Here is a 72,089-nt window from a genome sequence, read left to right as displayed (position 1 = left end):
AATAACCTCACACTCAACGTCAACAAAACAAAGGAGATGATCGTGGACTTCAGGAACGAGCAGAGGGAGCAGCCCCCTATCCACATCGACAGGACAGTAGTGGAGAAGGTGGAAAGTTTTAAGTTCCTCGGCGTACACAACACGGACAAGCTGAATTGGTCCACCCACACAGACAGCGTTGTGAAGAAGGCGAAACAGCGCCTTCTTCAACCTCAGGAGGCTGAAGAAATTCGGCTTGTCACCAAAACCGCTCACAAACTTTTACAGATGCACAATCGAGAGCATCCTGTTGGGCTGTATCACCGCTTGGTACGGCAACAGATCCACCCACACCCGCAAGGCTCTCCAGAGGGTAGTGCGGTCTGCACAACGCATCACCGGGGGCAAACTACCTACCCTCCAGGACACCTACAGCACTGATGTCACAGGAAGGCCAAAAAGATCATCAAGGACAACAACCACCCGAGCCACTGCCTGTTCACCCCGCTATCATCCAGAAGGCGAGATCAGTAAAGGTGCATCAAAGCTGGGACCGAGAGACTGAAAAACAGCTTCTATCTCAAGGCCATCAGACTGTTAAACAGCCATCACTAACATTGAGTGGCTGCTGCCAACATACTGACTCAAATCTCTGGCCACTTTAATACATTTAATAAATGGATTTGATAAAATTATAACTAGTCACTAAATAACGGCACTTTAATAATGTCTACATATCCTACATTACTCATCTCATATGTAGTATAGACCGTATTCTATACCATCTACTGCATCTTTCCTATGCCGCACGGCCATCGCTCATCCAAATATTTATATGTACATATTCTTATTCATTCCTTTACATTTGTGTGTATAAGGTAGTCATTGTGAATTTGTTAGATTACTTGTTAGATATTACTGCACTGTCGGAACTAGAAGCACAAGCATTTCACTACACTCGCATTAACATCTGCTAACCATGTGTATGCGACAAATAAAATGTGATTTTAATTTGATTTGATATCAAGTCTGTAGGTAGGCAGCCACCTCTCTGTGCTAGTGGTGGCTGTTTAACAATCTGATGGCCTTGAGATAGAAGCTGTTTTCAACGGAGAAAAACTGCATCACCCTTATAGAGAGAGATATACTGCATCACCTGACCTGAGAGAGGTATACTAAATCACCCTTAATATACAGATATATACTGCATCACCCTTATAGACAGAGATATTCTGCATCACCCTTTTAGACAGAGATATTCTGCATCACCCTTTTAGACAGCGATATACTGCATCACCTGACCTGAGAGAGATATTCTGCTTCACACTTTTAGACAGCGATATACTGCATCACCTGACCTGAGAGAATGTGATGAAAACTATAGGAGTAGATCTCTTTCCATGTTTTGGAACACATTTAAAAACATATTTCTGTGTGTCTCAGTGCATAGCAAGTGCAGCAAAGGCTTTCTCCAAGTACACATGCTTGAATTGTAGCACGATGAGTAGAGTATTTTGGGTCATGGCAGTGAGAAAAACTTTTTATGCCAATCTGGTCTCAGAGCAAAAAGTATTATATTTGACTAAAATCCGTGCCACTCCATTTAGTATGATATGCTACTTTAGGTTAGATTATATTGGCCTACCATTGGAATAGCGGTTGTACAAGTAATACGAATTGTAGGACGTACAGTATCCCACGACTTGATTTCACCATTTTGTTTTGAACCAATTGAATTTGTGACCCTTCGTTTAGTATGATATTTTACGTTACATTAAGTGACGTAACAAGTGGAATAATGGTCGTACAATCTACAGCGTATAACAAATTACGTCTTGATCGCAGCTGTATACTTTGACACAGAACACAATGGAGGGAACACCTATGTTGTTACACACTGTTCTCCCTGCAATTTGATCTGGTAATTTAGCTAGGTAGCTACTAAACATGATTTTGAGCAGCTACATGCTTTTGTGCACATTACTTAGGCTGTACCTTGTTCAACGTTGCTTTTGCGTGTCATATTTTATTCCAATAAATTATTATTTACATATCGGTCTATTTATAGTGTCTGACCGCCTAGAGTATGCCTGTTTGTTTCGCTAACGTTAGCTAGTAAGTTAGCTAGCTTGAGCAGCTAACTTTGGTAACAGTTCCTTACAAGTTTTGATTAATTACATCTGTCAATTTATCTTGTTTAACTACCCTGTCTGTCAGTCAGTCTGCCTGTCTGTTTTGCTAACGTTAGAAAGTAGCTTGAGCAGTTAACTGTTTCTAACTAGCTATTATAAGTAACATCTAGCTATCTGTGTCTGTTTATCCTGTTAAAGTCCCTTGCCTGCCTGCCTGCCTGCTAGCAAAAATAGTTGAATGCCCCGTGGTATCATTTTGTATATGGATCGTCAAACAATAGGGTGCTGTACTGTATGTACATAGACAGACTTTCAATCTTCTGTCATTGATCGAGACAGGTGCATGGCGTTCAAAGTGACGAATCAGTCTCATGATGTGCTGCACTTTGGGGTGGAGACCCACCTGTCTCGATCAATGAGAGAAGATTGGAAGTAGACATGGCCGCATTCACAATTATTAGATTACTCTATGGAGTAAAAATACTGGATGAAGGATAAAGTCTTACTATGTTACATGACTGCGTGAAACACAAGGCCCTACTTATCACGCACCTCATCGGCCATTGTAGCGTATTTTGTTCTTCTTACATTCGTAGGCTTCTGCTCAGCTCTCCTAACCCTAACCCAAGACACCGTCAGTTCAACCATTACTGTCGTCTTCTCCTTTTTCTGCCCATCAGATGATATCTGAACAAAGGGTGGTTTGGAAGCTGTTGGGAAAAACGTCAGCTGTTTGTTGAGGTCTGTCTAAAACATGAACATTTCTGAACATTCATATTTTATTATTTTATTGTCCCGTGTGGCTCAGTTGGTAGAGCATGGCGCTTGCAACGCCAGGGTTGTGGGTTCGTTTCCCACGGGGGGCCAGTACAAAAAAGTATGATTGTATGTACTTGTAAGTCGCTCTGGATAAGAGCGTCTGCTAAATGACTTAAATGTAAATGTAAATTAGTGGATCTGACATCATTACACCATAGAGGTCTGTGTTTGTCTGTAGGTCAATACAATATTTGTATGCCGTCACTGTACTGCCAGTATGCCATAGTCCTAAAGGCCAGCACCTCACAGAGTCAGTAGTCCTATGTCACTTCATGTTCCCAGAGGACGTAGAGCAGGTCTCTCCAACCGTGTTCCTGGAGAGCTACCCTCTGTTGAGGTAATATGTACATGTAGGTAGGGGTAAAAGTGACTAGGCAATCAGGAGGGATAATAAACAGAGTAGCAGCACCGTACTAAACTCAGAAAAAAAAGAAACATCCTCTCACTGTCAATTGTGTTTATTTTCAGCAAACTTAACATGTGTAAATATTTGTATGAACATAACAAGATTCAACAACTGAGACATGAACTGAACAAGTGCCACATACATGTGACTAACAGAAAGGGAATAATGTGTCCCTGAACAAAGGGGGGGTCAAAATCAAAAGTAAAAGTCAGTATCTGGTGTGGCCACCAGCTGCATTAAGTACTGCAGTGCATCTCCTCCTCATGGACAGCACCAGATTTGCCAGTTCTTGCAGTGAGATGTTACCCCACTCTTCCACCAAGGCACCTGCAACTTCCCGGACATTTCTGGGGGGAATGGCCCTAGCCCTCACCCTCCAATCCAACAGGTCCCAGACGTGCTCATTGGGATTGAGATCCGGACTTTTCGCTGACCATGGCAGAACACTGACATTCCTGTCTTGCAGGAAATCACGCACAGAACGAGCAGTATGGCTGGTGGCATTGTCATGCTGGAGGGTCATGTCAGGATGAGCCTGCAGGAAAGGTACCACATGAGGGAGGAGGATGTTTTCCCTGTAACGCACAGCGTTGAGATTGCCTGCAAGGGCAACAAGCTCAGTCCGATGATGCTGTGACACACAGCCCCAGACAATGACGGACCCTCCACCTACAAATCGATCCCACTCCAGAGTACAGGCCTCGGTGTAACGCTCATTCCTTCGACGATAAACGCGAATCCGACCATCAAACCTGGTGAGACAAAATCGCGACTCTTCAGAGAAGAGCACTTTTTGCCAGTCCTGTCTGGTCCAGCGTCGGTGAGTTTGTGCCCATAGGCAACGTTGTTGCAGGTGATGTCTGGTGAGGACCTGCCTTACAACAGGCCTACAAGCCCTCAGTCCAGCCTCTCTCAGCCTATTGCAGACAGTCTGAGCACTGATGGAGGGATTGTGCGTTCCTGCTGTAACTCGGGCAGTTGTTGTTGCTATCCTGTACCTGTCCTGCAGGTGTGATGTTCGGATGTACCGATCCTGTGCAGGTGTTGTTACACGTGGTCTGCCACTGCGAGGACGATCAGCTGTCCATCCTGTCTCCCTGTAGCGCTGTCTTAGGCGTCTCACAGTACGGACATTGCAATTTATTGCCCTGGCCACATCTGCAGTCCTCATGCCTCCTTGCAGCATGCCTAAAGCACATTCACGCAGATGAGCAGGGACCCTGGGCATCTTTCTTTTGGTGTTTTTCAGAGTCAGTAGAAAGGCCTCTTTAGTGTACTAGGTTTTCATAACTGTGACCTTAATTGCCTACCGCCTGTAAGCTGTTAGTGTCTTAACGACCGTTCCACAGGTGCATGTTCATTAATTGATCATTGTTCATTGAACAAGCATGGCAAACAGTGTTAAAACCCTTTACAATGAAGATCTGTGAAGTTAATTGGATTTTTACGAATTATCTTTGAAAGACAGGGTCCAGAAAAAGGGACGTTTATTTTTTTGCTGAGTTTATATGTGTGTGAAGAGTGTGAAAGTGTGTCTATGTGTGAGTGTGTGGCATCAATATGCATGTGTGTCTTTTCTTTGTGTTAGTGTATGTTTTGTGTGTTTATGTGTGTGTTGGAGTGTCAGTGTAGTATGTGTGACTGTGTGTGCATAGAGCCAGTGCAAGAGAGTCGTGAAAAATAAAAAAGAGTTCAATGCAAATAGCTTGGGAAGCGATTTGATGAACTGTTCAGCAGTTGTATCACTTGGGTATAGAAGCTGTTCAGGAGCCTTTTGGTCCCAGACTTTGTGCTCGGGTGCTGCTTGGTCTTCCTCTAACACCACCTAGTATAGAGGTCATGAATGGCAGGGATATATACACTTAGTGTACAAAACATTAGGAACACCTGCTCTTTCCATGACATAGACTGACCAGGTGAAAGCTATGATCCTTATTAATGTCACTTCAATCAGTGTAGATGAAGGAGACAGGAGGAGGAGACAGGTTAAAGAAGGATGTTAAGGCCTTGAGACAATTAAGACATGGATTTTGTGCTATTCAGAAGGTGAATGGGCAAGACTATTTAAGTGCCTTTGAATGGGGTATGGTAGTAGGTACCAGGTGCACCGGATTGAGTGTGTCAAGAACTGCAACGCTGTTACACACAGTGTCTCGTGTGTATCAAGAAGGGTCCACCACCCATAGGACATTCAGCCAACTTGACACTGTAGGAAGCATTGGAGTCAACATGAGCCAGCATCTCTGTGGACCACTTTCGACACCTTGTAGAGTCCACTCCCGATGAATTGAGGCTGTTCTGAGGGCAAAAGGTGAGGGCAACTCAATATTAGGAAGGTGTTCTTAATGTTTTGTACACTCAGTGTATCTCAAGTATGTATTTTCATCATTCCAGAAAGCTGCACAACACAGGAGACCTCAGGAGAAGATTGAGAGAGGCCATCGTCCACTTCAACTGTGCTGTGGCTGATGTTGATATGAAAGTAGAAGGTATACGGAGGAGGAAACACTGAAGGACCTCATCAATAAGCCCACAGACAACATAGTACAGAAAAGTACATTTAGGTTGTCCTTGAATATGAATTACACATTACGTTGACACACTGTTGTTCACAATGCAATCAAATGTATGTTTTTGTTCATCTTTTTTTTATTAGTTTATTTTGTATCTACTGTATTTATTGCAGTCATTGTTCCTTTTTTTTTATAATGGTTTGAACTATTTTGTATAGTATTTATTTTTTATGAACCCAGGAAGATTGGCTCTTTCATAATGACTGGAATTCCTCAAGTCAGTTCTTACCCTTATTAGGTGTTTGGACCTTATTGTTGGTCTCAAATGTGTCTTTGCTATCCCCAGTGCGTTCACTGAGCTGGGCCTCTCTGAGCTGGGCCTCTCTGAGCTGGGCCTCTCTGTGTTGGGCCTCTGAGCTGGATCTGTCTGAGCTGGATCCCTGTGTTTGTGTGTAAATGATGTATATATCTATAGTGTATTATCTACCACTCCACTATCACCATCACCCACTAATTAACTTGTCATTTTTTGTAATGTATCAATATTTATCTTTAAAAATGTGCTATTACATAGCTATTGACATAGCCAATGACATAGCCAATGACATAGCCAATGAACATAGCCAATGAACATATAGCACAACTTTGGAACTTTTGACGGACTCGGAGTGAGCTTCTCTTCTTCTCCCGCTTTGACCAGTGACTGCTGTCCTTTTTATGAAATGATCAACTTACCCTCTATATCTAAAAATGACCATATACAGTGCCTTGCAAAAGTATTCAGACCCTTTGGATTTCTTCACATTGTATTGTGCTACAAAGTACAAAGTGGGATTAAAATAGATTTCATTGTAAAATATACTCGTTGCATAGGTATTCAGCTCCATGAGTAAATAAATGTAGAAACACCTTTGGCATCGGTTACGGATGTGAGTCTTCTTGGGTAAGTCTATAAGCGCTTTGCACACCTGGGGCCTCATTTATCAATATTGCGTAGAATCTATTCTAAAATACTATTAACGAACGGAATTTAGAATGTTTGTACGCATCAAGCAATCCTATGAACTTCATAGCACACCGGTAGAAGATAACTGTTTATAAATACCAGTTGTTCTCCTCAGTGCTTGTGCACGACCGTGGCTATTTGCATTTCTAAACGCCCCTTATTAACCATATATGGTCAAAATCATCCCTTTAAAGCCAGTGGGGTATATTTAATGGTCCATGAAATCGCCTACGAAGGTAAAACTTTTTTTTTTTTTTTATATAAAATCCTTTTCAGATAGAGGTGCTAGTGTCAGAGATTACAGAGTACAACCAAAAGGTTTTATTTGGTTCGCTCAGTTGTGGTTTGACCAGTAAAAACAAAAACATAGCTGCAAAAAGAGGACCACTGGGGCAATTCAAGTTGCTTTAACAATGGTAAATATACTTTAAATCAAGAGGTAACACTCACCAATAAGCCATCCACCCTCAACAGCTCCATCTTGTAGGGATATAGACCAACATTGCTGTTCTCCAGAATGAACAAGTTGTGCGCTCCACCTGGCCACCACATTCAGCAGCTGCACATTAAGAGTGGAAGCCTTTTCTGTTCACATAGTTGAACTCGTTTTGAAATGTTGCTTTTATGGCGATGTGGGTGCCATCTGTTGCTCCTTTCGTAGGCTATTTGGGAACCCATTGATGGCAAAGAAACCCCTCTTGACTTCAACCTGTTGTGCGATTGTGTATGTAAATTGTGTTACAGTTTGTTTTGCTGATGATTGTATCCAAAACATTGGCTCATCGAGGGATGTGAGATGCCAATCGACAAGCTCCCGCTGAAAAGTGCCTGTTGCCAAAAACCCAAGGGTGGATAGCACTTTGCATGGCATGTGTTTGCCTTTCTGAAGTTGATTTTATACCTCACAAAGATCCTATAAGGTTGGTTTTGGGAAATGGTATCTGATGAGGCAATCTATACTTTCTGCAACAAAAAAACTCCCAACTGTCTCTAAAAACACGCTCTCTGCAAAATGCAGCGTCTGCCAAATCTTCCATCAGTCAAAAATCTAATCAAACCAGTCTCGCATTTAATTTCTAATTATCTCAGTCTTTTATTGTATTTCAACAATGGTTTCACTTTCACACATGGCCTCTAGTTTAACAAATTACTTTACTTTATATGGATTTTTATCGTAACAAATGCACTGATGTGGTCAAATGACATATAGCCTGTGAGATACTGTATGTACATGATTTCACAATGGAAATAAAAAATACATTGAAAATTATTAAATTATTAGGCCCACTCCCACAATTTCACACATGTTCAACATATAGTATATTTTGCCCGTTCTACACTTGACAAGCGTTGATAAATGATTGATAAATGAGACCCCTGGATTGTGCAATATTTGTCTACTATTATCTCTGTCAAGATGTTGGGGATCATGGCTAGACAGCAATTTTCAAGTCTTGCCATAGATTTTCAAGCAGATTTATGTCAAAACTGTAACTTAGCCACTCAGGAACATTCACTATCTTCTTGGTAAGTAACTCCAGTGTAGATTTGTTATTTTATGTTGTAGGTTATTGTCTTGCTGAAAGGTGAATTCATCTCCCAGTCCCTGGTGTAAAGCAAACTGAAGCAGGTTTTCCTCTAGGATTTTACCTGTGCTTAGCTCCATCCTGTTTCTTTTTATCCTGAAAAAGTCCCCAGTATTTGCTGATGTCAAGCATACCGGACCAGTGGCGGTCGGTGCCGTTTAAGATGAGGGAGGATGATATTTTTTTTAATGAGCATGGCCTTATTTCTAATACAACATATTGGATGACTGTCATTCATATTCCATTTACTCAGCTCAATGTAACATCGATAGGTATAGGCTACTACATGATACTCAAATTTTACCTATACCAATCATGAGGTTGCTACAACCTAGCCTGTGAATGATTGTTTACAATGTAGGTGCACAGGTCGAGATAAATGTTTGTAATCAAGGGAACAGACATTGACATATTCAATACCACCTTGCACAATCTTGCCTGCATCTAGCTGATCTAGTGTGTAATCATTAGTCAAACAGTTGCAAACGAGAGTTTCTATTGGACAAATTCAGGTATGTTTATCCCCGTTTTTGTCACGCCCTGACATTAGTTATCTATGTTTTCTTTATTATTTTGGTTAGGTCAGGGTGTGACGAGGGTGGGTATGCTTGTTTTGTCTTGTCTAGGGTTTTTGTAGATCTAAGGTTTTTTGTAAGTCTAGGTAATTGTAGGTCTATGGTGGCCTGAATTGGTTCCCAATCAGAGGCAGCTGTTTATCGTTGTCTCTGATTGGGGATCCTATTTAGGTTGCCATTTTCCCTTTTGGTTTCGTGGTTTCTGGTCTATGTGTAGTTGCCTGTTCAGCACTCATTTGTATAGCTTCACGGTTCGTTTTGTTATTTTGTTTAGTTTGTTCAGTGTTCATTCGTTTAAATAAATAGAATGTACGCATACCACGCTGCGCCTTGGTCTCCTCCTTACGACGGCCGTGACAGAAGAACCCACCATAAAAGTACCAAGCAGCGTGAAAAGGAGGAGCAGCGTTTTATTGAGAAATGGACCTGGGAGGAGATACTGGATGGAGCAGGACCCTGGACGCAGGCTGGGGAGTATCACCTTCCGAAGGAGGAAATTGAGGCAGCTAAAGAGGAACGGCGATGCTATGAGGAGAAATACAAACAAGGCAAGCACGAGAGGCATCCCCAAGAAAATTGGGGGGGGGCACACGAGGAGATTGGCTGAGTCAGGTTGGAGACATGAGCCAACTCCTCATGCTTACCGTGGGGACCGTGTGACTGGTCAGGCACCGTGTTATGCAGAGATGCGCACAGTGTCTCCAGTTCGCATTCTTAGCCCGGTGCGCTCTATTCCAGCTCCTCGCAGTTGCCGGGCTGGAATGGGCATCCAGCCAGGACGGATGGTGCCGGCTCAGCGCTCCTGGTCTCCAGTATACCTCCTTGGACCAGGATATCCTGTGCCGGCTCTGCGTACTGGGTCTAGGGTGCGTCTGCACAGCCCAGTGCGTCCTGTGCTAGCGCCCCGCACTTGCCGGGCTCAAGTGAGCATACAGCCAGGACGCATTGTGCCAGATCTACGCTGCAGATCTCCAGTGCGCCTCCAGAGTCCAGTACATCCTGTTCCTCCTCCCCGCACTCGCTTTGAGGTGCGTGTCCCCAGCCCGGTACCACCAGTTCCGGCACCACGCATCAGGCCTCCAGTGCGCTTCCATAGTCCAGAGCTTCCGGCGACAGTACCCAGTCTAGAGCTTCCGGCGACAGTACCCAGTCCAGAGCTTCCGGCGACAGTACCCAGTCCAGAGCTTCCGGCGACAGTACCCAGTCCAGAGCTTCCGGCGACAGTACCCAGTCCAGAGCTTCCGGCGACGTTTCAGAGTCCGGAACCTCCAACGACGGGCCACAGTCCGTAACCTCCAACGACGGGCCACAGTCCAGAACCTCCAACGATGGGCCACAGTCCGGAGCCTCCAGCGACGGTCACCAGCCCGGGGTCTCCAGCGGCGGTCCCCAGCCCGGGGTCTCCAGCGACGGTCCCCAGCCCGGGGTCTCCAGCGACGGTCCCCAGCCTGGGGTCTCCAGCGAGGGTCTCCGATCCGGGGCCTCCGGCGATGATCTGCAGTCCAGAGCCTCCGACGATGATCCACGGTCCGGATTTACGAAGGCGGAGGGATCAGTGTAAAGAGGGGGGGGCGTCCAGAACCAGAGCCACCACCGAGGGTAGATGCCCACCCGGACCCTCCCCTATAAGTTCAGGTTTGCGGTCGGGAGTCCGCACCTTTGGGGGGGGGGGGGGTACTGTCACGCCCTGACCTTAGTTATCTATGTTTTCTTTATTATTTTGGTTAGGTCAGGGTGTGATGAGGGTGGGTATGCTTGTCTTGTCTAGGGTTCTTGTAGATCTAGGGTTTTTGTAAGTCTAGGTAATTGTAGGTCTATCGTGGCCTGAATTGGTTCCCAATCAGAGGCAGCTGTTTATCGTTGTCTCTGATTGGGGATCCTATTTAGGTTGCCATTTTCCCTTTTGGTTTCGTGGGTTCTTGTCTATGTGTAGTTGCCTGTTCAGCACTCATTTGTATAGCTTCACGGTTCGTTTTGTTATTTTGTTTAGTTTGTTCAGTGTTCATTCGTTTAAATAGAATGTACGCATACCACGCTGCGCCTTGGTCTCCTCCTTACGACGGCCGTGACAGTTTTATTCCGTTTGCTTCCGTTTAAGAAACCTTTTAAAACAGAATCGGCGGAATGAATACACCGCTGATCACACGCACACAGTGCACTTTCATAGCAGCCAGATTGATGTATAAATTCTTCTCCCATCTATGCACTCTCCTCCTCTCACCTTTTCCCTTCGCTTGTGGATTTTAGAGCACAACACATCAGCTGTCTGTGACCAGGCGAAAAAAACTTTCCAAGCCATATCATAACCGCTAACCTTTACACACAGCCTACATCGTTGTCACTATATTAGCGTCATAGTCAACATAGCTAGCTATCAACACGTTAATAAACCTGCTACAATCAGCAGTTACACTGGCGGGCCCCAGTGGCAATACATTTATAAAATCAAAAGCTTACCTTGACTTGGAAGAGTTCCAGTGTTGAATAGCCATAGCCAGCTAGCTATCATAGCATCCCTTTCTGTTTGAGCCAGGTGTTTGAGTAGGCTAAACTAGCTAGCTGCATTCAGCTAAGTAAGTGAGAGTGAAAAAATACAATGTATAGCTAGCTCTCTCGCTCATGCTTCTCCTTCATTTTAGAAAAAATGCATTTATTCAAAACTGTTCAACTATTGTCTTTCTCTCTCTTTGATTCAACTACTCACCACATTTTATGCACTGCAGTGCTAGCTAGCTATAGCTTATGCTTTCGGCACTAGATTCATCCTCCAATCCTTTGATTGTGTGTCAGTTCATGCTGCAAGAGCTCTGATAGGTTGAAGGATGTCCTCCGGAAGTTGTCATAATTACTGGGTAAGTCTATTGAAGGGGGTGAGAACCACGAGCCTCCTAGGTTTTGTATTGAAGTCAATGTACCCAGAGGAGGACGGAAATCAGCTGTCCTCTGCCTACACCATGGTGCTACCCTACAGAGTGCTGTTTAGGCTACTGTAGACCTTCATTGCAAAACAGTGTGTTTTAATAAATTATTTGGTGACGTGAATATATTTAGTATAGTTTTATCTAAAAAGGACAACTTTTTTAATGTTAAACTATTTACATTCTTATGAAATTCACTGAGGAGAATGATCCTCCCCTTCCTCCTTTGAGGAGCCTCCACTGACCCATACCTTGATCCAGCCACCACAATGCTTGAAAATAAGGAGGCAATTACTCAGTGGTGTGTTTGCCCCAAACATAAGGCTTTGCATTTAGGCCCATTAATGTATTGTACGGTGGCCCTAAGGGGCAAACCAGCTTTCAAAATAGTAGGTTTGGAAATTTGGTATAAGGCCTGAAAATATTTCAAAGGCCTGCAAAGTTTGGTAGTCTGTGAAATATTTCAAAGGCCTGCGAAATATTTTGACCAGCAAAATATTTCAGGTTGGAAAGTTGATTTAAAAAGCTGCAAAAATGTTTGGCAAGCAAAATATTTCAGGCTTCCAAGTTTGGTCCAAAGCATATTAGGTATAGAATCAGCTTGATCCCCTCAGTTGAAGAAAAAGGTCTAAGCATCTATCTTTTCAGTGGTATTGTTAAAAAACACGCCCCCATAAAGAAAATTTGAATTATAAACAGGTTCAGCCCCAGGTTCGACCGTGATCTAGCAGAGTTACTCCACCTTAAGAACACAATTTGGCAAAACGCTCGGGACACAAATACTCAGGCTGACTGGTTGTCGTTCAGGCAAATAAGTGCACTCAGGCTATCTGGAAGGCCAAAGTTAGGTGCTTTAAGGAGCAGTTCTTTCTCTGTGGGTCTAACCCCAAGAGGTTCTGGAAAACAGTGAAAGACCTGGAGAATAAACCCTCCTCTTCACAGCTGTCCATGTCCCTTAATGTTTAATGATGTGGTTGTTACTAACAAGGAGCTATTTAATCACCACTTCATTAAGTCAGGATTCCGATTTGACTCAGCCATGCCTCCTTGCCCGTCCAACACATCCTCATCTACCAGCCCTTCTAATGCGACTAGCCCTGATGCTTCTCCCTCTTTTCCCCCTGCCCTGCTACAAAGTTTCTCCCTGCAGGTGGTCCCTGAGTCCGAGGTGCTAAAGGAGCTCCTTAAACTGGACCCCCCAAAAAACATCTGGGTCAGACGGTTTAGATCCTTTCTTCTTTAAGGTTGCAGCCCATATCATCGCCAAGCCTATCTCTCACCTTTTAAACCTGTCTCTCCTCTCTGGGGAGGTTCCCAGGGCTTGGAATTCAGCCACAATGCATCCTTTATTTAAAGGGTGAGCTCAAGCGGACTATAACTGTTATAGGCCAATTTCTTGCTGGCCCTGTTTATCAAAAGTGTTGGAAAAACATAGAAATAATCAACTGACTGGCTTTCTTGATGTCTGTAGTATTCTCTAAGTTATGCAATCTGGTTTCCACTCAGGTCATGGATGTGTCACTGCAACCTTAAAGGTCCTAAACGATCTCACCACTGCCCTTGATTCCAAGCAATGTTGTGTTGCTATTTTTATTGACTTGGCCAAAGCTTTTGATACGGAAGGTCGGGTAAGGAGTATTGGTGTCTCTGATGGGTTTGGCAAGTTGCTGTGGGGGGGTGCAGAGCTGTTGACCGGGGTAGGGGTAGCGAGGTGGAAAGCATGGCCAGCCGTAGAAAAATGCTTATTGAAATTCTTGATTATTGTGGATTTATCGGTGGTGACAGTGTTTCCTAGCCTCAGTGCAATGGGCAGCTGGGAGGAGGTGCTCTTATTCTCCATGGACTTTACAGTGTCCCAGAACTTTTTGGAGTTAGTGCTACAGGATACAAATTTATGTTTGAAAAAGCAAGCCTTTACTTTCCTAACTGCCTGTGTATATTGGTTCCTTCACTGAAAAGTTGCATATCGTGGGGGCTATTCGATGCTAATGCAGTACGCCACAGGATGTTTTTGTGCTGGTCAAGGGCAGTCAGGTCTGGAGTGAACCAAGGGCTATATCTGTTCTTAGTTCAACATTTTTTGAATGGAGCATGCTTATTTAAGATGGTGAGGAAAGCATTTTTAAAGAATAACCAGGCATCCTCTACTGACGGAATGAGGTCAATATCCTTCCAGGATACCCGGGCCAGGTCAATTAGAAAAGTTCCACAACAGGTTGGTCAAAACATGCTTTGTGATTGGTTGAGAAACAAGCCGTGCACATTTTTTTTTTTTTTACAACAGGTAGGCCTATGTAGCAAAAATCTGTGAAATCACTGCATCCACTGTCCCATCAGCACAGCATTGAAATGAATTAACTTGATCGCCACTGTAAAAAGCATTTAGACTACATAATTTTCTCCTTCCTTTTAGCCTCTGTCCTTTGCACCATTGTTTCAATTCTGTATAGTGATCTCCACTGGACCATATGAAAGCGTTGGACAGCTTTTTAAAATGTTACTTTGAATCTACTGAACCAGATAGGATCAACAATGGGCAACTGCGCTTGGCAGGTAATTTGCCATGGAAAACACTGAGAAAGGCTTAAACAACTACATTTTGGAGCAACAACACTCAACAACAAAAACAACCCAAACAACTATACGATGAGGAGACAATCAAGTGTCCTTAATTAACACAATACATTAAAAAATCCTGGCAGTAGACACTGCACCAGACTATTATCAACAATTCATCTGTGTTGCACAGAATATATTACTTACATTTTAAAATCTATTTACATTTATATTTTACCTTACGTGCCTATATGAAGAAGGCAAAATATATATTCAGTTATTCAGAGTTTTAAAGCAAATAGCAAGGGCACCTCACTTAAAATTCCGAGTTGAGTAATATCTTTGACCCTGAGGTAAAGCGGGGGGGGGGGGGGGGGGCAAAAGGTTGTCCTTTGCCACATTGTGATATCCCCACATACTGTAGCACAAGTGTTTCTGCAGATGCTTCAAAAGTCTTAAGCTCTTCTGCTTCTATAAAGAATCCACAGTCTCTGGAGCCATACCTATACATACCAAACAAACACATGAAGATGTTATTAGTACAAAATAAAACATATTTCTCTTTTGACTGGGTAATATGTCATTTTCAATTATATATGGATGGAACGTTTGAATCAAACACCAGTATGTGAATGTGTGGCCACCACATATAAGCCACTACACGGCAGTACATTCTGAATAACTGTTGTATACAAAAACTTGAAGGTACAGTATAGTGTATTGAGTGATTAAATACGAAATCAGGAAAAATAAAAACATTTGTTTATACTTTGTTCAGTCATGTTACCTCATTGGCTAGAAGATAATCTGTGTGTAGGGCTGTGGCGGACATTACATTTTGTCAGCCGGTGATTGTCAAGCAAATAACTGCCGGTAATTAACGTTCAATTATCGTAAACACATTTAGCATATCCTGGCTTCCTACAAGCCACTGATGCAGACCTTTGGAACATCTACATTTTAAAAAGTCTAATAAATCCATGTAATATAGCCTACACTATCACAATAAATGCATTGTTTATTTTAGACAGGTCTAAAGAAAATGTAGTCTATTTCAGGAGAACAGAATAGCATACTGTGAGTTGTCCTTATGTTAGGCCCTGATCTGGCTGTGGACTACACAACTTCCTTTAGCAGACAAGATCATTTTATAGTATGAAGAATACAATTGAGCCTAGAGTACCAGTCAAACGTTTGGATACACCTACTCATTCAAGGGTTTTTCTTTATTTTTTACTATTTTCTACATTGTAGAATAATAGTGAAGACATCAAAACTATTAAATAACACATATGCAATCATGTAGTAAACATTTTTTTTTTTAACAATTCAAAATATATCTTATATTTGAGATTCTTCAAAGTAGCCACCCTTTGCCTTGATGACAGCTTTGCACACTCTTGGCATTCTCTCAACCAGCTTCATGAGGAATGCTTTTCCAACAGTCTTGAAGGACTTCCCACATATGCTGCGCACTTGTTGGCTGCTTTTCCTTCACTATGTGGTCCATCTCATCCCAAGCCATCTCAATTGGATTGAGGTCGGGTGATTGTGGAGGCCAGGTCATCTGATGCAGCATTCCATCACTCTCTTTGGTCAAATAGCCCTTACCCAGCCTGGAGGTGTGTTTTGGGTCATTGTCCTGTTGAAAAACAAATGATAGTCCCACTAAGAATAAACCAGATGGGATGGCGTATCGCTGCAGAATGCTGTGGTAGCCATGCTGGTTAAGTGTGCCTTGAATTCTAAATAAATCATTGATAGTGTCACCAGCAGAGCACTCCCACACCATCACACATCCTCCTCCATTGCTTCATGGTGGGAACCATACATGTGGAGATCATCTGTTCACCTACTCTGCATCTCACAAAGACACGGCAGTTGGAACCAAAAAACTCACACCAAATAGGGCTATCGTCACTGTAAATAAGAATGTGTTCTTAACTGACTTGCCTAGTTAAATAAAAAACTAAACTAACAGCTACTACTGTTTTAGCTATCCTGTTGCCTAGTAACTTTATCCCTACCTCTATGTACATGTCTACCTCAATCACCTCGTACCCTGCACAGCGACTCGGTACTGGTACCCCGTGAATATAGACAAGTTATCGTTACTCTTGTGTATTTATTCCTTGTGTTATTCTTTTTATTTTATTTTTCTCTATTTTTCTCTCTGCATTGTTTGGAAGGGCCCGTAAGCATTTCACTGTCTACACCTGTTGTTTACGAAGCATGTGACAAGAATTTTACGTCTGTAACGGGCTTCCTCCTTCTCTTCATCCGAAGAGGAGTAGCAAGGATTCGACCAAAATGCAGCGTTGGAGTTATACATATTATTTATTTCAAGGAACAGACGAAGACGGAAAAACTCTTGAACAACAATACAAAACAACAAACGAAGTAGACAGACCTGGACTACGAACTTACACGTAACGAAGAACGAACGAACCAGTACTGACTACAAACAAAACGAACGAACGATACAGTCCCGTATGGTGCAACAAACACAGATACAGGAAACAACCACCCACCACAAACAATGTGAAAACACCTACCTTAATATGGCTCTCAATCAGAGGAAATGAAAACCACCTGCCTCTAATTGAGAACCATATCAGGTCACCCCTTAACCAACACGAAACACATAACATAGACTGCCCACCCAAACTCACGCCCTGACCGACTAACACATACAAAATAACAGAAAACAGGTCAGGAACGTGACAACGTCATACTAAACACATCATACCAAAGCAGTCAAATGTAATATTTCACACTAAACGGGTCAAAGCAAACTGGTGCGATCAAGACGTAGAATACTAAACATCCTACTATTCGTATTCTATTGTAGTTTGGTAGGGCAATTCTATTGTAATTTGGTAGGACATTGGTAGGGCAATGAAAAGTAACCTAACATACGAAATGGAGTGGCAAGGATTTTAGTAAAATCCATAGATTTTTTTCATCTCTGAGACCAGGTTGATTATGCACATGGAGGTTGTAGTGAAAGGAATAGATCATAGTGGAATGTCAGGATTCCTCACCGTGACTTACACACACTCCCACTGAGATCAAATTGGTTAACCCACTCTAGCCATGTCAGCCATTCTCTCTGCTCTAAAAGCCTTCGGGGAGGCTGGTTGGGTTGTTTGTATTGAAAGTCAAGCAGCCCATTAGACACAGAGAGTGGTGTCACAGAGTGTGTATCACACAAATAACTCTAGGTAGTGAAAGGACATTTGGAATTGAATTCGCCCTAATTTACAACCTTGACACAGCCTACACAGTGATTCTTGCTCCTTTAGTGATTTCCCACAGCTAGTTATCCTTAGACCGTTCCCCTTTCTAGAGAGTGATGCGCTTTACATTCAAAAGTATGAATTCGAGTTTGCATGACCAGTGACACCATGTAAAAATCTGGGGCTCATGTGGAAATAAGGGTTGGCAAGCTTTGGATCAGAAGTCCAGACTTGCTTTTCTAATAGAAAGACAACCAGTTGGCTGCCCTTTGCATGAAAACTAATTTCCCCAAAAAGAAGAAAAAAAAGACGATGATTAGGCATCAATAGAACTGATCAATAAGTATACATTTTGTAATGAGTTTGTCTGGATTGGATAGATCTCCTCAAGTGTAATAAAATGTATTGGTTAATTAATGTTCTCTTCATTAGGGACCACAAGGTAAAATACATTTCACCATTATAATTGAAGTCCTCCTTAGACTGTTCATCTTATTATCTTAAACAGCTTTCTACTTAGTGGTAATCTTTCACTACCTCGTCAAGCTGGTATCAATGTTGAATCGATACTGGGTTGAGTACTGTAGGTCTGTTAGTATTTTGGATACGGTCCAAATGTGTCAAGACCAAGAGAAACAGAAGGGTGAATGAACAGACAAGCACCTGGCATCTAAACAGTTCCCCACCTCAGTCAGTTCAACGGGGCTTCTTACTTACTGCTTTGTTTTACGCACAATTCAGATAGCAGTTCACAAGGCACTACCCACTGGGCAAAAACTGGTTGAATAAATGTTGTTTCCACATCCTTTCAACACAAAAATGCAATGTGACGACGTTGAATCAACGTGGAAAACTGATTGGATTTGGAAAAAATTTACGTCAAGGGAATTTAGTATTTTTTTTAAAACAACTTTTAAACTAAATCCAATGTCATGGTGACATTTTGTCACGCCCTGACCATAGAGAGCTGTTTATTCTCTATGTTGGTTAGGTCGGGGTGTGATTAAGGGTGGGTTATCTAGGGGAATTATATGTCTATGTTGGCCTGGTATGGTTCCCAATTAGAGGCAGCTGTTTATCGTTGTCTCTGATTGTGGATCATATTTAGGTAGCCATTTCCCCATTGTGCTTTGTGGGATCTTGTCTAGGTATAGTTGCCTGTGAGCACTACTCTGTGCTTCACGTTTCGTTTGTTCGCGTTATTGTTTTTTGTTCTTTAAGTTTCTCTTCCAAATAAAAGGATGGAAACATACCACGCTGCATTTTGGTCCACTCCTTATAACGATCGTGACACATTTTTTGTTGATTTCTGTAACGGCTGTTGGTGGAAGAAGGTGTGGACCAAAACGCAGGGTGGTAAGTGTCCATGTTAATATTTATTTTAACTCAGAACACTAAAACAAAATAACCAAAAAATCACCAACACGAAACAGTTCTGGCTGGTACAGAGACAGAAAACAACTACCCACCCCAACTCACGCCCTGACCAAACCAAAATAGAGACATAAAAGAGAAACTAAGGTCAGAACGTGATAATTTCACATTGAATTCAGACGTTAGATGTGGAAGTGACGTCTTTTCCCAGTGGGTATGGTGTCACACATAGGGTTGGGTTTTATGACAAATCCTCAATGGAAACTTCACAGGTTTATTTGTGCCAACTGAACTAGCTGACACCCCAAGTCACGTGTCCAAACCTTGTGGCCTAACCTTGTGGCCTAACCTTGTGGCCTACCACAGGTACTCATCCGCTCTAAGCACAACGTTTTCTCCTCAGTGCAGCTGGTCTTGCAATTAATGTTTGTGTTTCTCGTACACAATGTTCTGTTATGACAAAGCCGATGCTTCAATTAATCCCATATTAATCCTGTAAATATTGAATTCACGCCGACTTGATAACAAATGAGACGTACAGTATCCTATGACAGCGAGGATTTTGCTCGGGCCGTATTGACAGCTGCGCCTCATTGCTTTTAATATCAAATCCCTCGAGGCTACATTAGCGAAGGTTCTCTCTTCCAATCATATCCGTCGAGCCACTACGGAGAAATCCCATTTCATATTAAAATCACGCTAGTGTTCATTACAAAACACTTGTCATTGGGTTACAATGTTAAGAAGCGCTTTCGCCAAGTCATTATTTTGGTTGATATAGAAAAGAGAGGGTTTTCTTGATGACTGTTTGTTTTTCTTGCTTCGGGGCATCATAGTGAGGAGGATGGGCCACACACTGGGCAGAATCATTTATGACAGCTTGCTTTATGGCAGGGCGTCCAAACTGGTGGCCTGAGGGCCTATTTGGCCCCAAATGTTTCCCCCCCCCAAAAAAATTTGAATACATTGTTGTATGTAAAAGACTGTAAAAACACCAGCAAATCATCTCCAAGTGATTTTCATTTTGGAAATCTGTTACAAAGTATTCCCATGCTTGCTAGAGACTAGAGAGATATACATAGTGTACAAAAAGGACACATGCTCTTTCCATGACATAGACTGACCAGGTGAATCCAGGTGAAAGCTATGAGCCCTTATTGATGTCAATTGTTAAATCCACTTCAATCAGTGTATATGTGTATCAGTGTATTATTTTTATGCCTTGAGACATGGATTGTGTACGTGAGCCATTCATAGGGTGAATGGGTGAGGCAAAACATTTCTGTGCCTTTGAACGGGGAATGGTAGTAGGTGCCGGACGCAACGGTTTGTAGGTTTGTATCAAGAACGGCAACGCAGCTGGGTTTTTCACGCTCAACAGTTTCCTGTGTGTATCAAGAATGGTCCACACCACCCAAAGGACATCGAGCCAACTTGACACAGCTGTGGGAAGCATTGGAGTCAACATGGGCCAGCATCCCTGTGGAACACCTTCGACACCTTGTACAGTCCAGCCCCAAAGAATCGAGGCTGTTCTGAGGGAAAAAGGGGGACATCAAGAATCTTGACATCAAGAATCCCTAGTCCTGCGATGTCCTACCGGAGCCCCACGATAAAATCCATTCCACAAATAAAGCATACTGCAATATGTCACAAAAATTATATTGATTCTCATAAACACAGAACACGTATTGTATAAATGCTATTGATAGTTCTAATAATTACCACTGTATGTGTAAGTAAAAAACATAACTAACAGACAGTAAAATAAAGTGTAACTGATTCATTTCACAATTATAATATCCTAATAGAGTACAGTGGGTTGCCAATCAATAATGCTCAAACCAGCTCTGGATGATCTGAAGCATGAATTTCATTAACACGCTGAGTGTGTTGAGTGATCCAGGACCGTCAGCCTCATATTTATCTTCTTGTCAGCTGCCACACACTGAGCACTGATAACTGGCTAACAGCCTTTTCATCCTGACGAACAGGAAGCTGCCGTTTACGACACAAGGGTCGGTAGCCTACACACACACTCACTGTGTGTGTGTGTGTGTGTGTGTGTGTGTGTGTGTGTGTGTGTGTGTGTGTGTGTGTGTGTGTGTGTGTGTGTGTGTGTGTGTGTGTCTAGCAGGGTATTTGCGTCACATGAATTATTGGTCATAAGCATGCAATTCCATCTTTTTGCGGTTAAATAGCAAAGGCAGTTCACTCAGAATGACCTTTATTCGCCAAATACATGTGCATGTCCAGTAATTTGACTCAGTGAATTGGGGCCGCAACTATTAACACAATTTACAGAGATGATAAACAGAATATACAGAGATGATGAACAAAATATACAGAGATGATAAACAGAATATACAGAGATTATAAACCAAATATACTATCAGGAATCAAGGTAAGACTCAAGTGCAGACTGTGTGAAGTAACAATGTTTATTGTAACCACAGGGGCAGGCAAACTAAGGACTAGGCAGACTAGGGAAAAACAGTAGCTGAGACAAACCGCTGGTAGGCTTGAACAAACAAGATGAACTGGCACGAGACAGATAGAAAACACAGTATAATACACAGGGGATAATTGGGAAGATGTGCGACACCTGGAGGGGGGTGGAGACAAGCACAAGGACAGGTGAAACAGATCAGGGCGTGACATATACAGAGATGATCAACAGGATAAGAGATCTTAAACAGAATATACAGAGATGATTAACAGAAAATACAGAGATGATAAACAGAATTTACAGACAACATAATAGACGCAGAATTAACATAAATCCACAAACGGTATATACACTAAGAACACTGTAGCCGAGAAATACAGGCTATGATATAGACACCAAGCTACCCTTACTGAAAAAACAGGCTTCTGGCATACAGTTGTGGCAGAGTTGCAAAGAAAAACCCATATCTCAGACTGGCTAATCAAAATAAAAGATTAAGATGGGCAAAATAACACAGACACTGGACAGAGGAACACTGCCTAGAAGGCCAGCATCCCGCAGTCGCCTCTTCAATGTTGACGTTGAGACTGGTGTTTTGCGGGTACTATTTAATGAAGCTGCCAGTTGAGGACTTGTGAGGCGTCTGGTCCTCAAACTAGACACTCTAATGTACTTGTCCTCTTGCTCAGTTGTGCACCGGGGCCTCCCACTCCTCTTTCTATTCTGGTTAGAGCCAGTTTGCGCTGTTCTGTGAAGGGAGTAGTACACAGCGTTGTACTAGATCTTCAGTTTCTTTGGCAATTTCTTGCATGGAATAGCTTTCATTTCTCAGAACAAGAATAGATTGACGAGTTTCAGAAGAAAGTTCTTTGTTTCTGGCCATTTTGAGCCTGTAATCAAACCAACAAATGCTGATGCTCCAGATACTCAACTAGTCTAAAGAAGGCCAGTTGTATTGTTTCTTTAATAAGGACAACAATTGTCAGCTGTGCTAACATAATTGCAAAAGGGTTTTCTAATGATCAATTATCCTTTTAAAATGATAAACTTGGATTAGCTAACACAACATGCCATTGCAACACAGGAGTGATGGTTGCTGATAATGGGCCTCTGTACGCCTATGTAGATATTTCATTAAAAAATCATCAGTTTCCACCTACAATAGTAATTTACAACATTAACAATGTCTACACTGCATTTCTGATCAATTTTATGTTATTTTAATGGACAAAAAAATTGCTTTTCTTTCAAAAACAAGGACGTTTCTAAGTGACCCCAAACTTTTGAACGGTAGTGTATATACAGTATATATGTGTGTAAATGGTCAGGTGCATAGGCCCATTCACATGTGCTTTTTCTTTAGTAGGTTAGTATTTCAAAGGGGGTTAATTTACACACTTAAGTCATATTTTCATTGACTTCTTAAGACACCTTAGTCCTTTTACATGTTCACAGTCCATTGGCCTTGGGATGGTGATCCAGAAGTCATGTATGCTATGACCCCTACAGTTTCAACTCCCTGGTCTGTCATCATAATAATAGGCTCTAATAGAGAGAGAGTGTGCATCAATGGCAGGTCATTAGGTAATGAAGGCCTTTTTCTCGTCAAAATTACATTAGATTTCTTTCCATTGCTTAATTCAATTTCGCATCGGCAGGAGAGGTAATTGAGTTTCCCCATCCTCATAATATTTGCCATTTTCTTTTTTTAATTGAAAACAGGTTAATGAAGGTTTCAGTGGTGTGCTGTGTCTCCTGTCCTAGTGACTTCGCCACATGGACACATTGTTGCAACTGTGGATGTAAGCGCTCCAGCAACTGAACCGACTGTATGGACATGAATAAAGAAAGGCATTCCCATTCCTACTCCAATTGTGTGTTTTGTATGTCGTTTCTTTTCTTCTTCTGCATATGTAATTACCTACCAGTATACATGTATGTATATCATTATATTGTATGGTATATATATTTCAGGATTTTACTCTCGTCGTTCATAGATCGATTAATCACTTTTTCCACAGTTTGTGAGCACACTAATCCAACAGATTGACTGCGAGCACATAGAAACCCGTAGCTACTAAACGTACTGTAGAAGTTCTACTGCTATAACTGCTAATGATTTGTTGCCCACTGTGCTGAAGGCGTGGAAAAGACGAGGTAATAAACCTACTGTCATGGGTGATTCGTGGCATGGGTGACTATGGCAAGTCTTCTGAATTACCTTTTAACCCTCTACGGTTATCTCAGCCATCTGGGCACTCGCACAGGAGTTTTTCCAAGACGGACATTGGCTGGAATAAGATGAGATGTCTACAGATGTACTTATTGGGGAGTGAGGAAATTAAATGGACAGCAGGTGTGAAAGGGTTCCATATAAATGGAGATTGGTTCTGATCCAACAAAAGACTAAATGTTGGAGAGAGATTGACAAAATAGACTAGAAAATTGGACACACTTGAGATTGGATACACACACACACACTCAGACAAGTGTGACCGGATTCAGGATTGTGGGCGTTTGACCCTATTTCCTACTTCACAGTATAACCATTTAAAAATATTTTTGTCAAATATTTTTTTCAGACATGCATTTTTGAACACGTAGACTTTCTTAACTACAAACTTGTATGGGCTTCGTGAATATGAATACAAATCTTAAATTATGAGCCTAGATTAGCCAAAGAGAAAGCACTGAGCTACAGTTGAAGTCGGAAGTTTACACACACCTTAGCCAAATACATTTAAACTCAGTTTTTCACAATTCCTGACATTTAATCCTAGTAAAAATTCCCTGTCTTAGGTCAGTTAGGATCACCACTTTATTTTAAGAATGTGAAATGTCAGAATAATAGTAGAGAGAACTGTTTATTTCAGCTTTTATTTATTTCAAAACATTCCCAGTGGGTCAGAAGTTTACATACACTCAATTAGTATTTGGTAGCATTGCCTTTAAATTGTTTAACTTGGGTCAAACATTTTGGGTAGCCTTCCACAAGCTTCCCACAATAAGTTGGGTGAATTTTGGCCCATTCTTCCTGACAGAGCTGGTGCAACTGAGTCAGGTTTGTAGGCCTCCTTGCTCGCACACGCTTTTTCAGTTCTGCCCACAAATCTTCTATAGGATTGAGGTCAGGGCTTTGTGATGGCCACTCCAATACCTTGACTTTGTTGTCCTTAAGCCATTTTGCCACAACTTTGGAAGTATGCTTGGGGTCACTGTCCATTTGGAAGACCCATTTGCAACCAAGCTTTAACTTCCTGACTGATGTCTTGAGATGTTGCTCAATATATCCACATAATTTTCCTACCTCATGATGCTTTGTGAAGTGCACCAGTCTCTCCTGCAGCAAAGCACCCCCACAACAAGATGCTGCCACCCCTGTGCTTTACGGTTGGGATGGTGTTCTTCGGCTTGCAAGCATCCCCTTTTTCCTCCAAACATAAGGATGGTCATTATGGCCAAACAGTTATATTTTTTGTTTCTTCAGACCAGAGGACATTTCTCCAATAAGAATGATCTTTGTCCCCATGTGCAGTTGCAAACCGTAGTCTGGCTTTTTTATGGCGGTTTTGGAGCAGTGGCTTCTTCCTTGCTGAACGGAATTTCAGGTTATGTCAATATAGGACTCGTTTTACTGTGGATATAGATACTTTTGTACCTGTTTCCTCCAGCATCTTCACACGGTCCTTTGCTGTTGTTCTGTTATTGATTTGCACTTTTCGCACCATAGTACGTTGATCTCTAGGAGACAGAATGCGTCTCCTTCCTGAGCGGTATGACGGCTGCGTAGTCCCATGGTGTTCATATTTGCGTACTATTGTTTGTACAGATGAGCGTGGTACCTTCAGGCGTTTGGAAATTGCTCCCAAGGATGAACCAGACTTGTAGAGGTCTCCAATTTTTCTTTCTGAGGTCTTTGCTAATTTTTTTTGATTTTCCCATGATGTCAAGCAAAGAGGCAATGAGTTTGAAGGTAGGCCTTGAAATACATCCACAGGTACACCTCCAATTGACTCAAATGATGTCAATTAGCCTATCAGAAGCTTCAAAAGCCATGACATAATTTTCCATGATGTTTAAAGGCACAGTCAACTTAGTGTATGTTAACTTCTGACCCACTGGAATTGATACAGTGAATTATAAGTGAAATCATCTGTCTGTAAACAATTGTTGGAAAAATTACTTGTGTCATGCACAAAGTAGATGGCCTAACCGACTTGCCAAAACTATAGTTTGTTAACAAGTAATTTGTGGAGTGGTGGAAAAACGAGTTTTAATGACTCCAACCTAAGTGTATGTAAACTTCCGACTTCAACAGTATATAGGGAGAAAGGCAGCACCCATGATAATAGAAGTACTACTTTCTGGAGGACAATGCCGTGCTGACTCATTCGTTTACATGTGAATTCTTAAAGAGACTGGTGGGGCTAAGGCTTAAGAGTGTGTAACGATAATGAATGGGTGTAAACAAAGAAGAGCTCTCTAGAAAGTGAAAATAATTCAAGGAGCATTTATTCTACTTTTCTCCGAAGTTTGATGATATACCCTTTTGAAGTTCTGAGTCTGTATATACAGTGGGGAGAAGAAGTATTTGATACACTGCCGATTTTGCAGGTTTTCCTACTTACAAAGCATGTAGAGGTCTGTAATTTTTATCATAGGTACACTTCAACTGTGAGAGATGGAATCTAAAACAAAAATCCAGAATATCACATTGTATGATTTTTAAGTAATTAATTTGCATTTTATTGCATGACATAAGTATTTGATACATCAGAAAAGCAGAACTTAATATTTGGTACAGAAACCTTTGTTTGCAATTACAGAGATCATATGTTTCCTGTAGTTCTTGACCAGGTTTTCACACACTGCACCAGGGATTTTGGCCCACTCCTCCATACAGACCTTCTCCAGATCCTTCAGATTTCGGGGCTGTCGCTGGGCAATACGGACTTTCAGCTCCCTCCAAAGATTTTCTATTGGGTTCCGGTCTGGAGACTGGCTAGGCCACTCCAGGACCTTGAGATGCTTCTTACGGAGCCACTCCTTAGTTGCCCTGGCTGTGTGTTTCGGGTCGTTGTCATGCTGGAAGACCCAGCCACGACCCATCTTCAATGCTCTTACTGAGGGAAGGAGGTTGTTGGCCAAGATCTCGCAATACATGGCCCCATCCATCCTCCCCTCAATACGGTGCAGTCGTCCTGTCCCCTTTGCAGAAAAGCATCCCCAAAGAATGATGTTTCCACCTCCATGCTTCACGGTTGGGATGGTGTTCTTGGGGTTGTATTCATCCTTCTTCTTCCTCCAAACTGTATATACAGTTCTCCCCACTGTATATACAGTACCTGTCAAAAGTTTGGACACACCTACTCATTGCAGGGTTTTTCTTTATTTTAGAATAATAGTGAAGACATCAAAACTATGAAATAACAAATATGGAATCATGTAGTAACCAAAAAAGTGTTTTGGGCTATTTGACCAAGGAGAGTGATGGAGTGCTGCATCAGATGACCTAGGCTCCACAATCACCCGACCTCAACCCAATTGAGATGGTTTGGGATGAGTTGGAACTCAGAGTGAAGGAAAAGCAGCCAATAAGTGCTCAGCATATGTGGGATCTCCTTCAAGACTGTCGGAAAAGCATTCCTCATGAAGCTTAAAAATAATTTAATATATGTTTAACACTTTATTGGTTACTACATGATTCCGTATATGTTATTTCATAGTTTTGATGTCGTCACTATTATTCTACAATGTATTTTATTTAAAGGTTCAATATGCAGAAATCACTCCGCCATGTCATGGTTGCAAAAATTCTAATAGTTCGCCTAATTTCAGTTTATGTGGCAAAACAAGCAATTTGTAGTGTAGAGAATCATTGTACCAATCATTGTGAAATATATTTTCAATAAACACAAATATGGTATTTTCAGCTGTTTGATGCTGGTGTACAAAACCGGAAGTAAAAGACGCAAAATCTAAACATAAGAACGGGAAGCATAGAAATAGCCACCTAGAACAGATCTACCACTTCTTAGACCTGCTTTTAATGAGAATGACAGATCTGTAACTCACATTTCTATGTGAATTTGGTTGGGTCGCCGAAAAGTGACATATTGCAGCTTTAATTTCAGTGAGCACTACAGCTTTGTGAACGCTCATAAAAGTGAACACAATTAGCTTTTTAGTACATAATCACTGTAGGTCATAACAAAACAATGTACCTCGCAAACACCATTTAATATGAATTGCCCCAAGTCAACAAATGGTTTGTGCCTCAACTATTAGATTTAGTGGAAGATGTTCCAACCGATAAATACTCACTTTTCTCTTAAACTCAATTTATCATCCTACGTCACTTGTGGCCCCATGTGTTATTAATTCAGGTTTTATTAGAGTGTCATTATTACCCATAACTTGGCTACGGTCCCTAAATTACCGCCAACAGGATGATTTGCCAGGGGTCATAATCATATTATGGACTAGGGTCATTGACACTCATGGGATTTCAAAAAATCAAATTACCCAGGTGGTAACAGAAAATATGTCTAAAATTGCCAACCAGTGGAATCTCCTATAGTAGCAACAGTAGAAACAGCGGAATGCAAGGAACAGGTTAGTTGCCTACTCTTTTTATAGTTACAGCCTTTAGGGGTGTTAAAATGTTTACTTAACATATTTTTCACACTTGCTTCTTTGCTAGTTAGTTTCTTGCTCACATACCCCAAATACACGATGTGTCCCCCAATCTTGTGGTTCCTGTGGTCAAATGTAAAATCTGTTGGCTACCATCCATTGGTTTAACATACAGTGCCTTTAGAAAGTACTCATACACTTGTCTTATTCCACATTTTGTTGTGTTACAGCCTGAATTAAAAATGGGATTAAAAAGAAATGCTCACCTATCTACACACTATACACCAAAGTGAAAACATGTTTGCGCATTTATTGAAAATGAAATACAGAAATATATGTTAGAATAACTTTTGGCAGCGATTACAGCTGTGAGTCTTTTTGGGTAAGTCTCTAAGAGCTTTGCACACCTGGATTGTACAATATTTGCCCATTAGTCTTTAACAATTCTTCAAGCTCTGTCAAATTCGTTGTTGATCATTGCTAGACAACCATTTTCAAGTCTTGTCATAGATTTTCAAGCAGATCTTACTTGGCCACTCAGGAAAATTCACTGTCTTCTTGGTAAGCAACTCCAGTGTAGATTTGTCCTTGTGTTTTAGGTTATTGTCCTGCTGAAAGGTGAATTAAGCAGACTGAACCAGGTTTTTCTCTAAGATTTTCCCATTCCGTTTCTTTTTGATCCTGAAAAACTCTGCAGTCCTGATTACAAGCATACCCATAACATGATGCAGCCACCACTATGCTTAAAAATATGGAGTGGTACTCAGTAATGTGTTGTATTGGATTTGCCCCAAATCCCCCACATTTTTTGCAGTATTACTTTATGTCCTTGTTGCAAACTGGATGCATGTTTTGAAATACTTTTATTCTGTACAGGCCTTCTTTTCACTCTGTCATTTAGGTTAGTATTGTGGAGTAACTACAATGTTGTTGAGCCATCCACCGTTTTCTTCTATCACAGCCATACAAGTCTGTAACTGTTTTAAAGTCACTGAGCGGTTTCCTTCCTCTCTGGGAACTGAGTTTGGAAGGACGCCTGGGTGAATTGATACACCATCCAAGATATTCAATATTCAAAAAATATATATCTACCAACAGGTGCCCTTCTTTGCGAGGCAGCCACAAAGACCTCCCTGGTTGAACCTGTGTTTGAAATTCACTGTAGGGTACAGAGATGAGGTAGCCATTAAAAAAAATAATGTTAAACACTATTATTATGTGAGTTGTTTAAGCACATTTTTAATCGTGAGCTTATTTAGGCTTGCCATAACAAAGGAGTCATTTCATCTTTAGATTTTTTACATTATGGGGCATTGTGTGTAGGCCAGTGACAAAACATCTAAATGAATTCATTTTAAATTCAGGCTGTAGCACAACAAAATGTGGAAAAGTCAAGGGTTACGTTCTGAAGGAACTGTAAATCTGCTAGGGCAGCTTCACGGAAGCATCTACAGTAGAAGTCTAATGTATTAACCATTAACATTACCTCACCCTGGCTATGGATGTCTACCATTTAGCCCCAAGCACACTCCATATGTTGTGTATGTGTATGCAAACGTGTGTATAAACTTGCGCATGCATGTATAGATCTCCACGGTGCAAACACACAAGGGAGACCTTGGATTTATGGCCTTCATCGTCCCAGTCCCCTTGTGTTGTTTGCTCAGACACTAGATAGGCCCAATGGCCCCTGTACGGCACAGTGGGGAAAAAACATGACATCATCGATACGTTCTCCTGCACTTTTATTGCCTCCGCTGGTCTCTTCACGTTAGCAGGCACTCTGATTGTTTTCTACCGCTCCACATCATGAATAATGCAAAATGGCCTCATTTGTTTAGCCGAATGGCCGTCCTCTAGGCAGCGTGATCCACTCGCCCAAAAGAGAGGGCAGTAAAGGAAATAAGATGTGACTAGGAAGATGATTTCTGGGTAGTTCGAGGCAATGAGAGTAGGCCGAGGCGGAGGTGCTATGAATCTGTGGATGTGTTACCACATTATCACGCTTTACTGGTGCATCAGCAACATGGGGAAACTAATAGTGTTTATGGTCCTCGGCACCCTCGCCGACCGCATCCTAGTAAACACAGCTGGAAAGCGGAGAGACACTCAATCGAATGATGCCGCTTTGCTCCGCTTGATGGATAACTCACAATGACCGTTGAAAGGGAATAAATATAAACTCCTACATAGAGATATGAAGCATGCTCAACAGAACTGTTGACTACAAAAAATAACCTTCCCACGATCAATTCAGCTCAAAATTGTATAGCCAGTTAAACTATGCAATAATGCTCTACATGATGGTCCCAACCAACTTAGGCTAACGTCATAACATTTGTACAAGTGTAGTATACAGTGCATTCTGAAAGTATTCAGACCCCTTCACTTTTTCCACATTTTGTAACGCTACAGCCTTATACTAAGACTGATTAAATATTTTTTCCCCTCATCAATCTACACACTAAACCCCATAATGACAAATGTTTTTAGAAATGTTTGCAAATGTATAATTTTTTTGTTGTTGAAATATTACATTTACATAATGATTCAGACCCTCAGTACTTTGTAGAAGCACCTTTGGCAGCGATTACAGCCTCAACTATTCTTGGGTGTGACGCTACAAGCTTGGCTCACCTGTATTTGGGAAGTTTCTCCCATTCTTCTCTGCAGATCCTCTCAAGCTGTCAGAATGGATGGGGAGCGTCGCTGCACAGCTATTTTCAGGTCTCTCCAGAGATGTTCGATTGGGTTCAAGTCTGGGCTCTGGCTGGGCCACTCAAGGACATTCAGAGACTTGTTCCCGAAGCCACTCCTGCGTTGTTTTGGCTGTGTGCTTGGGGTTGTTTTGAGGAGGGGCTTCTGTCTGGCCCCTCTACCATAAAGGCCTGATTGGTGGAGTGCTGCAGAGATGGTTGTCCTTCTGGAAGGAAATATGGAGCTCTGTCAGTGTGACCATTGGGTTCTTGGTCACCTCCCTCCCCCTATTGCTCAGTTTGGCCAGGTGGCCAGCTCTAGGAAGAGTCTTGGGGGTTCCAAACTTCTTAAATTTAAGAATAATGGAGGCCACTGTGTTCTTGGGGACCTTTAATGCTGCATACATTTTTTGGTACACTTCCCCAGATCTGTGCCTCGACACAATCCTGTCTCGGAGCTCTACAGACAATTCCTTCCACCTCATGGCTTGGTTCCCCAAATCATGTCCAATCAATTGAATTTACCACAGGTGGATTTCAATCAAGTTGTAGAAATACCTCAAGGATGATCAATGGAAACAGCATGCACCTGAGCTCAATTTTGAGTCTCATAGCAAAGGGTCTGAATACTTATTGCAAAAAATTCAAAAAAACTGTTTTCGCTTTTTCCATTATGGGGTATTGTGTGTAGATTTATGAGGATTTTTTTAAAATTAATACATTTTAGGATAAGGCTGTAATGTAACAAAATGTGGAAAGTCAAGGGGTCTGAATACTTTCCGAATGCACTGTACGTGTACACCTACAGTAGTAAAGGTCATTTGAGGCAATACCTGCCAGAATGTCAGCCCTCTTATGGAGTAGGTTAGCGTTTTCATAATGAATCCTGTTCTGGATACAGCTTTGCAGTGGTCACTAGCTAGCACAGCCACAAAGTCATAAAATCTGAGTTTAAATCTAACCTTAACCACACTGCTAACCCTAATGCCTAACCCTAACCGTAAATGAAGACCAAAAAGCTAATTGTAGTTTTCATGAATTTTTACAATATAGTGATTTTTGACTTTGCATTTGGACTATCTAAGATGAAATCGCTGAGTTTTGCCTCCAGGACAAGACTCATGGCGCTAAATGTCAACCTGCTCTTATGAATGCCACTCTAGGTGAGAAACATGGCGTGTAACCCATTCTTTACAGCTCTTCTCACAGTTGTTTAACAGCAATAAACCTATTGGCCAAGTAGCAATTGGTATGAATAAAAGACTTGAGAGGGAACGCATTGTTAGGAGTTGTTCATATGAAGCCTTCGGGGCAGAAAGGAACATATTTACTTCTGTTAACCTTGAGATGCAGCGCGGAGACAGAAAGAACCCTCCGCCTGCCATGAGGGACGCTCAGGAAACGTTGGATCCACATTAATTGGATAGTTCTCGCTTAATTGACATATCGAAGAGTGTTGAGGGTGGTGGGGGGTTTCAAACTGTTCACAATTCAAACAGGCGAACCATCAATGTCAATGGGTTTTGAACAGTCTCTTTTGTTTAATTAGCTCTTACTTTTGTGTCTGCCGTTGTTCTAGTGAAGCCTGTGTGTGGGTTTGATGGAGTGGAATATTTCTAAACTTCACGATACAGTAGCATTTTGTTTCTTAAAGCAGAGAACTTCCTCTCAGTACCGAGACATTTGAACATGCATGTCTGTCTCTGGATGGACCACAGGACAACACAGCCATGAAGACTGTTGAGGGCATTGGAAGCTTTTATTGTTTTGTTCATCCACTCCGGGAGTATTGATATGCTTTAATATTTGCCAGTGCCAAATTCCAATAAAGTTGCGAATATCTCTGCAATTCTTTGAGTTCCAGATCCAGGTCCAATGACCATGTGTTTCTTTCAAACTATTTGTGCACTTGATCGAGCCCGCCTATAAATGCCAGTGCCAGTTCTAATATAATAATATATTTTTTTTTATTAAATCATTACAAAGTGACATTAAGTGAATATTTTTTTATATATACAAATGGAAGGTCCACAAACAGCTTGATATTCCTTTCAGTGATACCCATCCCGGATCCGGGAGCATCCTCATCAAAAAAGCTGACTAGCATAGCCTAGCCTAACGGGACAGGGATATCATATAATATAATTTTCATGAAATCACAAGTCCAATACAGCAAATGAAAGATAAACATCTTGTGAATCCAGCCATCATTTCCGATTTTTAAAATGTTTTACAGCGAAAACACAATATGTATTTCTATTAGCTAACCACAATAGCCAAAGACTCAACCGCATATTTTCACCATGTTTCTACCGCATAGGTAGCTATCACAAAACCGACCAAATAGAGATATAATTAGTCACTAACCAAGAAACAACTTCATCAGATGACAGTCTTATAACATATTATACAATAAATTTATGTTTTGTTCGAAAATGTGCATATTTGAGGTATAAATCATAGTTTTACATTGCAGCTACCATCAAAAATATCACCAAAGCAGCCAGAATAATTACAGAGAGCAACGTGAAATACCTAAATACTCATCATAAAACATTTATGAAAAATACATGGTGTACAGCAAATGAAAGATAAACATCTTGTGAATCCAGCCAATATTTCCAATTTTTTAAGTGTTTTACAGCGAAAACACAATATAGCATTATATTAGCTTACCACAATAGCCAAAAACACAACCGCATTTATTCACCGCATAGATAGCATTCGCAAAAACCAGCAAAATATATAAAATTAATCACTAACCTTGAACAACTTCATCAGATGACAGTCTTATAACATCAGGTTATACAATACACTTATGTTTTGTTCGAAAATGGGCATATTTAGAGCTGCAAACCGTGGTTATACATTGTGAAAATGTAGCAACATTTCCCCAGAATGTCAGGAGCTATTTTGGACACTCACCTAATCTGACCAAAGAACTCATCATAAACTTTACTAAAAAATACTTGTTGTATGGCAAATGAAAGATACACTGGTTCTTAATGCAACTGCCGTGTTAGATTTTTAAAAATAACTTTACCATAACAAACAGCTTGCGTTATTGCGAGACAGCGCCCGCCAAAACGGCGGAGAATAGAAATAACATTTTCCACAGAAATACGAAATAACATCATAAATTGTTCTTACTTTTGCTGAGCTTCCATCAGAATCTTGTACAAGGAGTCCTATTTCCAGAATAAATCGTTGTTTGGTTTTAGAATGTCCTTTTCTCCTGTCGAATTCGCGCCACAATGCTAGCCAAGCTTGATGACGTTCCCAGTTTCACCTCGACGCAAAGAACGGAAAACTCCAAAAGTCCCAATAAACGTTGAATAATCTGCTAAAACTCGGTTGAAAAAACATACTTTACGATGTTATTATCACATGTATCAAATAAAATCAGAGCCGGAGATATTAGCCGTGTATACCGAACGCTTATCAGAAGACAATATGGAGGTGCTTCGCGCGCCTAGGTAGAGAAAGGAAATTCCTGACCTGCCACTCCAAAAGCTCTTGTTCGACCTCAGATCAAGCTAGACACCCCATTCCACCTTCCACTGCCTGTTGACATCTAGTGGAAGGCGTATGAAGTGCATATGCATATCGATAAATATAAGCCAGTTGAATAGGCAGGCCCTGGAACAGAGCCTCGTTTTCAGATTTTTCACTTCCTGTATGGAAGTTTGCTGCAAAATGAGTTCTGTTTTACTCACAGATATAATTCAAACAGTTTTAGAAACTTGAGAGTGTTTTCTATCCAATAGTAATAATAATATGCATATTGTATGATCTAGAATAGAGTACGAGGCAGTTTAATTTGGGCACGATTTTTTCCAAAGTGAAAATAGCGCCCCCCTATTGACAAGAAGTTTTAACAACAAAACCACAATATTTTATTTGATCTTTATTTAACTAGGCATGTCAGTTAAGAACAAATTCTTATTTACAATGACGGCCTAGGAACAGTGGGTTAACTGCCTTGTTCAGGGGCAGAAGGACAGATTTTTACCTTGTCAGCTCGGGGATTCAATCTAGCAACCATTTGATTACCAGTGAAATGCTCTAACAACTAGGCTACCTGATCTTAAGAGCTCCAGCACAAACAAAGAGCAGAATAGTAAGATCTTTTAAATATGAATACCAGTAATATTATAAAAGCAGAACAGTAATTTATGTCATATGTGAATACGGCTGATATTGATTTAAAAACATTTTAAACAAGAGGTTGTGTGTGCGTGAGGATCATGTGTGTTGTTTTCTACGGGTGGGGATTGCAGTAGTTGAGTCACCTGGGATGGGGTTAGCTTGTGCTGCAACATTGCCCACTCCTGATGCTTCAAAGTAGCCACCCTTTGCCTTGATGACAGCTTTGCACAATCTTGGCATGCTCTTAACCAGCTTCACCAGGAATGCTTTTCCAACAGTCTTAAAGGAGTTCCCACATATACTGAGCACTTGTTGGCTGCTTTTCCTTCACTGTGTGTTCCAACTCATCCCAAACCATCTCAATTGGATTGAGGTCGGGTGATTGTGGAGGCCAGGTCATCTGATGCAGCACTCTATCACTCTCCTTGGTCAAATAGCCCTTACCCAGCCTGGAGGTGTGTTTTGGATCAATGTCATGTTGAAAAACAATGATAGTCCCCCTAACAATAAACCAGATGGGATGGCGTGTCACTGCAGAATGCTGTGGTAGCCATGCTGGTTAAGTGTGCCTTGAATTCTAAATACATCCCTGATAGTGTCACCAGCATAGCACCCTCACACCATCACACCTCCTTCTCCATACTTCACGGTGGGAACTACACATGTGGAGATCATCCGTTCACCTACTCCTTGTGAGACGCGGTGGTTGGAACCAAAAATTTCAAATTTGGACTCATCAGACCAAAGGACAGATTTCCACTGGTCTAATGTCCATTGCTTGTGTTTCTTGGCCCAAGCAAGTCTCTTCTTATTATTGGTGTCCTTTAGTAGTGGTTTCTTTGCAGCAATTCAACCATGAAGGCCTGATTCACAAGGTTTCCTCTGAAAAGTTGATGTTGAGATGCGTCTATTACTTGAACTATGTGAAGCATTTATTTGGGCTAAAGTTTCTAAGGCTGGTAACTCTATTGAACTTATCCTCTGTAGCAGAGGAAACTCTGGGTCTTCCTTTCCTGTGGCGGTCCTCATGAGAGCCAGTTTCATTATATCGCGTGATGGTTTTTGTGACTGCACTTGAAGAAACCTTCAAAGTTCTTGACATTTTCTTTCATGTCGTAAAGTAATGATGGACTGTCGTTTCTCTTTGATTATTTGAGCTGTTCTTTCCATAATAGGGACTTGGTCTTTTACCAAATAGGGCTATCTTCTTTATACCACCCCTACCTTGTCACAGCACAACTGATTGTCTAAAACGCACTAAGAAGGAAAGAAATTCCCAAAATTTATTTTTAACAAGGAACACCTGTTAATATAAATGCATTCCAGGTGACTACCTCATGAACCTGGTTGAGAGAATGTCATCAAAGTTACTTTAAAGAATAGCAAATATAAAATATATTTTGATTTGTTTAACACGTTTTGGGTTACTACATGATTCCATATGTGTTATTTCATAGTTTGGATATTTTCAGTATTATTCTACAATGTAGGAAATAAACTCAGCAAAAAAATTAACGTCCTCTCACTGTCAACTGTGTTTATTTTCAGCAAACTTAACATGTGTAAATATTTGTTTGAACATAACAAGATTCAACAACTGAGACATAAACTGAACAAGTGCCACAGACATGTGACTAACATAAATAGAATAATGTGTCCCTAAACAAAGGGGGGGTCAAAATCAAAAGTAACAGTCTCTATCTGGTGTGGCCACCAGCTGCATTAAGTACTGCAGTGCATCTCCTTCTCATGGACTGCACCAGATTTGCCAGTTCTTGCTGTGACATGTTACCCCACTCTAAGCACACCCCACTCCCAGGTTGTTGCTGTAAATGAGAATGTGTTCTCGGTCAACTTACCTGGTGAAATAAGGGTTAAATAAAATAAATAAAAGTGCCACTGTCCAATCTTCGTCTCATAAGTACTGCTGGTACTTCAAAATAGCCACCGCTGGTCCTTCCAAATAGCCACCGCTGGTCCTTCCAAATAGCCACCGCTGGTCCTTCCAAATAGGCACCGCTGGTCCTTCCAAAAAGGCAACACTGGTCCTTCCAAATAGGCACCATAAATATTTTTCCAGTGGCCTTGATAATAAGCACAGATAGGAATCGGGGCGAGAATCCTGGGTGGACTACAGAACGCAATTTGGGAATATCTAGAGGTGAGGATAAGCGTAAAATACTGTCACACGGCCTTGGGGGGAAAATTCGTACTGCGACCCAAGGGTCACAGGCTGTTAGTGACAGTACATAGCAACCTCACACAGTACGCTTACCCTACCTCATGTTTTAGCTTCCAGGAATTGTGTACAGATCCTTGTGACATGGGGCCATGCATTATCTTGCTGAAACATGAGGTGATGGTGGCGGATGAATGACACAACAATGGGCCTCAGGATCTCGTCACGGCCTAAATTGTGTTCGTTGTCCGTAGCTTATGCCTACCCATACCATAACCACACCGCCACCATGGGCCACTTTTTTCACAACGTTGACATCAGCAAACCGCTCACCCACACGATGCCATACACGCTGTCTGACATCCGCCTGGTACAGTTGAAACTTGGATTCATCCGTGAAAAGCACACTTCACAGTGTGCCAGTGGCCATCGAAGGGGAGCAATTGCCCACTGATGTTGGTTACGACGCCGAACTGCAGTCAGGTCAAAACCCTGGTGAGGACGACGAGCATGCAGATGAGCTTCCCAGAGACGGTTTCTGACAGTTTGTACAGAAATTCTTTGGTTGTGCAAGCCAACAGTTTCATCAGCTGTCCGGGTGGCTGGTCTCAGACAATCCCGCAAGTGAAGAAGCTAGATGTGGTTCTGTGCTGGTGTGGTTACATGTGGTCTGCGGTTGTTGGGCCGGTTGGACGTACAACCAAATTCTCTAAAACGATGTTGGAGGCAGTTTATGGTAGAGAAATTAACATTACATTCTATGGCAACAGCTCCGGTGGACATTCCTGCAGTCAGCATACCAATTGCACATCAGTGAAATTGTGTTGTGTGACAAAAACTGCACATTTCAGAGTGGCCTTTTATTGTCCTCAGCACAAGGTGCAGCTGTGTAATGACAATGCTTATTTAATCATCTTCTTGATATGCCACACCTGCCAGGTGGATGGATTATCTTGACAAAGGAGAAATAATGTTTTTGTGCTTAGAGACAATTTCTGGGATCTTCAATTTCAGCTCATGAACCATGGGAAAAACTCTTTACATGTTGCATTTATATTTTTGTTCATTGTACTTTCAGATGGCAAATACCTTACCTTGTCAATTGACTCATCACGATGATCATCACATGATGCGTCCATAATGAAGGGGCTGTGATTTTTTACTGATTGACTCTCCTCTGTGTCATTCTAACTCTAAAAACACTCACATAGACAACCACTCACAGCCCCCGAGGGCCACACCCTTCCAATAAAACTGTTGGATCTTCAAATCCAAACAACATGTAGTCTTGAAAACCTGACCCTAGGCAACATTGACTAGGGTCTGGTTTCAATGACAGACTCTTTCGGCAATTTAGATAAGATGAAAATAAAATTCCAGACAGACAATTCTCCCAACAAATCATGAGGCAGACATGCTAGAATGTGGCGATTCTAAACCAAAGTTTGCAGGCAAAACCTTTGTAGTGGTTTTAGTGAAGGTAGTTGATGCAAACTAGCCACCTACGAAATGCACTTATAAAAAAAGAACCTCTTTTAAATAAAAAATAAAAAACACTTTTAAATTAAAGTGGGTTAGTGGCATAGGTAGTGACGTAGATCCTCTATGCCAAGAGTCTCTTATTGAAACCAGACCCTAGTCACTGTTGCCTATGGATGGATTTTCGAGACTAAACAACGCCCCCCCAAGAAAGAAAACAACTTTTGAGAGTACAAATCAAAGCATTTGTGTGTGAATACTGCATTTACAACGGACTCCTGTCCAGACCAGTGTGTCACAGTTCTCCCGTGCTGTGAACCACGTGAGTCGCATCTGCCAGGCTATGTCTGTATAGCCTCTCCCCAAAACCGAATGGAAGTATCTCTTGATCTGGGACCGGATATTTTAGGCTATATAACAACCAGGTAACGTTAGTTACTTTGCTAAGTAGCCTAACACGTTCTACTAGTCCAATGGGACCCAATACAAACTTGTTGGCTAACGTAAATAGTTTGCTAAGCTGTAGTGGCAGTCCCTATGAAAGAGAGGCTATAAGTGCCATTGTACAGAAATAGTAAATAACAGTTTGATGAACTAGGTTAGACATGAAGGTAGCTACGCCAGTTACCACTGTGCACAAATGAATAACACTAGCCCATCTACCTAACTAGTAGATGGCTACAAAATCACTTATACACAGCATATCTAAGAGTCATTTGGCACTAATAACCGAATGGTTGCTAGATCGAATCCCCGAGCTGACACGGTACAAATCTGTCATTCTGCCCCTGAGGCAGTCAGTTCCTAGGCTGTCATTGAAATTAAGAATTTGTTCTTAACTGACTTGCCTAGTTATATAAAGGTTAAAAAAAATATATATCTGTAAATTGACAGTTGATAATTGGATCGGATGATACTCATGATTGGAAAAAAACAGAAGGGTTTTAAAAAGCCTAAATAAATGTTGCAATAGTACCTCCCTGAACTGTGCAGAGGGGTGTGTGTCTGACAGCCAAGAATGCTGTCAGAATGTGATTCATGTATGCTCGTTATGTTATTCTGCTCCCCCGGATAGCGTTTTCATTCACCACTCTGTCCAACGGGAAACTACGCCCATGACACAGGCCGAGAGGTGAAACAAACTACCTCAGCCCAGACCTACAGTGGCAAGTAGCAGAGAGACGCCGCTGACAGTGGGAATTGTTTTAACATCCCTCGACTCCTGCCGTGTCAATAGACATCCCCCGAACAAAAAACACCCAGACTCTCTGAGAATGTGTGTACAACTGGTAAATAGTCGCTGATATTTCAGTCAGATGTCTAGTTAGCTGGGTAGCTCAAGGGCTCTGGCTATTAGCCAGGTGGCTAGCTATAATTAGCTGGTAAGAAGGATGAAGTTACAAGCTATTGTTGAACAGAGGAGCCTCACCTCAGCAGGAGCAGTTGACTGAAATTAAGCTAGCTATAATCAAAAGATGGGCTCCTATAAGTTCTCATAACAAAATACATTTTCTTTATAGAGAGTAATGAGACAGAGAGTGGTGAGTCAGGCTGCAATGAAGAATGCAAAGGAGATACACAGAGAGAGGAAGCATTGAAGCAAGCAGGGAGAGAGGTTAGTAGTACAGTGGTTCCCAAACTTGGGGTCCGGGACCCCTAAAATTTAAATAGTGTCCCCTGAGAGAATCAAGGCCAACAGCCATGGATGTTTGATTTTGTAAATTTAAAAAATCTATGTCCTGCACCTTCCCTGATTGTTCCTAAATGCTTGTATTGTACACTGCTCATTTGTTAGAATTTTAAAATGACAATCATAAAAGTATTTAAAGCCTTTTTACAAAAATAAATTCACACCAATTCCCAACTTCATCCGCCAAGACAATGTGCTGTAGGACATTGGTACCCAGCCAGGCGCTAATGCGTCTCTCTCTCCTCGCTGAATGAATGACATATGGATGAATGGACGATTATTTCACAATTTAATTTAAATTAGGCCTAACTGAATGATAAGGAGGGTGATGAGGTTGATTTAATTTAGAAAGACAGTAGTGCAATAATCAGTTTGTGTTATTCCTATTTTTCAACAGCAAACAACTTAACCGTGTGCCTTGCGGGTTGATACCATTATTTTTCACGTTTTACTTTGTAAAAATAAGCTGTTATGGGACTGTTTTATTTACTATAACTCTATTACTAATCAAATGTATTGTAAGGGAAACGAAAACATGTTTCATGTTGCACTAGGCCTTTAGAATAATGTAAAAGATATCCTTGACTCCAAGTTGATGAGCGGGAAACAAACGATGTCAGTCAGCCTGCACAGCCGGCCCATCAAAACTATACCTAAACTATAATTAAACTAATTTCACACATAAGAGTTAGCCTATAGACCATATTAAATTGACAATAATCTGATGAGTGATAATTTTAGGCCGATCAGTTGTCATATTGTACATGAAGAGAAGGGCGGATCTTGTAATTGACATGCAGGGAAAGGAGCATCGCTTTATCAAATCCTCCTTCAGAGTCACATGCAGGTAAAACATTTTGATTTCTCAATAGTATCAGAAAGAGCATATTCTGCAGTTACCAATGTCAAATAACACAAACAAATTTCGAGCTGCAGCTCTATTTCCAAATTTAACTTTTTCCAAGAATATCCATGCTGTCCCTGCATTCAGCACATGACCATTCACACCATGAAGCATTGCTCTAAGCAAAAACTAGTGACAAATAAAAAATATGCTATTCTGTCGTCAGTGGATGAATGGGCGATAATGGTGCATGTGACTTCAGTTAAGTTTTGGTTAGCCGCCACTGTTGAAACCAAGTACTTGCTCAATGGCTTTCCATATCTGGGGAAAGATGAAACCAGGCCAGCGGGTGAGTGACTCACTGTCTGAGACTGTGATTTTGAGACTCGTGGGGCTTTACTTGGGCAAAGGCAGAATTGTGACCATGGGCAACTTCTTCACATCAATTTCCCTGGCAGACAAGTTGATTGCAAAGAAGACTAGCCTGATTGGAACAGTGAACAAACAAAGGCGGGAGATGCCCCCTCTGCGCAAAACAACATACCAGCGGAGCTGTACTAAAGCAACACTCACGGTGTAAAATAAATAAGTGTTTGCATCCTACGCTCCATGCATTCTACTGTTGCCATCGGCAGTGACCAGAAGAAGACACCGGAGACGGTGACAGACTACAATCACACAAAGGTCTCTACCATATCCAGATTGCCTTTTCGTCATCCAAACACCAAATATTATCCCCTTTCATTACATTACATTCATATTGTTGTTATTACTATTAGTATTATTATTCTATATGATTCTAACCTATTTTATTTTATGCAATAGGTTGGTGTGGATGCACTCGGCCAGATGGTAAGACAGTACTCTGTAAAAGGAGGTACTCACCGCTGGCCTGTTGCAGTGTTCTACAACTTACTCGATATGGCTGCTATTAACGTGTACGTGTTATACAAGCAATGCCTTGACAAGACAGTCAGCAGGAGGGATTTCATGATGGATCTGGCATGTGAGCTTTACGAGAACCACATGAACATCCCCAAGGCAGCAGGTCCTGCTCTCCCTCTTCCCCAAGCACCACAGCTCCCACTCAGGAAAAAGAAGACAGAATGTCAAGTCTACAGGTGCACACGAAACAAGCCCCATTGAAACTGTGTGCAGTGCAACTGATTTGTTTGTGGGGCTTGCTCACACAAAGCCCGAAGCTGTGTCTTGACTGTGAACCCGAAGCGATTGATTCATCTGTAAAGGCACAGGTGTAAGAGCACAATACAGTGTAAATAAAGTTGATCAAATGGAAACACCTTAATGTTTTTATTGTAATGGAAACTAAAATACGCTATAGGCCTACGTTTTTTCTAGGACTTTGTAGAATTATACAAAACATATCATTGACTCTATCTAAACAAATATCTATTGTTGTTATTTTTTTATTGATATATTTACGCAAATATTTCTTCATGCGATTCATCTTTTATAATAGTTTATGCACTATTTATCAAGCGTTTATTTATCAAGAATGTTTGCGCACCTTGTGGGTTGATATGCATCTGATGCATACAGTACGCTAAAGGGGACGCCCGGCAACGTTGTCTAGCGGGTACTTATATGCTGAAATGCCAGGTGGTTCTAGTGTTAATAGCTTGTTTCCAGTGGTGGAAAAAGTACCCAATTGTCATACTTGAGTACAAGTAAAGATACCTTGATAGAAAATGACTCAAGTAAAAGTGAAAGTCTCCCAGTACAATACTACTTGAGTAAAGGTATTTGGTTTTAAATATACCTAAGTATCAAAAGTAAATTTAATTGCTACAATAAAGAATAGATCACTTTAAATGCCTGAAATTAGGCACCGTTTTCTTGTTTTTTTAAGCCAGGCGCTCCAACACTCCAACATAATTTACAAACGAAGCATGTGTTTAGTGAGTCCGCCAGATCAGAGGCTGTTCAGATGACCAGGCTGTACAGATGACCAGGGATTTACTCTTGATAAGTGTGTGAATTAGACCATTTTCCTGTCCTGCTAAGCATTCAAAATGTAACGAATACTTTTGGGTGTCAGGGAAAATGTATGGAGTAAAAAGTAGATCATTTTCTTTATGGATGTAGTGAAGTAAAAGTAAAAGTTGTCAAAAATATAGTAAAAATAGTAAAGTACAGATACCCCAAAAAATGAAAGTTGTACTTTCAAGTACTTTACACCACTGTTTGTTTCTCTTCAAATGGGTATAGAATACCACATTTTAGAGTCAACTAAGGGCATTTTACACTGTCATAATTCACTTTCATGTCATTTTGTGCTGAGACAGCCTGAGGGACCTAACGTTTAGTGAAATATAAAGACAATTGAATATTATTATCATGTACACTGAACCAAAAATGGAACAATTTCAGAGATTTTACTGAGTTATAGTTCATATAAGGAAATACGTCATCCTCATCAGTACTGCCTTACCACTCATGTATGTAGTAAGTAGTGAAACATGTATTATTAAGTAGAACTTGTAAGGTAGTGATGAATTGTAAGTAAAAAAAAAATAAATCACGAGGTTGTGGCGATATACTGTCATCAAGTGGCGACTAGAAACAATTGCATAATATGAACTATTACAAATTGATGGTCCTTTAAAAAAAATATTTGTGCTTGAAAAAGTACTAGAAAGTCCTTGAATTCGACTTGCTACCTACCGTCTGTACGAATCCTGTTACAGGCAGGCAAAATAGCCGGTTGAGTGATTACAACCACATAGAACCTTGCACAAGCCTGACTCAAAGACAGTAGAGTATGGTTTAGAAACTCTGTGACTGACTGACGCGATAAAGATGCTTGCTGTCACCTGAAAATAACTTTTTTTCCGATCACAGATAATTTCAAAAAATACTTGGATCCAGAAAATGTCCCATATCCGTTACGATACTCATTTTGTCCAACTACTCGGCACACCTCCAGTTAGGGGGAAGTACGTTCCACCATCAGGGTGCCAGGACAGAGAAGTGGTTTGACTGGGCTGAGCGGGAGTTGTACAGGTGGGAGGGCCAAGAGACCAGAGGTGGAGGAACGGCGTGCTCGGGTTGGGGTGTAGGGTTTGAGCAGAGCCTGAAGGTAGAGAAGGGAAGTTCTCCTTGCTGCCCCGTAGGCAAACATCAGGGTCTTGAAGTGGATGCTAACTTTGACTGGAAGCCAGTAGAGTGTGTAGAGGAGCGGGGTGAGAATGTTGAACAGCAGGGGTGGGCTGCGGCATACTGGAAAAGTTTCAGGGGTATGATGGCACAAGCGAGGAGCCCAGAAATAAGAGTTGCAGTAGTCTAGCTGGGAGATAGCAAGTGCCTGGATTAGGACTTGCGCTGCTTACTGTGTGAGGAAAGGTCGAAATGTTGTAGGGCTTGAACTTGCAGGAGCGAGTGACTGGTTGTGCTGAAGCAGTAAGCCTAACGAAGACGACCCTAGATGAAAGTCTGCGAGTGAAATCGGGGGAGGTGCATCTGCGACAGCCGAAAGTCGGACACTGTAGTGGTTTTCCAGCAGCAAGGCTCAGATCAACATGGCAGTGTCAACATATTGTTTGTAAAGGTTTTTATCTCCTTGTGTTCATCCTCCTCCTGACCCTCTTCCTCATTCTCCTGACTCTCCTCATCTTCCTCCTCCTGCTGAATCTCCTCATCTTCCTCATTCTCCTGACTCTCCTCATCGTCCTCATTCTCCTGACTCTGATCTTCCTCCTCCTGCTGAATCTCCTCATCTTCCTCCTGTTGCTGAATCTCCTCTTCTTCCTCTTCCTCCAGCCTTTGCATTTCCTCCTCCAGGGCCATTTTTATTAGGTAGGTCTGTTTTTTTCATGGGTGGCGGAGGGTTGATAAAACCGCTGTGCCATATGAGGGTTGAAAAAAACATATGAGGGTTGTGGCACATGGCCTTGGAGACTATCGCCATCTCCATTGGGTTCATTGAGCGACCAGCGTGAAAACTTAGAAAAAATCACATAGGAGCTGAAGATTTCAATTACATTCATTCTGAAGTTTTAAATGAATGTGATGATAAATGTACATTTGTGCTGACTGTGGTACATGCGATCATTAAAGTTGGCGGGTTCCCTGGGAGGCGGCACTTACACCAAGCCTTCTTAAAGAGGGGGAGGAGCTTGGCTTCTCCTTCCCGCAGTTTCCCACGGAGGGCCAGCAACCTCAGCCAAACTCCTCAGCGGTCAGCAGGATCTTCCCAAAGGCTGATAGACCCTTGGGTCTTATGGGATTCAACCTACGAATAAGAAGAGAGACGAGAGAGCAGAGGTATAAGTTAGGTGTTGGCCTATGGTCTGTATAGCAATGTGCCAATGGGGAGTGAGAGACGATGAATTACTCACATTGACCAAGCAGCGACCAGCACCTCTGAGGATGCCTGTCCGGTGGTCAAGCATGAACGACAGGAATCCCGCCAAGTGCCCGTAAAGGAAGCGGAGGAGTCCCTCGCTGGGGGAGACCTCGAGCTCGTCTGAAAATGCAAGACAACATAGCAAGACCACAAAGCCTTGATTTTAAACTTGCTTTCGAAAATTGTAAACTATCAGAAGGCAAAACATTGACAAAACATCTAATGGGAAGAATATACACTACCATTCAAAAGTTTGAAAAGCACATTTTTGGTCCATTAAAATAACATCAATGGTCGATTTTTTTAAATGGAATATCTACATAGGTGTACAGGGGCCCATTATCAGCAACAATCACTCCTGTGTTCCAATTGCATGTTGTGTTAGCTAATCCAAATTTATAATTTTAAAAGGCGAATTGATCATTAGAAAACCCTTTTGCAATTATGTTAGCATAGCTGAAAACCGTTGTCCTGATTAAAGAAGCAATAAAACCTTTTTTAGACTAGTTGACTATCTGAGCAGTGGGTTCGATTTCAGGCTCAACATAGCCAGAAACAAAGAAATTTCTTCTGAAACTCATCAGTCTATTCTTGTTCTGAGAAATGAAAGCTATTCCATGCGAGAAATTGCCAAAAAACTGAAGATCTAGTACAATGCTGTGTACTACTCCCTTCACAGAACAGCGCAAATTGGCTCTAACCAGAATAGAAAGAGGAGTGGGAGGCCCCGGTGCACAACTGAGCAAGAGGACAAGTACATTAGAGTGTCTAGTTTGAGAAACAGACGCCTCACAAGTCCTCAACTGGCAGCTTCATTAAATAGTACCCGCAAAATACCAGTCTCAACGTCGACATTGAAGAGGCGACTTCGGGATGCAGGCCTTCTAGGCAATTTTCTAGGCTCGGGTCCAGAACTTCAGGAACCCTAAGGCTTCCTGACAGTGGTGAAGGCCAAAGACTTTCCCTTCAGGTCACTAGCCAATCTATGACAGAAAAGTAGGAATGTTTTAATAAATAACAACACATCTCTGGGAACATGAGAAAGTACTTACTCTCTCAGCCTCTTGGTCAAGTCCAACACCGAGAGGGTACCATTGGGAATTCCCATTGGCCATGAAAATAATTTTTTTGCTTGGCATTGCCCGCATGTTTTCTGGACGGGTTAAGGCAGCTGTCCAGATACTCCTGAAGGTGTTTCTTTGAGAGAAAAAAATACAGCATTCAGTTACTTAAACAAACACACAACACAAAGTCAAACAGAACAAATATAGACAACTAAATGTAGGCGTCATTGCTTTCTCAGGCAGCACATGGCGTCTTCTGGTGGGCTGTGCTGATTCATTTGAGGAACTCTGTTACCTCCAGCAGACAAAGAGTTGGTCCAGTAACATATCAAGAAGCTGATTAAACAGCATGATCACTACACAGGTGCACCTTGTGCTGGGGAAAATAAAAGGCCACTCTAAAATGTGCAGTTTTGTCACACAACACAATACCACAGATGTCTCAAGTTTAAGGGAGTGTGCAACTGGAATGCTGCCAGCAGGAAAGTCCACCAGAGCTGTTTCCATGGAAATTAATGTTACCATAAACTGCCTCCAACGTTGTTTTAGAGAATTTAGGCAGTACGTCCAACCAGCCTCACAACCACAAACCATGTGTATGGCGTCGTGTTGGTCAGTGTCACGCCCTGACCATAGTTTGCTGTGTTTGTTTCTATGTTCTGTTTGGTCAGGGGGTTCCCAGTTCAAGGTCGGCGGCGAGGGTCGCCGCTCCAAAGAGGTCACTGAAGCGGGTAATGACTATGGTGGAGTGGGGCCAGAGCCGCCACCGCGGACAGATGCCCACCCAGACCCTCGCCTATAGGTTTAGGTTTTGCGGCCGGAATCCGCACCTTGGGGGGGGGGGGGGGGGGGTGTACTGTCACGCCCTAACCATAGTTTGCTGTGTATGATTCTATGTTTTGTTTGGTCAGGGTGTGATCTGAGTGGGCATTCTATGTTGTTTGTCTAGTTTGTCTATTTCTATGTGTTTGGCCTGATATGGTTCTCAATCAGAGGCAGGTGTTTGTCGTTGTCTCTGATTGGGAGCCATATTTAGGTAGCCTGTTTTGTATTGTGGTTTGTGGGTGATTGTTCCTGTTATGGTGTTCCTGTGTTTACTATATGGGACTGTTTCGTCTTCGTTCATTTGTCGGTTTATTGTTTTTGTTCGTTGTTTCAAGTATCCGTATTAAAATGGATAATCATCACACTGCATTTTGGTCCTCCTCTCTTTCGTCCGACGAAGAACGTTACAGTCAGCGGTTTTCTGATATCAACATTGTGAACAATGTGCCCCATGTTGTGGTTATGGTACGGGCAGGCATAAGCTACGGACAAAGAACAGAATTTCATTTTATCGATGGCAATTTGAATGCACAGAGATACCGTGATGAGATCCTGAGGTCCATTGTCGTGACATTCATCATCACCATCACCTCATGTTTCAGCATGATGATGCACGGCCCCATGTTGAAAGCGTCTGTACACAATTTCTGAAAATGTCCCAGTTCTTCCATGGCCTGCATACTCACCAGACATGTCACCCGTTGAGTATGCTTGGAACGCTCAGGATCGACGGGTTCCAGTTCCCGCCAATGTAATGGTCATGATGCTCACCATATGGTCATTCCCCCTCAACAGTCTTTACGCTGCCTCCACCCCAATCAACATTTATTTATTCATCACTGCTACAGTTATGATGTATTTAGTGCTATTTCTATTGCTGTTGTTGTTCTTTATTACCATTTGCATTATTATATTTCACTTAGTCCTGCATGTTGGAGCTCAGAGCCTAAGATTTTCACTGTACTCTGTACACCTGCAACCCTGTACATGTGACTATTAAACACTCAGAACTCTACTATCCAGCAACTTCACACATTGGAGAGGAGTGGGACAACATTCCACAGGCCACAATCAACAGACTGATCAACTCTATACGAAGGAGATGTGCCGCGCTGCTTGAGGCAAATGGTGGTCACACCAGATACTGACTGGTTTTCTGATCCATGCCCTTACTTTTTTTTAAGGATCTGTTACTAACAGATACATATCTGTACTCCCAGTCATGTGAAATCCATAGATTAAGGCCTAATTAATTAATTTAAATTGACTTATATATATATATATATATATATATATATTTTTAAATTGAACCTTTATTTAACTAGGCAAGTCAGTTAAGAACAAATTCTTATTTACAATGACGGCCTAGGAACAGTGGGCAGAATGACAGATTTGTACCTTGTCAGCTTGGGGATTCGATCTAGCAACCTTTTGGTTACTGGCCCAATGCTCTAAACACTAGGCTACCTGCCACCCCAGGTACAGTATATGAACTATATCTCATATAGGAACTATATCACAAGTAAAATCTTGGAAATTTTTGCATGTTTGTATATTTTTGTTCAGTATACATTCTTACAATACATGAACTGTATTTCACTCGCTTGTTTGCATAAGCTTCCAGTGACCGGCAGAAGACTCTCTCCTCATCATGTCCCAGCCAAGGGCAACGTTCTAGTCAGTGCGGCTGAATTGTTTTTGCTAATCGTACTCCCTATCATTTTCTTTTAGCTCATCCTGTCGTTCTCCTTTTCCTGGAGTGGGGGGGATTTAGAAACATTTTCTCTATCTATATTCTCTACTATGACATAGGCTGTAGCTAGTTAAGTGAAGTTTGTTGCTATGACTGGGCTCGTAGTTTGCATGTTTCAGTTTTTTTTTCAACGTCATCTGACATGCTGGAGCATTAAAATAAACTGAATCCCACATCCATTTCTTTGGGCTTAATGGGCTATTTATCAGATGTGTATTTGGTGTCATGTTCTGCAGGTCAACAGTTGAAAAAGGGGAAATTTGACCAAGTTAGTGGCAGTGATGGAGATTCATGCGCTGTCATACAGGCCCTTAAATCAGGTGCGTTGACTCTCCCATATAGAAACAAACAACTTGAACCGCATGTTTCTACATTTTCAGCGACAGTTGAAGATGGTGTTCATCTCCAGACTTAACGTCTTTGACACAGTGCAGACAGAAGTCATCATCAATAGAGCTATGACACTTCTGAAGACAGAAGAAAATGACCAAAAAGCATAACAATACATGCAGGAGGTCCTCGTTGCAGAGATTACCATTGTGATACTTCCAAAATTGGAGAGATTCACCTGACACAAGGCTGACAAGGATGTTTTTGTGGTGATCCTGTGTCGAACACAAGTGATGATAATCTCCTTAGTTTACTTGAACGTACAAAGTTGGCCTCAAAATGAAATTTCACTGTCTTCACAGAAAACTGCAAAACCAAAGCAAACAACGACAACCCCATCGCAAAATACTGCACCAAAGATTATGGATCCAAAATACAGAATAGTCGTGTCTGTGCTTGGCAATGTGCTGGAAAAACTGTCTGAGCTTTGTGTTTTTACACAAACCGCCTTGAGGTGAAGCACTTTGATCAGCTCATGAGAATATGTTCTTATTAACTGACTTGCCTAGTTAAATGAAGGTTAAATAAATAAAAATAAAAATAATTAATTAATTAAGAATTAAGAACAGAAGAGATACCTTTCCATTGAACAAATATTTTACTTCCTGTGTGCTATATTTATAATTGCTTACCTATTTTTTATGTTGAAAGACAACTATGTTGTCCTTTTGGTGTGTTTTTACAGATGTTGCACAGAGATCCAGGCACACTAAAGGAATGCCAGTGAATAATGAAAAAGACAAGTGGAATAAGTTTTAAGGTGTCCAAAATTGTCCAAAACATGAGTGATCTGTAGGAATGGGTTGAACGAACCGTAATGAATCGTCGAAAGAGCCGTTCGTTTGGCTCCCTGATTTGCATACTGCTGCTACTGTCTTTTTTAGCTCCAAACAATTGCTAATGAACGGCTCTTCTACGTGAATGGAGCCAAATGATTCGGCTTGGAATGTCTACCACTAGGGATTTGCTTGATAAGTGGGCAACTAATGTAACAATTAAAATAGCATAAATTAAAACTTCCAGCATTGACATTACAATTTCTCTAATCAATTTAAGAATTGCAGTCTCTTTAAATAAATTATAGTCTGCTGTTGTCCTTCCGTGTGCATTTTTCAGATGCAGCAAGACACAGCTGATTTCTGGACAGTAGGAGAGAGTGGGGTATGTTGAGCCATTTTTTACATTCAGCATCACTACGTCAACGGAAATATAGTACTCTTTCTAACAAAGATATCAAAGATATTTCCAGGGATGTTGTGTATCCCTGGAAATAATCAGAAATAATGTAAACATAAGTTTGCAAACATAGCTTGTCCAAAAAAAGTGGTCTCATGGTACAACATATGGGGTAAGTTTAGCTGAGGAACACTCAACTCCGTTGTCTTATATCGAGGCGGAGTTGAGTATTGATAACTTGTCACACGATTTGCTAGCAACAACATTGAGTCACCATCAGTCGATACTTGTAAAAAACACTTACCTGCACCTATGTTTGTCCTGTACAACTGTGGTTTTTCCGCGGGGTGCTGAAATTCATACATTTAATAAAAACTTTTTCCTCATGTGTTACTCAACTGGAGATGTAGCGGCCTTGTCGATATCCAGTCAACTTGACAAAACTGTGGGAAGCATTAGAGTCAAGATGGGCCAGCATCCCTGTGGAACGCTTTCATCATTCATCACCTTGTAGAGTCCATGCCCCAACGAATTGAGGCTGTTCTGAGGGCAAAGGGGGAGGGGGGGGGGGCAACTCATAATTAGGAAGATGTTGTTAATGGTTTGTACACTCAGTGTAGATCTCTGTTCAATATCACTTACCTTTCCAGTTGTGTGGGACAGGGACAGGGAGGTTGTTTTGTTCTATGCGTTCGAGGCTACTAAGCCTTTGTAACTGGTCCATGAGATTCTTAATATGTTTAGGAAGCTCAGACCCACATGTCAATGTACTTACCTCATCAGTGTCATTCAGTCTATTTTTCATCCCTTGCTGCTAAAAATAGATTTATTTCTTCCTTTCTCTCACTTCCTTGGTTGCTTTCAAGAACCTCAAGGGGGGCTAGCCCACTGTTTGTTTTACGTTTGTATACACAGGGCATGATGATATCTGTTCTGTAACAATAAAAATCTTCAGTTCATATGCAAATATACAATGCATATTATGCATAAAACGGACAAAATGTAATCATAATTTGTAAGGGATATGGTGGCCATTGGCTCAACTTACTTCAATGCAAATATTTGGACTATATTAGCCCACACAGCTAAGGATGGACTTTCATGCTAGGTTTAGGACCTCATATTGTATCTTATAGAGATGTACTGTACAAAACAATCTTAAAACTATCAACTTTGGTTAAGATACAAGCATCATGAAACCTATGACACAATACATTTCATTTGACTTTGTGAAAATTGTAAAAGTTTTAAAGTCCTACTTCAGCTTATTTATCACCTGATTTACATTAAAAAAGGCACTCCTCAATAGGTGGTCCATGGCTGTGATCAGTATGTTTTTACATTCTGGAACGTTCAATTGAACGGAAATGGTAAGGTACTAAACAAACAGTTGAAAAACAGGGAGGGGTTGTGGGTTGGGAACGCTGTCAGCATGACTTAAATACGTCACTCATTGCTTCAAGCCACACCTCGCCACACCCACCAAGCGGGAGCAAACGTACCTCAAAGTCTGTTCAAGAAAGTTTTAGGGAAACGTGTCATTCGGTAAAAACCCTTCCGCAATGTAGCAAACGTTCTAGCGAACTGAACGCACTTCTAGTATACTCATGACATCACATGTAGGGGGAGGGGCCTTTCCTCCTTTGTTCTCTATTGTTCCTCAAGCAAGATGGAGGCCGATGACATCACGAATCCCATCAGACCAACTCCTTGAATGACCTACTCAAAGTTTGCAGTTGTGTCTAAAAAACACAATTTTTTTTTTACCCTTTAGTGTGTGTAGTTTACTATATACTGTATATACTTGGGATATCACTTTTCAACAGGAAATGTTCAAAAATTGCTGGAGGACATCTTTAGGGGGAACTGCATGTCCGAGTGATCTGTACAACAGTTTTAGTGAACAACAATTTTACAAGGATTAAAATAGCGGTGGTGGCATATAATACATCACTCATTAACATTACAGTTGCTATAATCCAATTGATAATTTTAGTCTCTGTAACTCTAGTCAGTTGTGTTTGTGGCGAGGACCTCGAGGGTACACTACCAGCATTAATGTAGCAGGGGTCAGAAGGTTAGAGATCTGACAGACGGACACACTCTGAGACCCCCACTGAAATGAAATGGCCTGGGGCCTCATATAGCCCAGCCCCTACACAGCACGTAGACCATCAACAGAGCAGGGTTGATTATCTGACAGCCTAAGGCATTAGGGGTTTCTGCTTCACCAGCATGGAAACAACTGAACTCTTTCTCCTTGTGGCTAGCCTGTTATTGGTGCAGTGATATAAACCCTAAATCATAATTTTACCACTGGACCATGAATTTGAAGGACCTGTTCAACCACATCACATAATCACATCACATAATCACATAATTCACCGCTTTGAAGTGTTGTTTGCTAGACTGATGGAGGATATGCAGTTGCTATAATTTAAAATATTTATTGATACCAAGTTAAAAAAAATGCAGCCAATATCTATAGTGACTTTCCATATTGGTGCCTGTCACTCATTGAATGCACATTAATTCTTTAAAATTGTGATTCTCAGAAGAATAGAAGTTAATATCTTATCGTCTCGTTACCTAACGATATGACTATGCGCTTCACAAGCAAAGGACTGACTTGTGGAGAACTGAGGCTTCTTCTGCCTTCAGGCACAAAGCCTCTTGAGATGCTTCTCAGACAGTAACGTTGAAAAAAACGTATGAATTACTTATGGTGTATTCCATAGACACATGGATGAAAGGCATTGTGTTGGATTGTCTATACTACAGGTCTCGAGCAACAATCCCAATAGCTGTCTGCTATTGATTTCAGGTTTGTTCTGACAGTGGAATGCAATAGCTTTGACTGGTGAAAAAGCCTCTTCTAAGATGTAGGTTTGGCCTAATAGAGGTCTATTCTCACAAATAAAAAACAATATTTTTAATGGTGATTATACTATCTTAAACTGAGGGCAACCTGAAAATATTGGAGCTATCGCCATGGCACCTCTACTACAGGCTACACTTTTCTCTCTTAACAGTCGCTAGCCAGGAGCTGACCTGGAATTAAATAACAAAACAAAAGCAAATGATCTAGGTAGAAGTCACCGCCACAACATACCTCATATTTATTTCTTGCCTTTGTAACACAGAGGAAATTGCACATTACAAGTGTAGTGATTTAAGTCCAGTCCAAGATGACCAGTACACTGCCTGTCTAGTACATGATAACACAGACTAGCCTATTCCCCCCTGATTGGCTGAGCTTTGAACTGAGAATTGATGCCTGAATACCAATGAGTTTCTCCTTCTCGCTCTTTCTCTCGATTCCTTCTCCCCCACATCAGAAACAGGGAAAAACATTTTTTTAAGAAACTCCCATCCTCACATTCGCCACAGATCCGGTTAATTTGTCACCCAGTGCTGCATGGGTACTTCGCTTAAGTATATGGTTATAAAATGATTGAAATTACTACAGCTTCCAGATAGCTTTCCACCACCTTTCATTCTGCATCACCGCCCCCATATGTCCTTTCCACTACACCGTCTATGAAATACTGGTTCTCCCGAAAGCTATATAGCTCATCCACTGTATGTGTTAGTCTATTTCCACACTGGGAGATGTCTGTAGGGCTTAAACGTGAGAATTCCACTCTTTCCTATTCCTTTCATGAGTCTCTTTCACTGACTCACACACGCTAGCCCTCTTGGGCATGTCTTGAGATGTGCTATATGCACTATTGTGGCTGTGCCTCTTGAAGCTGATGTCCTCCCCACCAGAATGACCTCATATACTGTATACTATTCATAACCAATTAAATTAGAACATGTTTCAACTAATGCTGCTGGAGAATAGGCCCACCAGTTGAATCTGGCTTCTAAAAGGGAGGAGACAAATTGTCATTCTGGTTACAGTTTTTGTGAACTGCTTGTCCTCAAAGGTGAGGGAATAATTGTATCATTGGCCATATTACTGAGTCTTGGGTGGGATTCAATCCCAGCGCGCTTTGCCTGCTATGCGGCTTTTAAAGGCAATGTTCCCGCCTTGTCGAGACCTCATTCTTGGTAAATCGTCTCAATTGGAAACAAGACAACAGTAATCATCTCGTCCCTCAAGAATGATGCAGTGCCCCCCCCCCCCCCCCCCATGGGACAATTGAGATATCGCATGTGAGTAACACATTTCAGTTAATTAATATAGCTCCCGTCTTGGGCCGATCAGTGTAACTGTGTAAATGCCAGATCTCTACGGCAAAGACGCATCATTCACCCAAGTTTAGTCAAAATCGGGCCAGTGCTGTCTGAGATATCACATGTGGCTAACGTACTAATGGACGGAGACAGATCCAGTCCCCTCCCTGATTTCATTGTGGGGGACAATTACCTTTAAAAGGCACATAGCACACAAAGCATGATCGAGATGATCCCAGCTTTAGTCTCTGTCATACTGACATGAACATGTGTTATTTAGAGGTTGATAAAATGTATGGGCATAGACCCGATGGATGTCCTCTGTCTGTCTCTATCACAAATAAACACATAGGAATGAATTAATCTCTGTCTTGGGAGTTTTTGTACGAGTTTTGAGAGTTACAAACGTTTTTGTGTCATACCGGAAACACAAATCTACTGCATCTGAAATAAATAAATGAACAACCGCTCATGCCTTTAAAAAGTCATCTTCCTGTAGTGTCCCTCTCTATGTCAATGCTTGTGTATAAACTCTATGATAGAATCCTTGGTCTCCCTCCCACCCTGTTGCAGCTTCCCGCATAATGGAATAACATTGATGACTTTTTCATCCCCAGATGTATCCATTCCGGCTCCATTGCCTGTGCAATCACAGAACTGAAGTGGCATTTGCATGGGTAAGTGCTCACGTGCATGCTTTCCATCAACAGCTAAATTACCACAAAACCCACCATTTTTATTCAGGGATGGTCTCCAGATTATTCAATTTTCATGCACTAATGTAAACAGTATTCGGTTCAATAACCTGAGTGGGTCTGTCTGTGTGAGTGAAAGTGGTGTATTTTTTGTCAAAAGGGCATTTCTATGTCTGTAATATGTTATTCTGGTTTGAGTGTGTGTTTGGAGTCATATCTACATGTGTTTGTATGTGGGTGAGCCTATGGGTGTGGTGTGTCCCCAACAGACCTCTCTACATGTGCTCGTTTGTCAGTAGACAGTACACAGTCACTTCCCTTCAAATCAGTGAAGGAAGGAGAGATAACTGGGATGTAACCATTGAGGCCACTGTAATGAAGGCTTACAACTCCCTCACCATCACAACTTGACTAATGCACTTATAGAGCTGTGACGCATATTTAGATAATACGTTTATTATAATACGAATATCACAACTATGGGAAATGATCACTGTTCAGGAGTCCTACCATAACAACACTTTCAAGATAGCTGCGCTATGTTGATGGTAATAAGTGCTTTTGTCATGTAAGACAGTAAACCACAGGGTATTCAGCTGCTGTGTTGTACATTCATTTAAGCTACATGCCATGTAGTTTGGCAGTAGTGCAGGCAGGTCTTTTGGTCAGTTTATTTGTCCAATTAAGATAGGACTGGTATTGGTACTGCCTTCTGTGACATCAATGCAGGCTTTGCAGTCCTCGCTGTAAAATCTTTAATATACTTCAGGTTAGAAGAACCTGTATTTATAATTTAATGAAATCCTATTGGGTAATTGCTATTCTTTTGCGTTTGCTATTCATATTGCAATAACCCTGAGCCATTTGGGCATAATGAGTTGAGAGAACTCTGCAGTTTTGCTTGTCAGTTTTGCTAATCTTATTAATTGAAATCCATTTGTGGTTAAATGCTGACCATCTCTTTTTGAAGGCAGTATCTTGATATGTTTTGTAATAGAAGTACTGAATGCTATTGTGCTTTACAGAGGTGCTTTACAGCGATGCTTTACAGAGGTGCTTTACAGATGTATATTTTATACGGGGGAGAGCTGCTACATAGCTGCTACATACTGACCTTCATACAGATAGCTCCAGGGTTAACTAAGTCGGTGAAGTGAAATTCTCTTCCTGATTGGAGAGATCCTGCGGTCCTCATGGACAAATGGACCAAACTATTCTTGTTAGGCTCTCTACTCCCAGACATAGACATGGCCTTTCTGGTAAATACTTTTTATAAGGAAGTTATACTATGATCAAACAAAAAGTACCATATCCTTGTGATTAAAATGTGAATATTATGACTTAATGGAGAGATCCAATTTGCCCAGGTGCTTGGTACAAAGTTGATAGCGTGTAAAACCAACAATGCTGTCCCTCCATTTCTTCATTCTGGTGCAGTACCACATACTGTATGCAGGGCCACTTGAGTGATAATGGCCTCCCTGGATGCTCTGTCCATTTATCCAGGCACGAAAATTAAACACTCCTGCTATCAAGGGACACGATTGTTTAGGCATATAAGCCTGAGAATTTTCACTATGGAATGCAAATTTTCCTCTCAAATTGCCTCAAATTACAGGTTACAAATCACGGGGGGATGTGTCAATCAAACTATTGTGGGCAAGTCTGTTTGTGCAAATGTGTAATGTCCTCCAGTGTCTATGTTGGGGGGTTTTTCTCCACCATTTACAGTAGGTTCCAATTACTATAATGACTATTTCTACATCTCAGATGTAGATTAACTAAATGGAACCATAGTTGATGGTGAGTTGGACATGGTGATTGGAAGCCATTCGCAATTCAACGGCTCAGACACAAGAGGTATGTGGCAGGGTCCACAGTCAATCACGGACTACAAAAAGAAAACCAGCCCCGTCGCGGACCACTATGTCTTGCTCCCAGACAAACTAAACAACTTCTTTGCTCGCTTTGAGGACAATACAGTGCCGCCGACACGGCCCGCTACCAAAACCTGTGGGCTCTCCTTCACTGCAGCCAACGTGAGTAAAACATTTAAACATATTAATCCTCGCAAGGCTGCCGGCCCAGACGGCATCCCTAGCCGCGTCCTCAGAGCATGCGCAGACCAGCTGGCTGGTGTGTTAACGGACATATTCAATCAATCCTTATCCCAGTCTGCTGTTCCCACATGCTTCAAGAGGGCCACCATTGTTCTTGTTCCCAAGAAAGCTAAGGTAACTGAGCTAAATGACTATCTCCCCGTAGCACTCACTTCCGTCATCATGAAGTGCTTTGAGAGACTAGTCAAGGACCATATCACCTCCACCCTACCTGACACCCTAGACCCACTCCAATTTGCTTACCGCCCCAATAGGTCCACAGACGACGCAATCGCAATCACACTGCACACTGCCCTAACCCATCTGGACAAGAGGAATACCTATGTAAGAATGCTGTTCATCGACTACAGCTCAGCATTTAACACCATAGTACCCTCCAAACTCGTCATTAAGCTCGTCATTAACCCTGGGTCTCGACCCCGCCCTGTGCAACTGGGTCCTGGACTTCCTGACAGGCCGCCCCCAGGTGGTGAGGGTAGGAAACAACATCTCTACCCCGCTGATCCTCAACACTGGGGCTCCACAAGGGTGCATTCTCAGCCCTCTCCTGTACTCCCTGTTCTCCCATGACTGCGTGACCATGCACGCCTCCAACTTAATCATCAAGTTTGCAGACGACACTACAGTGGTAGGCTTGATTACCAACAACGACATGACGGCCTACAGGGAGGAGGTGAGGGCCCTCGGAGTGTGGTGTCAGGAAAATAACCTCACACTCAACGTCAACAAAACAAAGGAGATGATCGTGGAGTTCAGGAAACAGCAGAGGGAGCAGCCCCCTATCCACATCGACGGGACAGTAGTGGAGAAGGTGGAAAGTTCTAAGTTCCTCGGCGTACACATCACGGACAAACTGAAATGGTCCATCCACACAGACAGCGTGGTGAAGAAGGCGCAGCAGCGCCTCTTCAACCTCAGGAGGCTGAAGAAATTTGGCATGTCACCAAAAACACTCACAAACTTTTATAGATGCACCATCGAGAGCATCCTGTCGGGCTGTATCACCGCCTGGTACGGAAACTGCTCCGCGGGTAGTGGGGTCTGCACAACGCATCACCGGGGGTAAACTACCTGCCCTCCAGGACACCTACACCACCCGATGTCACAGGAAGGCAAAAAGATCATCAAGGACAACAACCACCCGAGCCACTGCCTGTTCACCCCGCTATCATCCAGAAGGCGAGGTCAGTACAGGTGCATCAAAGCTGGGACCGAGAGACTGAAAAACAGCTTCTATCGCAAGGCCATCAGACTGTTAAACAGCCATCACTAACATTGAGTGGCTGCGGCCAACATACTGACTCATCTCAAGCCACTTTAATATTTAAAAATCCGATGTAATAAATGTTTCACTAGCCACTTTAAACAATGCCACTTTATATAATGTTTACATACCCTACATTACTCATCTCATATGTATATGCTGTACTCTATACCATCTACTGCATCTTGCCTATGCCGTTCGGCCATCGCTCATCCATATATTTGTATGTACATATTCTTATCATTCCTTTACACTTGTGTGTATAAGGTAGTTGTGAAATTGTTAGATTACTTGTTAGATATTACTGCATAGTCGGAACTAGAAGCACAAGCATTTCGCTACACTCGCATTAACATCTGCTAACCATGTGTATGTGACAAATACCATTTGATTTGATTTGATTTGATTTTGGATAGGATCAGTATTGCACATTACAAGGCCCCAACCTATCAGTACCTGATGGAGTCAGTACCAGCCTATCAGTACCTGATGGAGTCAGTACCAGCCTATCAGTACCTGATGGAGTCAGTACCAGCCTATCAGTACCTGATGGAGTCAGTACCAGCCTATCAGTACCTGATGGAGTCAGTACCAGCCTATCAGTACCTGATGGAGTCGGTACCAGCCTATCAGTACCTGGTGGAGTCGGTACCAGCCTATCAGTACCTGATGGAGTCGGTACCAGCCTATCAGTACCTGATGGAGTCGGTACCAGCCTATCAGTACCTGGTGGAGTCGGTACCAGCCTATCAGTACCTGGTGGAGTCGGTACCAGCCTATCAGTACCTGGTGGAGTCGGTACCAGCCTATCAGTACCTGATGGCGTAGGTACCAGCCTATCAGTACCTGGTGGAGTCGGTACCAGCCTATCAGTACCTGATGGAGTCGGTACCAGCCTATCAGTACCTGGTGGAGTCGGTACCAGCCTATCAGTACCTGATGGAGTCGGTACCAGCCTATCAGTACCTGATGGAGTCGGTACCAGCCTATCAGTACCTGGTGGAGTCGGTACCAGCCTATCAGTACCTGATGGAGTCGGTACCAGCCTATCAGTACCTGGTGGAGTCGGTACCAGCCTATCAGTACCTGGTGGAGTCGGTACCAGCCTATCAGTACCTGGTGGAGTCGGTACCAGCCTATCAGTACCTGGTGGAGTCGGTACCAGCCTATCAGTACCTGGTGGAGTCGGTACCAGCCTATCAGTACCTGATGGAGTCGGTACCAGCCTATCAGTACCTGGTGGAGTCGGTACCAGCCTATCAGTACCTGGTGGAGTCGGTACCAGCCTATCAGTACCTGAAGGAGTCGGTACCAGCCTATCAGTACCTGGTGGAGTCGGTACCAGCCTATCAGTACCTGATGGAGTCGGTACCAGCCTATCAGTACCTGATGGAGTCGGTACCAGCCTATCAGTACCTGATGGAGTCGGTACCAGCCTATCAGTACATGATGGAGTCGGTACCAGCCTATCAGTACCTGATGGAGTCGGTACCAGCCTATCAGTACCTGATGGAGTCGGTACCAGCCTATCAGTACCTGATGGAGTCGGTACCAGCCTATCAGTACCTGATGGAGTCAGTACCAGCCTATCAGTACCTGATGGAGTCAGTACCAGCCTATCAGTACCTGATGGAGTCAGTACCAGCCTATCAGTACCTGATGGAGTACATCCATGTACTGCTCCATTTTGCTCTCAATCTAGCCGTTATATAGGAATGTACTTAATACCTCAGTCATGCTCTTCCTTTATGCGTATTAGACAGCTACGGCTTGTGGATGGTCTTTGTTTAGTGCTGCACAGTAAATACTTTCTCACAAAAATCAACAGATGGGAGCCCAGCATTAGTATATGACGTTGCACGTATTATATCTCTTATTAAATTGGATACAAAAACAATGCATTTGGGTAATTATTGTTCTAAGGTTGTACCCCAAAGCAATACAATCTACTGTTAGCAGGTAATGCCTTGAAGATTACCTCAAATGACTTTGCTGCCAACCACACAGTCGGTGTATTCTTTGAGCAGAAAAAGTTAAAATGCTTTGAATGGGTTGTAGGCCTTATCCAAGTATAGAAGAGTCAGAGAGACCTAGCACACACACCTGCTTGCTTCCTACAAACATACCCCCATTCCTTTTTCCACGACTTCCCGTTGGCACGATACAGCGGGTCTTTGATGTGAAGCGTCTCGGGTACACAGCTTATCGATCAGTGTCTGTCTTGTCTCTTCAAAGTCTGCTCCGATGCGTGTCACGCTGAGATAAGTGCACCAAGGGAACAATGTTTTTTCATGTACTACCAGTGGTGATTGAAGTGAATGTGATCAAAAGGCCACACTGTTTCTCTACCTGACTACCAATGATAACTTTATTATAGCTATCTTCCTCACACTATTAACTAGCCAGACGAGAAGTTACTGAGGAACAGAAACAGCTACAATGCAAACAAGAGGACTCTAAATGGTGGGCCTCTGTGTCATCCATTGTTGTCATGTGAGCATAATTCATTTAGCGGTTGGTGGTTGTAGATCAAATGTCAAGGGTGGACTGTGGCAGAAGCACTGCACTAGAAATGTTTTATTTAACTAGGCAAGTCAGTGAAGAACAAATTCTTATTTACAATGACGGCCTACAGCGGCCAAACCCGGATGATGCTGGGCCAATTGTGCGCTGCCCTGTGGGACTCCCAATCACGGCCGGTTGTCATACTCCCTTGTCTACATCTCTGTGCCCTTCTCCCTCTCCTTTTTCTGTCTCTCCTCATAACAGTCTATTGCCAAGGGTTTACTCATTTCACAATCCGTTCATCAGAGGTCCAGGGAGACCTTGGCACAGCTCATCCAATACGCATGAGACTGATTTCCCTTCTCGCCCTCCATCACTCTCTCCCTGGGCCTCAGCCTCCTCTCATCAAAAGTCCATTGATAAAAAACGGTCGTAAACACTCAAGAGAGAGAAGGTTCACCGTCTGTCTCGGCCCCACCACTGGGCACCGAACCACTGATCTCCCACTCTGTGCCATTTGATTAATCTCCTCTCTTAATGACACCCTACCCTCCCCCCGTCTCGTGCCTTTTCAGAAGCCCCACCACATTCACGGATTACAGAGCGGAAGATGCCATTAAAGAAGAAAAGGAGCCGCCTCTCTTCGACCCAGGCAGGGAACGTGGGCTTCAGTAGCAAAAGTTCCTGTGTTATCCTTGCTCATAAAAAGACTCCCATTAAAAACAGCAAGGAGTCCTTCATGTTCTAAAACACAATAGCTCCATGCTGGCACTGGGAAAATCTTGGGGGTTTTGATTTCCCTTATCAGCCTCCAAATGCCCCTCCACACGAGCTGTTGGCACTCTTTCAAGTCCCCTGCCATCACAAGGGGTACTTTTGCCTCAATTTTTTTGTTCCTAATAAATTCAGGGATATGATTGAATGAGGTGACTTTGTAAATCTTTGTCCAATACTTTGAAGAGTGAGGCCATTTGAACAACAGCCAAATTGCACCAACATTTGATTGTGTTTGCTTTGTCTGTTGATCTCAAAAGTCAGAAGTGATCAAGGATCTACAGATGTAGGATCTTCCATTTGATCACTCTTTTGTTGCGGTGAATGCAAACTTCTAAAGTTTGTAATTTCCACGTTGAAATTTCAGACCTGATTTGCCCTAATGAAAAATGTATCAACCCCTACAAAAAAATTCCATTAATTATAATCCACATAATAATTAAAATGTCCTGTTGCTGCAGGATTATTTTCCTGCTATAGAAAACTGGCTCAAATGAAGATGTAATAATACATTGTAATATTAATTAATATTAATAATAATACATTGTAATACATTTAGCCTCCCTCACTGAGTCAGGCTAGGGGTTGGCTGGGGTTTAAGTCTCAATGTTTTCTTCTCCTTTACCATCTGCTTCATTCAACTAATTCATATAATATGAATTAGTTGCAGTCAAATGAATCCAACACTTTGTTCCACGTGCATTATTGTTAACGTGCAACGTCTGCCGTATAATATCTGTTTTCCACAGCTCTGTACTACTCTCCATGCTACACCTCAGACTGACTGCATTCCCCCTGGATATTATATCTGCTTTTACAATTCAGCTATATTCATCTTTAATAGGCTGAATTCAATTGTATGGGAAGTTTCAATGTCACAGAGTACTTGTTATTCAGACTAAAGTTACTATGGATTAGTATTCCTATAGGAATTCTACGGAGCCATAGGAGGCCAAGGTTCCGTTTCTGATGCATAAACTGTGGAGTTTAGAGGTCTATCTCCCCCTAGTGGCTATCTTTAGTTTATTTTCATCTGACATAGATCTGAATGGATGGATGGCTTTCAGATGATATAATTATCAAATTATTTGTGCATTAAACATTTGAACGACCTGAGCCGTTTTGTTGGGTATGCCCAACAAAAATGTTGGTAAACATATTTAGCCACCAGCCTTTGGGCTTCAGTTCGTATCTATCAACAATGCCATTGACGCAGGCCTAATGTGACGGCATTGTGAGAAATAAGACATCTACTGGTACAGCATTTATCACGAAGGCTAGGACCTCCAACTGTTAACCATGGTCTCCCACCTACCATAACTGATTCCACTGTTTGGCATCTACAGTAGTTTCAAACTGTGCCGTATTGCTAAGGATGATTACATGGGAAGGATCAGTTCAACCTCCCCCAGCAACTGTGTGTGTGTGAGCCTCACGGGCAACATTAGACAGCATCTCAGTGCATGCCTTGAACCAGCCAAAAACAAAATGAAGGTATCTATGCCACTGTGATATATTGTCCCAGACCCTGTGGTAGACCGGTAGAAACGGCAAATGGTGTTTTCTTGTATTGTGAAGGCCCTCTGTGAAGTACATGGGTCAACATCTCACACAAAAAAAACGATGGTGGGTGAGCTTCTTCCTTTCTATTTCAAACAGCCTCATTTTCTCGCTCCCAAAACAATTACTGTTAAGGTTAACATTCCACCAAGCAATGTTACTCATCACCTTTCTCTGTGCCGACCACACCTGTATGTCCATAAATCAAGACTACTTTTAGAGTGGTGATGCTTACGGGTTGAAACCACACCCTGGTAAAACCTGTTACTGGAAAGGGTGAGGGCGATGACACAGCAAAAATATATATAAGCTACTGCCAGCATGGAAATCAGATGAATCAAGTAGCACAGCTGCAAATAAGTCACCACGTAAAGATTATCCATCATTGATACCTTTCAGCTTCGCACCTGATCATTCATGTGTGTTACATTTGTGGTTCGGGGGGTTCCTTTTGATAGATATGACCCCTGAACCCTTCCTTTGTCATCTCTCTTCCCTCATAGGGTTAACTCTCCAACAGACACGTTTGAATTATTTTCAACATGAGTTGCATCAAAGTTTTTAAAAATGATAAAGTCTACCTTCTGGAGCATACTGTCCCCATTCATTTCTCAAACTTAACCCTGTTCCCATCCAAAACTCGATGACCTACTTAGTAAGCCACACCACCTTCCAGATGCCTTGACAAAGGAACACTGCTTGCCAGGAATAATAATCAAGGGGTTGTAAAATCTCAGTCAGTCCGTCTCTACCTACATGAATCACGTTTGTGATTTATGAGAATGTGTCATTTTAACCCTGTTTCCCAGGAGTCGGTGAGCAAGGGCCACCACTTGACATAAATGGGACAAAGATACACCAAAAATGGTTTCCATAAAAGTTCTGGAACAGAAGACTATAATTATCTGATCTTGTGCTTTTAATGACTTTATAGACATGTTGTATACTTTAATAGAGGGTACTATATCATATACTAATATATCATATACAACTATATCATATACTACAATATCATATACTACTATTTTATATACTACTATATCATATACTACTATTTGATATACTATTATATCATACACCACTATATCATATACTACCATATCATCTACTACTATATCATATACAACTATATCATCTACTACTATATCATATACAACTATATCATATACAACTATATCATATACACCTATGTCATATAAAACTATATCACATACTATTTTATATACTACTATATCATATACTACTATATCATATACTTCTACTAAATAATATACAACTACATCATATACAGTGCATTCGGAAAGTATTCAGACCCCTTCCCTTTTTCCACATTTTCTTTCGTTTCAGCCTTATTCCAAAATGGATTAAACAAAATCAATCTACACTCAATACCCAGTAATGACAAAGCAAAAACATTTTTTGCTGATGTTTTGTTTTATATTTAAAAAAAACTGAAATACCTTATTTACAGAAGTATTCAGACCCTTTGCTTTGAGACTTGTTATTGAGCTCAGGTGCATCCTATTTCCATTGATTATCGTTGAGAGGTTTCTACAACTAGATTGGAGTCCACTTGTGGCAAATTCAATTGATTGGACATGATTTGGAAAGTCACACACATGTCTACAGTATATAAGGTCCCACAATTGACAGTGCATGTCTGAACAAAAACCAAACCATGAGGTCGAAGGAACTATATATCATATACAAGTGTATTTCCCACTACTTAAATGGATAGCACAAATGGACTGAGGAAAGCAATAAAAATGTCCCTGAAAGGTAAAAAAGACCTATCATAAAAATGGGCTCCACTGATAGTTGTACCCGGTCTGTTACACATGGTCTCAATCTGTCAACATGGGCGGCAAATAACCTGCTGTTAGCAGATAGACAAAAATGTCTGCTCGTGTCCTTAATTCGATTCCCATAGAGTATCTCTTTCTCTCTTGGAGCAAGAGGACCGACACACACAGAGATATGCCGATTATAGTGCTCCACATGGGGCCACATGCTCTGTGTAGTGTGATACCTCACCCATCTTGGTATGGGGTTAAGGAATTGCTTGCATAATAATAGGCACGATCTCTCAAAACACAAACTGAGTTCATTGTTTAATCATAAAATATTTGCATATGATGAACATTAAGTTGGTGTGACCCATTAAAAATTGCCGGCAAAGTTGTATAGCCATGGTTTCTAGAAAATATATATTATAAATAAACCAGGTAGTTTGGGTCCTGGATGCTGATTGGCAGAAACAGCATTTCAGCCGAGTGTATATAGGACAATATACCAGTTTATAATAGCAATAAGACACCTCAGAGGTCATGCCTAAGAACAACCCTTGGCCAATATATAGCACCCCCTCTGGCCTTATTGCTTAATTATAAACTGTGTGGTTCGAGCCCTGAATGCTGATTGTCTGACAGCCGGGATATATAGGTTTTTACTGCTTTAATTACGTTGGTAAGCAGTTTATTATAGCAATAACGCACCTCCCGGGGTTTGTCATATACAGTAAAACCAATATACCACGGTTATGGGCTGTATCCAGGAACTCTGCGTTGCGTCATGCATAAGAACAGCCCTTAGCCGTGGTTTATTGTCCATATACCACACCCCCTCGGGCCTTATTGCTTATTTTGACCAACGTTATGACTTTAGACTTTCAAATCACACTCAACTTGAAATTCATGCAAAACAAGTGGAAGACTCTTATTACGATTCAGCATACATTCAGTACACAGATGTCAGAATACAGTCCCAATGGAAAGGAGTCTTACATACATTAGCCTGGATGAATCAAGCTATCTTATGCAACATTAACCATGTGTCAGTCACCGAGTGTGAGCATGCATGAGTGTACAAGTTCATCCGCTCTGGTGTAGAGGAGGTCAAGTCATCACGTTAGTGGAAAATAATTGGCCCAGGTGACAATCCAGTGACAATTACTGTATGGTGACATACGTTCGCTCCATAGGGACCTGTGTTCAGGTCGACCCCATTAGATAATGGAGGGTTAGCCGTGTTGATGGCAGGCGTCAGGAAGGTCTCAGACGAGTGAGGACAGGCAAGTGGTGTGAAAGTGAGGAGTTGACGAGCTGGCATACTGTACAAAGCTGTTGGGTCAGTTGAGTTTGTGAGCACTAAATCAGGGTTGGGGTCAATTCTTGTGACAGGTCATGAACTCTACTTTCACCAAATAATAAAGATAGTTAATTCAATAACATAGCTGAACAAAATATTACCATGACAGGACAAAACGAGGAGGATGGTTTTGTTAGTTAAGCTAGGAAATCTGTTTGTTTGGTTACTGGAACTGTGTGATGTAAACATGAAAATACATTATCTAAGTCAGGGCTCTCCAACTCTGTTCCTGGAGAGATACCATCCAGTAGGTTTCCACTCCAACCCTAATCTAGCGCACCTGATTCTAATAATTAGCTGGTTGATAAGCTGAATCAGGTTCGTTTCAACTGGGGGTTGAAAGGAAAACCTACAAGAGGGTAGCTCTCCAGGAACAGGGATGGACAGCCCTGATCAAAGCGATTGATAGTTGGTATTCAGCAGTCATTAAAGTATACCTTATTTACAGCTCTATAGAGATGAGATGATGAAATAATTAAGTCATCACTAGCCAGCAACCGCCATCACTAGCTGGCGACCACCAGGTTACTCAACCCTGCACCTTAGAAGCTGCTGCCCTATATACACAGTACATAATCATGGAATCACTGGTCACTTTAATAATGGAACAACAGTTACTTTAATAATGTTTACATACTGCTTTACTCATTTACTCAGTGCCTTTGGAAAGTATTCATTTTTCCTCATCAATCTACACACAATACCCAATAACGACAAAGCAAAAACAGGTTTTTATAAATGTTTTCACATTTATTACAAATAAAAAAACGGAAATATCACATTTACATAAGTGTTCAGACCCTTTACTCAGTACTTTGTTGAAGCAACTTTGGCAGCGATTACAGCGTCAAGTCTTCTTGGATATGACGCTACAAGCTTGGAACACCTGTATTTGGTGAGTTTCTCCCATTCTTCTCTGCAGATCCTCTCAAGCTCTGTCAGGTTGCATGGGGTGCGTTGCTGCACAGCTATTTTCAGGTCTCTCCAGAGATATTCGATCAGGTTCAAGTCTGGGCTCTGGCTGGGCCACTCAAGGACATTCAGAGACTTGTCCCGAATCCACTCCTGCATTGTCTTGGCTGTGTGCTTAGGGTCGTTGTGCTGTTGGAAGGTGAACCGTCGCCCCAGTCTGAGAACCTGAGCGCTCTGGAGCAGGTTTTCATCAAGGATCTCTCTGTACTTTGCTCCGTTCATCTTTCCTTCGATCCTGACACGTTTCCCAGTCCCTGCCACTGAAAAACATCTCCACAGCATGATGCTGCCACCACCATGCTTCACCGTAGGGATGGTGCCAGGTTTCCTCCAGAAGTGACGCTTGGCATTCAGACCAAAGAGTTCAATCTCGGTTTCATCAGACCCAAATCCAAGCGGCCTGTCATCTGCCTTTTACTGAGGAGTGGTTTCCGTCTGGCCTCCATAAAGGCCTCATTGGTGGAGTGCTGCAGAGATGGTTGTCCTTCTGGAAGTTTCTCCTATTTCCACAGAGGAACTCTAAAGCTCTGTCAGAGTGACCATCGGATTCCTGACCAAGGCCCTTCTCCCCCGATTGCTCAGTTTGGCCGGGCGGCCAGCACTAGGAAGAGTCTTTGTGGTTCCAAACTTATTCCATTTATGAATGATGGAGGTCACTGTGTTATTGGGGACGTTCAATGCTGCAGAAAAGTTTTGGTATCCTTCCCCAGATCTGTGCCTTGACACAATCCTGTCTCGGAGCTCTGTAGACAATTCCTTCGACCTCATGGCTTGGTTTTTGCTCTGACATGCACTGTCAACTGTGGGACCTTAAACAGGTGTGTACCTTTCCAAATCATGTTCAATCAATTGAATTTACCACAGGTGGACTCCATTCAAGTTGTAGAAACCTCTCAAGGACGATCAATGGAAACAAGATGCACCTGAGCTCAATTTTGAGTTTCATAACAAAGGGTCTGAATACTTATGTAAATAAGGTATTTCTGTTTATTATTTTTAATACATTTGCAAAAATTTCCCTCAAACTTTTTTGCTTTGTCATTATGGGGTTTTGTGATGTCATTATGGGGTATTGTGATGTCATTATAGGGTATTGTGATGTCATTATGGGGTATTGTGATGTCATTATGGGGTATTGTGATGTCATTATAGGGTATTGTGATGTCATTATGGGGTATTGTGTGTAGATTGCTGAGGATTTGTTTTCATTTAATCAATTTTAGAATAAGGCTGTAATGTAACAACATTTTTTTAAAGTCAAGGGGTCTGAATACTTTCCGAAGGCACTGTATATACCGTATTCTACTGTATTTTAGTCAAAGACACTCCAACATTGCTCGTCCTAATATTTATATATTTCTTAATTCCATTCTTTTACTTTTAGATTTCTGTGTGTTGTTGTGAATTGTTAGGTACTACTGCACTGTTGGAGCTAGGAACACAAGCATTTCTCTACACCTGTAATAACATCTGTTAAATACGTGTATGTGACCAATAACATTTTATTTTAAATAAAACAACGTAATATACATAAATTATGTTTAATAAGTGATCGGTAGTAATGGGCAGTCACTACCTGTCACACCCTGACCTTAGAGAGCCTTTTTATCTCATTTTGGTTTGGTCAGGGTGTGATTTGGGGTGGGCATTCTATGTTTTTGTTTTCTATGATTTTGTATTTCTATGTTTTGGCCAGGTATGGTTCTCAATCAGGGACAGCTGTCTATCGTTGTCTCTGATTGGGAACCATACTTAGGTAGCCCTTTCCCTCCTTTCATTGTTTGTGGCACTATAGTCTTAAGCTTCACGGTCGTTTTTGTATTGTTTATTGTTTTTGTCGGCATCATCCTAATAAAAAGGAATATGTACGCTGACCACGCTGCGCTTTGGTCTACTTCCTTTGACGGCCATGACACTACCATCATGGGACTTTTATTAATTGTTATATTCTGTGTTGTTACTGCCTTCAGCCCACATAATGCATAGTGCATTTCATGTTTAAAAAATCTGCGAAAACGTGATAATTTAAAAAAGAATCAAACCAAAACCAAACCGACCTCAAAAAGCACAAATCACTCAGCACTAATGATTACCCCACTTCAGTGGATGTTGAAAACATTTCTACCGGCAAATGAACACATTTCTAGCAGCAACTTTGTTAATTATAGCCTTGGTATAAGCTGGACAATCAACTCGGGACTCCATGCGTTCTCTGGAAAATAATACAACTCCGTGGAAGGTTAGTGCCACTTAGCTAACAGGTTGTTTGTTATTTCCTAACGCATAGACCCTCGTTCTCGTTGGTTATCCCTTACGTATAATAAGACATCGCCATTTTGAAGAAATTTTCAAATGCACTATGCCCAAATGCTAATATGTAGTATAACTATCTCACCTATGTTTGTAAACCAGTGTAGTTATAATACAATATGCACTATAAGTCATTATAGTTCAGGATCTATAAATAATCAAACATTTGTATAACTGCTTATGAGTTCTTATGGACGCAAATAGTCAGTATTATAAGACCTGTTACAAAGCATTATATGTATGTATTTCATAGAAACGTCTGGCAAAATGTGTAGAATTGAATTTTTTTAAATCTGTTTTCCCCAACAACAACAACAAAACTGTGCTATGCCACTGTTGTGGCCTCTAATCACCCTGCAAAGACAACTAGGTTTCCCATTTGAATTTCTGGAGATTGCTTCACCTGGCAATGAAGTGTAATCAATGTCCCTTGTTTCCCTAGCAACAAGAAAAGAGACATAATTCAGCTTGACAAGGTAATTACAGATTGGTGGTGGGAGGCCATTATTGTTTTAGAATGCAGCTTTGCCAGGGAAACACCAGCTATAAAACTCATAAAGCTTTGGAAATTATGGACAGGTTTACCCAAGAATAAGGTCATATAAGTGGCCGATTTACAATCACATCGATTGCAGTGTTTATATATAAACTACATGGTCAAAAGTATGTGGACACATGCTCGTCGAACATCTCATTCCAAAATCTTGGGCATTAATATGGAGTTGGTCCTCCCTTTGCTGCTATAACAGCCTCCACTCTTCTGGGAAGTCTTTCCACTATATGTTAGAAAATTGCTGCAGGGACTTGCTTCCATCCAGCCATAAGCATTAGTGAGGTTGGGCACTGATGTTGGGCGTAAAGGCCTGGCTCGCAGTCGGCGTTTCAATTCATCCCAAAGGTGTTCCATGGGGTTGAGGTCAGGGCTTTGTGCAGGCCAGTCAATTTATTTGGGCTGCATTCTGAGGTGGAGTTAACTCTAATGAACTTATCCTCTGCAGCAGAGGTAACTCTGGGTCTTCCTTTCCTGTGGCGGGTCCTCATGAGATGGTTCTTGCGCTTTCAAAGTTCTTGACATTTTCCGGATTGACTGACCTTCATGTCTTAAAGTAATGATGGACTGTCGTTTCTCTTTGCTTATTCGAGATGTTCTTGCCATAATAGGGACTTAGTCTTTTCCCAAATAGGGCTATCTTCTGTATACAGTGGTTGCTCCACTAGAAGTTTTGTGATTATGCTGCGGGACTTCGAGGTAATTTGTGGTTTAGTACGGTACCCTGCATCACCACTTCATTTCTCCAGATCACCACAAGGGGGAGTTAGAGCACTGATTGTGCTATTGGCTCCTACTGTGTCTGTGACAATGAATGGACATAAACCTAAATAGAAACAGATAATTGTGCACGACTTCAAAATTGAATTTCAATTAATTGAATGATGAAGTTGAAGAAGGTGATTGAATTAGAACAAGAAGATGAAGAAGGTGATTAGAACAATAGTGTAAGAATTGCATGCGCACACCCTCATAAATACACTTATTTTTTTGTTTCTACTTGTCAGTATTACTTACTAAAACTGTTGTTACACTAAGGTTTTAATTCTAAGAGAAACTAAAATATTCAATTATATTCGATGATATTATTAAGATATATGTGTTTACTGAATATAAGCAAGTGATGTCTGCTAAATAATCAAGTTGATGGTGCAGTCATATAGCCTCGGCACCTACATAAAGCTGAGTGACTCACTCATTCATGGCTTTGG

The sequence above is a fragment of the Salvelinus namaycush genome, chromosome 29 (assembly GCF_016432855.1).
Source record: "Salvelinus namaycush isolate Seneca chromosome 29, SaNama_1.0, whole genome shotgun sequence".
NCBI lineage: Eukaryota > Metazoa > Chordata > Actinopteri > Salmoniformes > Salmonidae > Salvelinus > Salvelinus namaycush.
This window is presented reverse-complemented; position numbering follows the sequence as displayed.